General features: G+C 36.5%; 1 protein-coding gene and 3 long non-coding RNA genes across 9 annotated transcripts; 2 read left to right on the top strand and 2 right to left on the bottom strand.

Moving 5' to 3' along the window:
• Window positions 1-41855: 41855 nt before the first annotated feature.
• LOC130462908 (uncharacterized) lies at window positions 41856-43119 on the top strand. The gene is made up of 3 exons (XM_056831889.1): window positions 41856-41981; window positions 42283-42579; window positions 42730-43119. Exons 1-3 carry the CDS (start codon window positions 41856-41858, stop codon window positions 43117-43119), a joined length of 813 nt encoding a protein of 270 aa, XP_056687867.1.
• Window positions 43120-43880: 761 nt separating this feature from the next.
• On the bottom strand, window positions 43881-46867 carry LOC130463972 (uncharacterized). The gene is made up of 4 exons (XR_008924245.1): window positions 46480-46867; window positions 46147-46316; window positions 44848-44897; window positions 43881-44331 (listed from the first exon to the last, which is right to left on the bottom strand). It is a non-coding gene; the product is annotated as an uncharacterized lncRNA (long non-coding RNA).
• Window positions 46868-48521: 1654 nt separating this feature from the next.
• Window positions 48522-51863, bottom strand: LOC130462840 (uncharacterized). Of its 2 annotated transcripts, XR_008923665.1 has the most exons (9): window positions 51807-51863; window positions 51628-51687; window positions 51320-51530; window positions 50475-51235; window positions 49873-49923; window positions 49541-49677; window positions 49096-49173; window positions 48918-49013; window positions 48522-48836 (listed from the first exon to the last, which is right to left on the bottom strand). It is a non-coding gene; the product is annotated as an uncharacterized lncRNA (long non-coding RNA). The 2 variants fall into 2 exon arrangements; XR_008923664.1 differs by lacking the exon at window positions 51807-51863 and having other exon boundaries at window positions 51628-51800.
• Window positions 51864-58458: 6595 nt separating this feature from the next.
• On the top strand, window positions 58459-62039 carry LOC130462777 (uncharacterized). 5 transcript variants are annotated; one of them, XR_008923544.1, is made up of 9 exons: window positions 58459-58568; window positions 58703-59290; window positions 59634-59759; window positions 59846-59935; window positions 60026-60200; window positions 60293-60367; window positions 60590-60678; window positions 60777-60915; window positions 61538-62039. It is a non-coding gene; the product is annotated as an uncharacterized lncRNA (long non-coding RNA). The 5 variants fall into 5 exon arrangements; XR_008923546.1 differs by having other exon boundaries at window positions 58467-58568; window positions 58703-58787; XR_008923543.1 differs by having other exon boundaries at window positions 58472-58787.
• The last annotated feature ends 10050 nt before the right edge of the window (window positions 62040-72089 follow it).

Raw genomic sequence — 72089 nt, 5'->3', positions numbered from 1 at the left:
CATTTCTTGTTTCTCCTTCTTTTTATATTTTTACATGTCTAACACTTTTTGCACAATTTATGTATGTTTTTTTTATTGGACCGAATCCTTGGTAAGGATTGCCTACGTATCTTGTCAGAATCAGATCGCGCGTAGTTCTGGCTAGAATAAGTTCTAGGATGCCAGATTTTAATAGATATGCCCTGAGGTGGTAGCATATAACTTAATCGGTCAAATGAGTGAAGTATTATCATTATTTTCGTCTGCAATTTTTTGTTTGCCATAAGTCGTGTAAAAAATTGAAATTCGACTACTTTTTGTATGGCTATATTTTTTGGTGAGCCTATTTGGATACGTGCTGTACCCCCCAAGTGTTCGTTATTTTTCCGTTATGTGCGGATAAAATGACGAGCACTTAAAAAAAAAAATTAGGCAGGCAGAGAGTTTCAACGCCCAGGCTGAGGCGTCAAAGATTTCGGCGCCCAGCCCTGGGCGCTGAAAATGACTTGGGCGGCCGTTTTTGACGCTTTGCGTCACGTGCTCTTGCATTTATTTCTTTTTTCTCTTTTTTTAGTGCTTTGATTTTTCTCGTATTTAAAATCAATTTTGAGGCTAATTCGGAGGCCTTTTGACTGTTAGCGTGAGATGCATTTTTGTCTGGATTAATTTTTTCTATCCTGTGACTCGAAACGGCTTTGAAAATGGGGTTAAGGTGTGGAAGATATGAAGATCTTTGTGTAGGCTTTTTGGGTGGTTTGAGGTGCGCGTTGTTAGTGAAGGGTATGATGGAATTATGTTTTATGAATCTGTTTTTTTTTGTAACATTTGCATTGTTTTGGATTTTGATTTCCTTTGATTTCTTTGGGTTGCATGGATTGACTCTTTGTGATAACACTGGTTGACTTTTTAGGTTTTTGGGGATATGAATGGGATGGTGCGGTTTATTTTGTGGGTTTCGGGAACTGGTTCCGATGGCACTATTTCAAGACCGAGTGGGCCTCGTTTGTTGGACCTAGAGTGGGCCGCCTCTTTATTTTTGTATTTTGCAAGTACATTTGGTGTTCACTTAGTGTTAGAATAAAATTTTAGGAGAAATATTACGCCTTTATTAATTTGCAAAGTAAGGAAAACACACTGAAACAAACTTGACCTATATTCTAAGGGGTCTTAGGACCATCTAAAGTCTTTATTACTTTTCTACCAATCTAAAGAACTACTAGGCGCTTTTTACTACGGTGCTCTATGTGGCTCAAGCCTTGGGTTTAGTCTCGTAAAACTTTGGTCCTTCACCGGTACTCATCTTGAATTCTATTCCTTTTGCATTGACCCACTGATATGTCTTCACCCATCGGCTCTCGATCTCTTCTAGTGTTGATGCAGGAGCGATTAACCGGGTTGGATCGAAACCTTCATCTTGTAAAGCTAGGGTAGTCGTCACAGTCTCGTCCTCCATGGGCCTCGATTCGTTAAACAATGTCCATAGAGCCTGGTCGTCCAATATTTCAGTTGTTTTAGTCTTGGTGAGGTGGGGTGCCTCATCCAAGATGTGGCAGTCATGGAAGATTTCAAATCCTGGTTTTAGCAAGCCATCCTGAACGAAGGGTTCAGGGAAATCACAGCATGGGTGTCCTTCTCCTTCCCGAACGAACATCCCGTTAAGGGTTCTTTGATATGGGGGAAGGAGGGTGGTTTGTTTGGCCTTGTTAAGGCGTAGCCTAGACAGGCGGTCAGCAATATCTTCCTCCGTTGGTTCATAGCCTAAGCCAAAGGGAGTAGATTTGTTGGGTAAAGGATGGAATGTGCATCCCTTCTTCCTTATGCCCAATGGGGTTCCAGGGAAATAACCTTGAGCTAACAGCATTCTAGGGATGACTCGGGATGCATGCGGGTCTAGGAATGCTGGATCATAATCTTCGATGAACTGGATTGTTTCTTCCATTTGAAACCCGTAAAGGTCGTCTGCAGTTTCGGCCGTTCCAACCATAGTACAACTGACGTCGAGAGGAGGGGCGCGGATTTCTAGTATTACCCCGTTATGGTTAAGTTTAACCATTTGGTGCAAGGTAGAAGCCACACCTCCTAAGTCATGGAGCCAATGTCGCCCCAAGAGGAGGTTGAAAGTGGGTTTGATGTCAATTATTTGAAACTCCGTGGTGCGTGCCACAGGCCCGGTTTGTATGGTGAGGTTGATTTTTCCCAACACGGGCCTCCGGGAGTTATCATAAGCTCGTACCCCTTGCGTGGAGGTTTGGAAGTCATCATTTCCTAGCCCCAAGCAATGGGCGGTTCGTAATGGGCAAACATTGACCGCCTAACCGTTATCTACGAGCGCTAGGGGGATGTTTTGTCCTTTGCATCCAACCACTAGATAAAGGGCTTTGTTGTGAGCACCCCCCTCTTTGGGCAAGTCTTTGTCAGTGAAAACTATGGCCTTTTCTCCGGCATCTCTCGTGACATGGCTAACCAGTGAGTCAGGTGTGATATCTGTAGGAACTGAGATGAGGTCGAGTGAGCGAATAAGCTTTTCGCGATGTTCCTTTGAAGTACACATGAGATCCCAGATGGTAATTTCGGCTTTGGTTCTTTTTAGTTGTTTCAAGAGAGGATTTTGAATAACTTCCGCGACGGTGGTGTGCCGTCTATTCTCAGGAGTTTGCCTAACTGGGATATCGCCCATAGGAGGTGGGTGAATATCCGGTTGGTATATCCTTCCGGATCGGGTGAGGTTTTCGACCTCGGGCTCCTGAGGGGTGGTGTCAATGAGAGCATACCCGGGCCAAGTTTCAGTACATAGGTCCTGGCCCGACGCTTGAGATAGGTAAATATCTTCAGCATCATCATCCCACACACCGCACACTTCTCTCTCGATTCGATCCATAGGGACCACAGCGGGTGGTGCACCTTGGGGCGTAATGTACACCGTAGGGTCGAAGTTCTCATTTTCTGGTTGGTCGAGAGAGATGTGACAAGAGCCGAGTGGGATCTTGTTGTTGTTGGGTTTGCCAACGTTAGGGAGAGGTATCACTTCATCCTCTATCATGTCCTGGATCGTATGTTTTAGATTTCCAGCAGTTTTCGGTGTAATGCCCATTTCCTTGATGGAATTTGCAGTAAGTACCTTCGACCCAATATTTGTTCTTGACAGGAGGGTCACGGGTGGGGCCTATAGGTCTCAACTTTCCTTGATTGGTTAGTGTTTCAAAGGCTTGTACCAAAGTCGACCCGAGTGGGGCAAACTTTCAGTCTCGGACCCATCTTCCAGGGCTTCTTCGGGCGGGAGTCTCCTCTACGGCATGGACTTCTTGGGCTTGGGATATGTTGCACCTGTTGTAGGTATTGCTTTTGTATGCGGGTTTACTTTGTATTGTTTTTGCGAGATCATCCTCGATCTTTATTCCCACATCATAAACTCTTTTGAAAGTGTCATGTCCCAGGTACCTAAGGTGCTGTCTGTAGGCCGGGTCCAGATTGTCAATGAATTTTTGGACCAATTCTGTTTCGGGAGGCCTAATGATTAGCTGGGCCGCCTGATCCCTCCATCTAGCAAAGTAGGCTGTGAAACCCTCATTTTTCTTTTGGAAGAGAACTTCCAGCTCGCGCATGGTGACTTGAAAATCCATGTTCGACGAGTATTGCTTGATGAAGACATTGACAAAGTCTTCCCAAGTGGGGAAGAGCTTAGGGTCCTGGTGATAGTACCATTTGAGCGGCACAGGTTCCAAGGACAAAGGAAAGGCAGGTAAATACATGGACTTGTCCACGCCTTTCAAGTTCATGGCATTCACAAAGCTCAATAGATGATCACGGGGATTATCCGTGGCTTTAAACTTTGGTAAGTCCGATGAACTAAACTTTTCTGGTAGTTTGCCAGGAAAAGGTTCAGGATCGAGGGAAAAGTACTTGCTCCCCATGGTTTGTTGTAGGACCATTTTTTCAATCCTCTTCTCGTTATCGAGGTCGTTTTTGGCTTGCGCAGCCGCTAAGGCTTTGTTTTCCATTTTCAGTTGGCCCATGAGTTGGGTCATTTGAGCCATCTGCTCTTGCAATTCTTCAATGGACATGTTTGAGGGTGCGAATCGAGGTTGGGGAAGCGGAGATCCTTGAAATGAGGGATGACGGACGGAGCTTGGAGTCACTAAACCTGGTGCTGGCGATGTATCTTCGAGGCGCACTAACCGTTGATTTCCTGATCGGCACCAAGTGGCAGGACCAGTCCTATGCATAAGATAAGCTAAAGTTTAGGTCCCAAAGTTTCAAGTATTACCTAGTCTAGACTTCGACTCTCTCTATTGGTTTTTCACTCTTTCTTTTGTTGGTACACTTTTTAGTTTTTTCTTTTGGTCATTCTTTGGATTTTCAAAACACTTGCCCGTGTGACATTCATAATTATTAGCATGTTCGGTTTTTAGTGCCGAGCATTGTCGTCGTAGGAGGCCTAACAACGACGCAAAGAGTTATTAATTTTTTACGAGTCGCTTTTGAAATCGAGTGCTTTTCTTACGACCTCGTAGAAATTCTTTTTACTAACGTTTTTTTTGTGCTACGTATTTTCCTTTTGCGCGGGCACCGAGGCTGCTGCGCCTGACCAGAAAGCCAAGCAGCAACTTCAGCGCCCAGATTAGGGCGTGAGAAATTCAGGCGCCCAGCCAGGGGCGTTGAAAATGCGTCCCTGGCTGGTTCTCGTTTTCTGTTTGCATCTACTTTTGTTTACGCGACTTCGATTTTGCGTGCTTGCCTAATAACGTCCTTTACGCGTTGTCCAGCGTTTGTGGGATTCGTTACAGGCCATCCCTAGCGTCGCTTATTTTTGTGGCGATCGTTCGGGTTTGCGGAACACGTGTTTCGGTATAACTCTTTGGCAAATTGGTTTATGAATGTTTGGGCAATTTTTAAGGTCGTTGGTATTTCTAGGACAGTTTGTCACACACAATCATATATTTCGCTACACTTAACTAACATTCCATCATGAGGCAATTATAATATGTCATGTAGTTTACTCTACTAGAAAATGCATGTTTAACGACAAATCGATTACGTCATTATCAAAAATTTGTCGTTAAACGCTTTATTGCGCTGCCTTATAACGACTAGGGATATTGACTCTCGTAATTGTTCAATTAAAAAAAATAATAAAAAGTAAATTAAAATATGTTCGTCGTTGTTTCCACCTTCTGAGCGCTAGTTTTTATTTTTTTTAAAGTCTGCTTAAATTTCATCTTTCTCTTCTCTCACTAAATGAAATTCAAAAACTAGGTTGCGGCTAATTAGGTTAGCACAATTCACAATTTTTTCACAAACTTCATCACATCTGTGTTAGAGTATGGGAGTATCTCCACCTCTCTCCGTTTCTTCTTCAGTTTTTGCAAGCACATGGAGCCTTGATTTCTCATATCTCCTTCTTAGGCCCAAGCAACTTTCAGATCGCAATTCCATTGGTATTTCCCCTCTTTGTTTCTGAATTTCGATTTCTATTCCTCAACAAGGGATTTAGGGTTTGGTTTTGCTTTCTGGTTTAACTAATTAAATTTGTGTTCTTTTTCACCCAAAATACTCTTAAATCTAGGGTTTTTATATGGCTATAAATTATTTCGCATTATTATAAATTGCTACCTATTATATGGGTTGTTTACGGGTTTTCTAATGTAAATTTCAATTTTGATATAACCAATTCTTTATTTGGGTAAAACAATTTTTGCTACAAATTATGAACCTATGCCCATTTGTGCCAGTTAGAACGAGATTATGTCTATTTATCTGAAATATAAGGCTGATTAACGAATTTCATGGTTCCTGTAATTGTAACTTTTAAGGTTCCTATAATCTATAATTTTTTTCCTGAGATACTTTATCCTATTATAGTGAGGTATTGATTCACCTAAAGCCGCAGGCGTAGGAGCTTGAAAGCTCATCAACTTTTCGAGATCGGCATGGGAAGAATTATTTTACGTTTTGGTGTGTTTATGACCTTAATTTGGAGTATTCGGTCTAAGGTTTTGGTTTACTCTATTTTTTTTATCATGTCTATTTGGAACTTCTACATTAAATTGAAGCTTATGTAAAGTTCTTATTATTTCATCATAGGATTTATTTATCGATTGTTGAAATCATTGATAGTGAGTATCCTCTTACATAATGTCTTTGTTCACATTATTGGTAGTCTTTTATTGTTCTATTGGATATACAAGTTCGGTTCTCTTTGACCAACCAAAGATTTGTCTGATGGAAATTATCAACATGTAACTCAGTTCTCATTACAACTATTGCTCCAAATGCTAATTGTTAGAGTTTTGTCTTTCACGTTCGGTTTTGCTCTCACCTAGCTCCATTGGAGTTTTTTGTGTCTATAAAGATGTTTTTCAGGGTGTCTCTCCAGCTTCTGTTTAGCTACCATCTCTGGAGTTTTTCCTCTTGAATGTAGAATTGTAGATGTATAGTCATGCTCTTTAATTCTGACCACTAATTAGTGTTGTTCTTTAGTTCTAGTATAAGATATGATAACATGTCTTAGGCTTGTGGTGCTATGGTTTCTGTTGATACACATGTACATAATTTTGTTTGTTGTTACTGCCCCCTGTCTCTAAGAAACTTTGTTTTGGCTCTCTCTCTGTGACGCATAAAGGTTCTGGGACAGTAGATCTTTAGAAAGATGTTGTGAAAGCCATTCAAGATTTCTATGATGTCATACATTATGACGTCGTTGTAGTGAATATGAGGTAAGTCTTCGGCTTCTAAATCGTGGGATTTAATGTATGCTTCTCTTTTTGTTGTCACACCTTCACAATTAGGTGATGTAAGCAAATATTTTTCTTTTAACTATCTGACAATATTTTCATGCACAAAGACCAAATGCAGGCATTGAATTATGTTGTTTCACAGGTAGAAGCTAGTCTATTTTCTAAGTTGAAGTTCCCTAAAGACCCATAATTGGTATGGTCAAATTTTCTTTGACTGCCTATCCATCCGCATCATAATTTGGATATATTGTCGCTTTTAATTAAGAACAATAATGTTAAATCTGCATTTTTTTGACCTTGGACTTTTTATGAATTGCTTATATCCTTTTCCAAATATGATATGTTATATCATAGTTAAGGAAAACCTGTGATATTTAGGCCGCTGAAGCAAGCGTCAAGTAATGTGATTTATCAGTATCAACAAGCCCAATGCTTTACATTCTTGGAAGGGCCACAAAGTCTCTTGTAAACTTCACAGCTAGACTTCTCTGCACAATTTCTTGCTTTACTCTACAAATTTACTTTTATTGTTATTAATGTGATTATTTTGTGCCATATATAGGTAGCACGGAAGATTTTCAAATCCAATCTCCAGATCGAGTTATAGATTTTAGAGGAGGAATAAAGTATAAAGATACAAAGACACAACAACCTAGCAGAGAAGAACTCTACCAGAACAAAGTTCTTGATATCACGTGGAGGAAGTGAAGAGAACATCAAAATGAAGGACATATTACTTTGGTTGAGTCTAAAATGAATATGTTTGAAGATATGTTGGTGTCACAATTTAATGTTGCAATTCTTACTTCACAAGATAGTTCAGAAATGTCCAAGTACTTAAAGATGGGAAGTTATTACGCATCACATCGATTTAGAGTCTTTGATGTAGGTGTTTTTTGAAGTTTAAGAACATGGAATTGTTTAGATATTCCTCTAGTTTAGAACATGAAATTTGATATTTAGTGTGGATGTTTGGTTGTTTTGTTGAACCTGATCATAATTGATATTCATTTTTTTTAACGAAAATTTGGTTTATTATATATTTTTTAAATATTGAATAAAATAGCAGGTTTAGCCGATTGAAACGACGAACAATATTTTTTATATACATCAATCACGACAAAACATGTTTGTTGTTGTTGGACTACAATTCAAATTTGGTGCTAAATTGAATTTCTTTTTACGTCGATTTAGTTGGTCGTTGTTCTTTATGTGTTCGATGTTATTGAATGCACAATAACGACAATAGATTGAACCATTGTGATAAGGAACGACAAACACATCATTTCGTCGTTTAAAATTCACGACGAACATTGTCGTTAAAACCAAGAACGTCGGAACCTGTTACGACAAAACCAACGACGAACTTTGTTCGTCGTTAAAGGTTTTAACGACAACTTTTTGGCCTTATAACGACAAAAAAGTTCGTCGTTATAAACCATTTTTCTAGTAGTGTTATGATAGGCTTCTATGGGTAGTTATTTGCGCCTGGCTTGGTACCGCTTCTATCGTAGATCCAACACATGCCCCGGTCGAGGTAGTGTCTTCAGCAGACAAATTTCGCTCAAGAGGCCAACCCGCAAGTGCAAGCCAAGGGGGCATGCAGGCGAGAGGGACCTAATGGGCGAGCGATTGGGTTTGGGACGGGTGTACTACTAGGGAAAGTGCAGAGTAGACAACATTCGAAGTGTATGCACCCCCGGTTGGCGATGGGTATCCTTAGTCCCAACTCCCAAGATGAAACACCAAGGGAGCCAAGATTCGTTATGCGGTTCTGTCCGTTCACATTAATATGCTGATTTTTAGGTCGTCCCAACTTGATTGGGAAATAAACGCGGGGTAGGATCGTTTCACCCTTCGGCTATTTTGATTACCTACAAGCACGAGTATTTCCTTCACTATCCCCAGTGGAGTCGCCTGTGAGGGGGTCGAAAAAGCACGAGGCTAATGTGTGACCTCGTCCCTCGTAGGTGTGACGCTTCTTTTTGTCAAATCAAGTGTAATTGGATTTCCTGTGAGTTTACAACCCAATTGACTAGTAACATAGGAGTCGCCATTCAGTTTTTAACGACAATGAGAAAAATTGAGAAAACCCGGTTATCGTGACATAAAGGGAGTGCAATTATGTTTTACCACGACGGCCGTAGGTTCCCTTGTGATCCCTGGTGGTGGGGATCGCTCAACGTACACCCGCAGGGTAGAGATTGAGGGTTCGGGGGACTGTAACTACTGAGAGGAGTACTCGCTCTTCGATAACTCCAGAGGCAGGATATCCTTACTAGCTCAGCATAAATAATTGAAGGGACATGCGTTAACTATTAAACTAATCTGAGTTGATTTTATCAATATGCAACATATAGTACTAGATCGAACGCGATTATCTGATTTAGATTGTTTTAAGGGACCTAGCATGATAATCCAATTTCCCAAAAATATCATATTTATTAAGCGTGATCGAACAATCAGATTTTAGTTAGTTTAACAGTTTATAAAAGGGCGAGGAAAGCAATTAAACCATGGAAAAGGGACACATTACGACGCACCCTTGAGAGGTGCGTCACGGTTCTCAGAAAACTAACCACTTTGACTTTGCTATTTCTCCTTTTATTTAACGAATCTCAAATTATGGGACGAGATACATTCTGTTCGATTTATGGATCGATTGCGACAGAACGCGTGATCAGTTTTGCAGCATGAGGCTTAGGCTTAGGGGTTTAGAGTCAATACTCAGAGTATAATTGTGTGTTGTGTGTCCTTTTCACGTCGAACTTAAGGCCCTATTTATAGAAAAGAGTTCGTGGAAAGATAGAATTGCAGAACTCTATTCCACGAGAAATTAGGAAAAAACACGTACTAGGTATTTTCAGCGCCCAAGCCTGGGCGCCGAAGATTTCGGCGCCCAGAACCAGGCGTTGAAAATAGGATCTGGGCCGTTTTTCTTAATCATATTCGGATTCCTAGAATCCGGAGTATTTGAGATTTAATTGAGTCCTTTAGTGCATATTAACCTTGTGACGGGATGCGTCTAGCCCGTTACGAACTCTAGGCTCGTTAGGATTTTAATTAATACGTGACTCTTACTTTCGAATCATATTAGGAATAGGATTCTCTCGCAATTTCTATCTCATTTAGGATTTATGTTGGAGTGCAACACCTAATTCTGACAGGTTTCTATCTTTTATGACTTGCCACTTTTAACAACTACCCATTACGGCAGTTATTATTTTTAGCAGGTTTCCATAAATAGCAGGTTTCTATAAATAGCAGGTTTCGGGTGATATGAAAAGGGGAATTGAGATTCGTTATTTTATAGGAGATGCGTTGTCAAGTGGAGATTTACGTTTTCATCATCGAACCTTCCCTTTCGGTAATGGGGACAAAAGTAGGTGTCTACAATAATTAATTACTTTTACTCTTCTATGTTAGAATTGGAAAGGTCGCCATTTACCATTCGCCAATCCCCATTGTTGCTCGCCCCCTTTACTCCTCACCAACTTGACTTTCCAACCATCAACTATTGAAGTTAATTTTTACCATAAACTTTAAAGAATCGATTTCAAGATCCTTCAAAAATTTGAGAGGAAAGATATAGGAAGTAGTAGAAGTGAAAAATATACAAACCTCAAAGAAATCATCAATGAAATCATCCTTCTCCTGCTCAAGAACATCGTAATTCATTAATACCAAGAAAAAAATTGACAGGAATAAAAAACAAAAATTGAAACGAAATAAAATTAAAAAAATGACGGAAATAAATCGACATACGCCATTGACGAATCGAGTGACACGATCGAAGCAACGAGAGATCTAGAGAGTACAAAGGTTGGTGATGAAGATCAATGGAGGGAGATGAGAGGGAGAAGGGGAGGTAGATGAGAGAAAGAGGGTGGATGAGAGTTTGAGAGAGAGGGGGAGGCGGATGACAGAGAGAGGGGGAGGTCGAGTTATAGGCTTCTAGGGTTGCCATTTATGTTGGGTTGAATTTTTTGTTTTAGAAAAAATACCGACCGCAATTTTTTATTTTTTTGTTTTTAAAAAATACTGACCACAATAGGTCGTAAAAACTTATTTTCAAATTATTTGAGATACTATAATTTTACGCCGTCCATTTTAGTCGGTAATTTGACAACATTCACTCGGAATTTTTTTGGAAATTCTTTTTTTTTTTTGTCGTAATTTTACCGACTACTTATTTGGTCGGTATAGTGTAAAAGTAGTCGTTAAATTACCGACTACTTATTTTTGGTCGGTAATATTTTTATTTAACGACTAATATAAATAGTCGGTAAAATAAATTTTAACGACTATTATTTTAGCAGTTAGTAAATTTAGTCGGAAATACTTCGTTTTCTTGTAGTGACTTTAAATCATTATAGTCTAGATTAATTAAATAAATAGAGTTCAAAAACAATACAAGAGAAAACAACTCGCTCAACCAATCCCCATGCTAGAAAACTTCTCTTGCAAGTCATCTCTACAAACCTCTTAATTATAATTCTACCCCCTAACAATGCAAATGGAAATGATGGATCATCATAGGGTCATTAAAGAAAAGGTTATGACCAAAACACAAAGCACTTAATCAGCGAAAGTTGAGTACAAACAAGCTAGAATGAAATCCTATATATATCATGCTTCATTCCAACGATAAATTAAATCACATGTGAAAGCCAACTCAGTAAGTAATTAATCATGAAGACAAGACTCGACTCCCGACACGACTCTTGACTCATAGATTAATTAGAATAAGTTTCTCACGGGACTATAAAAGAAATGTTCATTGGACGGGTGTTAGGAGCCCACCAAACTATTAGGTTATGATACATATGATATTACATAAATCATGCGGAAACAACCATTAACCCAGGAATACATATTATTTACACATAATCATATAGCATAATTTAGATGCATACTCTTTGTTGCGTGCCCTCCCTAGCTGCGCCCGAACCGAACAAGAACAAGTCTTTAGGACTCCAAGTGTCGTCCCTCCGTAGATAGTCCACAGCACGTCCGGATCCGCCTTAAGATTGACCAACTAGAATCGCCCTTAAGGTACTAGAATTTTCGGCACTTTTGAGCAAGATGTGTGACTGAATTTTTCTCTCAAAAACTCACTTTGAATACTTTAAAACTCGTTATAAATTGTGAACCCAGGCCACATATTTATAGGGGTATGGAAAGAGAATTGGAATCCTATTAGGATACGAATTAATTAAACTTAGAATCCTACAAGAACTCTAATTAATTAATTTATCAAATAGAATTAGGAATTTAATCATTAACCGAACTCTGCACGTTTTAGGAATCATGCATGAACACAAACACTTACGCACACACACACGGCAGCCACGATGGGCCGCCCATGCGCGTGCTTGCGAGCAGCAGCCCACGCAGCGAGGCCTACGCGAGCTACAAGCCCACGCAAGCACCTGCGCGCGCTGCGCGCGCTGTGCGCGCTGCCACGGCCTGCTGGGCCTGGCCTTGCGCTGGGCCTGGCGTGGCCTTGGCTGTTCGTGTGGCGCGCTTGGCTTGCTGGGCGATGGCCTGGCTTCGTGCTGGGCCCTCGTCCGGCAGGCCTCGTCCGATGCTTATTCGTACGATACGCTTCCGATTAAATTTCCGATTCCGGAATTCATTTCCGATACGAACAATATTTAACATTTCCGATTCCGGAATTAATTTCCGTTTCGAACAAATATTTAATATTTCCGTTTCCGGAATTATTTTCCGATTCCGATAATATTTCCGATTCTGACAATATTTCCGTTTCCGGCAATATTTCCGATTCTGGCAATATTTCCATTTCCGATAATATTTTCCGATACGTACCATGTTTCCGTTTCCGGCAACATCTACGACTTGGATAATATTTATATTTCCGATACGATCCATATTTCCGTTTCCGGCAATATCATCGTTTCCGGAGTATTCATTTCTTGCTTGTGACGATCTCAGCTCCCACTGAAACCAAGATCCGTCGATTCCGAATATTCATAGATGGAGTATTTAATGCCATTAAATACTTGATCCGTTTACGTACTATTTGTGTGACCCTACGGGTTCAGTCAAGAGTAAGCTGTGGATTAATATCATTAATTCCACTTGAACTGAAGCGGCCTCTAGCTAGGCATTCAGCTCACTTGATCTCACTGAATTTATTAACTTGTTAATTAATACTGAACCGCATTTATTAGACTTAACATAGAATGCATACTTGGACCAAGGGCATTATTTCCTTCAGTCTCCCACTTGTCCTTAGGGACAAGTGTGCATTTCCTAATTCCTTTGTCGCTCGATGCTTGCTCTTGAACATAAGGTAAGAGTTGTCATCCTTATTATGTCCAGAGGTGTTCCTCGGTTTCAGAGTTCAACTGATCAAATAAACAGATAATCATAGCCTATGATTCATCCGAGCACGGCCATGCATTTCACAGTTTCTAGCTCTCCGAGTGGCCTTGTACAACTTTTAAGCATCTCATCCCGATTTATGGGAGGACAATCCCAATCATGCGATCTTGAGATTAGACTTCGTTTGATAGGTGATTACCTGAGCGTTGCCTTTATAGCCTCCTTTTACGGTGCGACGGTTGGTCAACGTCAAAGCAACCAGTTCTCAAACAAGTAATCTCAAATCACTCAGGTATTGAGGATTTAGTGTCTAATAATTTAATGAAATTTACTTATGACAGATTTTCATCTCTTACAGTAAAGTTTCATAGGTCTTGTCCGATACTAATCTTCCCAAAGTAAGTATCTATGCAAATGATTATGACATTGCCATGTCCACATAGTTCAAGAAACAGAACTACTAGTCATCTTGCATTCTAATCGTCTAACGTTTTCTATGCGTCCAATTTTATAGAAAACTCCGACTAGGGACCATTTTCAACCTTTGACATTCAAGTTCACTTGATAGACATTTCTTAGTCACAGGACTGGTCCTGACAGTCTATCTTGAATATATCGTCAAATGGAAAAATGAATTCTTTTCATTTATTGTGAATGATTAACCAATAATGTTTTACAAAGATTTAAAATCTAAAACTTTAAAACATGTTTTTGGGCACTGAGTCTTGCTTAGAGTCATTCCATGAGACATGGGTAGGTAGCCTCGCTTGGAGTCCGCCATCTTGAACCTATCAAGCACCTTATTGATATAAGTGCTTTGACTAAGTCCAATCATCCTTTTAGATCTATCTCTGTAAATCTTGATGCCCAATATGTATTGTGCTTCTCCTAGATCCTTCATCGAAAAACATTTCCCAAGCCAAATCTTGACAGAGTTCAACATAGGAATGTCATTTCCGATAAGTAATATGTCGTCGACATATAATACTAGGAAAGCAATTTTGCTCCCACTGACCTTCTTGTATACACAAGATTCGTCTGCGTTCTTGATGAAACCAAAGTCACTGACTGCTTCATCAAAACGTATATTCCAGCTCCTGGATGCCTGCTTCAATCCGTAGATTGATTTCTTTAGCTTGCATACCTTTTTAGCATTCTTTGGATCCTCAAAACCTTCAGCTGTGTCCTGAACACAGTTTCTGTTAAAACGCCGTTTAAGAAAGCAGTTTTGACATCCATCTGCCATATTTCGTAATCGTAATATGCAGCGATTGCTAACATTATCCGAATAGACTTTAGCATTGCAACTGGTGAAAAGGTTTCATCGTAATCCACACCGTGGACTTGCCTGTAACCTTTTGCAACCAATCTAGCTTTGAAAACTTCAAGTTTCCCATCCTTGTCCTTTTTCAGTTTGAAAACCCATTTGCTTCCAATGGCTTGATAGCCATCTGGCAAATCGACCAAATCCCATACTTGGTTTTCAGACATGGAGTCCAATTCAGATTGCATGGCTTCTTGCCATTGCTTGGAGCTAGGGCTCGTCATAGCTTGTTTGTAAGTCGCAGGTTCATCACTTTCAAGTAATAGAACGTCATAGCTCTCGTTCGTCAAAATACCTAAGTACCTTTCCGGTTGAGATCTATATCTTTGCGATCTACGCGGGGTAACATTTCTAGATTGACCATGATTCTCACCAGATTCTTCTAAAGATCTCTGAGTTTCATCCTGAATGTCATCTTGAGCATTCTCTAGAGTTTGTTGTTCGACTCGAATTTCTTCGAGGTCTACTTTTCTCCCACTTGTCATTTTGGAAATGTGATCTTTCTCCAAAAAGACACCATCTCGAGCAACAAACACCTTGTTCTCAGATGTATTGTAGAAGTAATACCCCTTTGTTTCCTTTGGATAGCCCACAAGGATACCTTTGTCAGATTTTGGATGAAGTTTGTCTGAAATTAATCGTTTGACGTATACTTCACATCCCCAAATCTTAAGAAAAGACACATTTGGAGGTTTTCCAAACCATAATTCGTATGGAGTCTTTTCGACAGCTTTAGACGGAGCTCTATTTATAGTGAGTGCAGCTGTATTTAGTGCATGTCCCCAAAATTCTAATGGAAGTTCGGCCTGACCCATCATTGACCTGACCATGTCTAGCAAGGTTCTGTTCCTCCGTTCCGACACACCATTCCATTGTGGTGTTCCAGGAGGAGTCAATTCTGATAGAATTCCACATTCTTTCAGATGGTCATCAAATTCATAGCTCAGATATTCACCGCCTCTATCACACCGCAGTGCCTTAATCTTCTTGCCTAATTGATTCTCTACTTCACTCTGAAATTGCTTGAATTTGTCAAAGGATTCAGACTTATGCTTCATTAGGTAGACATAACCATACCTACTAAAGTCATCAGTGAAAGTGATAAAGTAGCTGAAACCACCTCTAGCATTTGTACTCATTGGTCCACATACATCTGTATGGATTAAACCCAATAGTTCATTTGCTCTTTCTCCAACTTTAGAGAAAGGTTGCTTTGTCATTTTGCCAAGTAAACATGATTCGCATTTACCATAATCCTCTAAGTCAAATGGTTCTAGAATTCCTTCCTTTTGAAGTCTTTCTAAGCGTTTCAAGTTTATATGGCCTAATCGACAATGCCACAGATAGGTGAGATCTGAATCATCCTTTTTGGCCTTTTTGGTATTTATGTTATATACTTGTTTGTCGTGATCTAATAAATAAAGTCCATTGACTAATCTAGCAGATCCATAAAACATCTCTTTAAAATAAAACGAACAACTATTGTCTTTTATTAAAAAGGAAAATCCCTTAGCATCTAAGCAAGAAACTGAAATGATGTTTTTAGTAAGACTTGGAACATGGAAGCATTCTTCCAGTTCCAAAACTAGCCCGGAGGGCAACGACAAATAGTAAGTTCCTACAGCTAATGCAGCAATCTGTGCTCCATTTCCCACTCGTAGGTCGACTTCACCCTTGCTTAACTTTCTACTTCTTCTTAGTCCCTGTGGATAGGAACATAAGTGTGAGCCACAACCTGTATCTAATACCCAAGAAGTTGAATTAGCAAGTATACAGTCTATAACGAAAATACCTGAAGATGGAACGACTGTTCCGTTCTTCTGATCTTCCTTTAGCTTCAAGCAATCTCTCTTCCAATGCCCCTTCTTCTTGCAGTAGAAGCATTCGGATTCAGAAGTGGGTTGACTGACCTTCCTCTTTACAGATTTGGTGCCAGTTTGCTTAGTTGGGCTGGCCTTGTTGCCACCTTTCTTAGCATTCCTCTTCTTTCCAGATTTCTTGAACTTGCCCCCACGCACCATAAGCACATCCTGCTTATCACTTTTGAGCGTCTTTTCAGCGGTCTTCAGCATACCGTGAAGCTCAGTGAGCGTTTTGTCCAGACTATTCATACTGTAGTTCAGTTTGAACTGATCATACCCGCTATGAAGAGAATGGAGGATGGTGTCTATAGCCATTTCCTGAGAAAATTGCTGATCCAGCCGACTCATATTCTCAATGAGTCCAATCATTTTGAGAACATGTGGACTTACGGGCTCGCCTTTCTTAAGCTTGGTCTCAAGAATTTGCCTATGAGTCTCGAATCTTTCGACTCGAGCCAGATCTTGGAACATGTTCTTCAACTCACTGATGATTGTGAAAGCATCTGAGTTGATGAACGTTTTCTGCAGATCCGCACTCATGGTGGCGAGCATTAGATATTTCACATCCTTGTTGGCATCAATCCAACGATTGAGGGCTGCCTGAGTGACCCCGTCGCCTGCAGCTTCGGGCATCGCCTCATCTAGGACATACTCCTTTTCTTCCTGCATAAGAACTATTTGCAAGTTCCTTTGCCAGTCAAGGAAGTTTTTCCCGTTCAACTTCTCCTTTTCGAGAATTGATCGAATGTTGAATGAATTGTTGTTTGCCATATTAAAAACTACAATTGAAAAGAATAAACAAATAAATAACCATTCACAGTTTCTCTTAATAAACTTAAATTCTAGCATACATGCATGATTCAATGTTTATTAAGCATTTTATTCAAGTTATGTGTTCCGGCAGGTGTGAATAAAATGATTCCAAGATCCTAAAATCATTGAAGAACTAAGCACAGTTTGTCGACTTAATCCTAGAACATCTTAGGTAAGCAAAAGCCTTTTGCTAATAGTCTAGAAACTATTCTTGGTTGATAGGTACGTCTAAGAACTTATTAGGTAAACCTATCGATTTTGCCACGACATAAAAGGACTCCTTACTTATATCATTGAGTTTCACCAAAACTAACATGTAATCACAATTGTTTGTGTACCTTGCCCCTTTAGGACCAATAAGTAACACCTCGCTGAGCGAAAACTATTACTAGATTGATGTAAAGGATATCCAAGCAAGTGTATATTTTGGCATGGCACCTTTTAACTCAATTTTTTTAAGTTTGGAACTTAAGGCTCTTACTATGTTGGTTAGATTTTAAGTGAACTAAAATCCTTAATCATGCAACATAATCAAGCTTTTGATCTCATGCATTTTAAGACATATTTAAAAGCAATAAATAACTTAAAACATGCATAAGATTAAATGTGATCTAGTATGGCCCGACTTCATCTTGAAGCTTTGACTTCAAAGTCCGTCTTGAAAATCTCCGTGGGAGGCACCATTTTCTTCAAATAGGATAAGCTATAACTAATTACAACTATTTGATGGTTCGCAGACCATATTTGAATTGAAAAATAACTTTGGTACTTTAGACCAATTACATTCAAATTAATGGTACGCAGACCATATTTTCTATCCTATTTGGGCCATACTAGTCACTTCATAACCTGCAAAACAGTACATATACAATATATACCATTCACCCATTCATTATCATGAATGACCCACATAGCTGGTTAGTAAAACACATTATGCATCACGTAAACATTTGCAGCAATTAATCAAGGGCACCAATAATCTACCAATTATTCAGTCCTTATTAATTCTAATAAAGCTGTTTTAACCTTAAGGATTTGTAGACCTAATCAAGAGTTTATGACTAAAAAGCGCTCCCACTTAAACCAATAAATTCATATGCTTTACTAATTTTAAACATAAAAATGTATTTCTAGTCTAACCGGAAACATACAAATTTAATTAAAATTTAAAGCTCATATAAATTTATAATTGAATCCAAAAAGTGTAATTTAATTTCAGTCGTTATTTAAATTAATTCATGATTTTAATTTTAGTAAAATAATTAGAATAAATAAAATTTATTATAATTACAATATTCAAAATTAAAATCCAAGAAAATAATTTAAATTATTAATTTTAAAATTAATTAAAATTACGTGAACTGAAATTTTCAAATTAAACATTCAAAACGATCTAATCGTAACGCAAACACCCTACGCATTGCACGCCCATGGGCCGCACGCACACAGCCATTGCTGGCCATGTGCGCGCAGCCCATGCGCTCGTCGCATAGCTGCTGCATCTCCATCGCAAGCCATCGCACGCTGTGGTGCTTGCTGCGCGCGCGCCAGCGCTGGACGCACGCGAGCCATCGCTCGCTGTGCGCGCTCGCCATCGCTCGCTGTGCGCGCTCGCCATCGCTCGCTGTGCGCGCTCGCCATCGCTCGCTGTGCGCGCTCGCCAGCGCACGCTGCGCGCGCTCCATCGCTCGCTGTTCGCGCGAGCCATTGCTAGCTGTGCGCGCGAGCCATCGCTCGCTGTGGCGCGAGCCATCGCTCGATGTGCGCGCGAGCCATCGCTCGCTGTGCGCGCGAGCCATCGCTCGATGTGCGCGCGAGCCATCGCTCGCTGTGCGCGCTCGCAACGCTGGGCGCAGCGCTCGTGGCACGCGAGCTTGCGCTCGCTGCGCGCGAGGCTGCGCGCTATTGCGCGAGGCAGTGCGCGTTGTGGCGCAGCTCGCTTGCTGCCCACACGCGACTGCCTTGGCTTGCGTTTCGCCCATGCCCATTTGTTCATAGCTCGTGGACCACGACACAAGGCAGGGCTGCTGCCTTGTGCTCGTGTACCACGCCCTTGCTCATTGCATTCGTGCCGCACGGGCGACGAGCTCCCTTGCTCGTCGTCGCATGCCCGCACTATATAACACCCCTTAAGGGTAACACGAAGCGTCCATTGCTTTGTGCGTGCAAGTTATATGAACGAATCGCATAAAAATTTAAAATTTATATTTAAAATTAATGACAAATTAATAAATAATATTAATTTCATAATTTTAGGGCGAAAAAATCGAAAATTTATTATTCAATTGATTTCCGATTTACATGGATTCAAGTCTAGGTCATAAAAATTTAAAATTTATCATAAATTTACAATTTTTATGGTGGTTTTTAATCATAGGTTTCTAATTAAATTATAATTAATTATGAAAATCAAATTAATTCTAAATTATTCTAATTTTCAACAAATTAATCATAATTACAAATTAGATTGCATAATTAACAAGGCTAGGCATTCAAACTTGTTAAACATATACAGTAGGTCAATCAAAAATTCAAGATTTATCAACAAGAATCGCAAATATTTAATTTAACATCTTAAATTTACGAAATTTTGCATTCGAAAAACTAAAACCTTCGAAAAGTCATAGTTAGGCTTCGAATTTGAGAATTCTGGGTTCGGGAGAAAAATATTTTTTTTGTCAAAATTTTAGAATGCCTTTTACATACGGAGTTGACACAAAAATCACTCGATTTGGATGAGTAACGAAGAAACTGCCGAAAAACTGCGTACGTATAATTAAATAAACGCAATTTGCAATTAATTAACAATTACGAAAATTAATCACCCCTTTTAATTATTGCAAATTTGTAATATTTAACCATGTTCATGCAAATTAGATTATGAAAATAATAAGGGGCTCGTGATACCACTGTTAGGTTATGATACATATGATATTACATAAATCATGCGGAAACAACCATTAACCCAGGAATACATATTATTTACACATAATCATATAGCATAATTTAGATGCATACTCTTTGTTGCGTGCCCTCCCTAGCTGCGCCCGAACCGAACAAGAACAAGTCTTTAGGACTCCAAGTGTCGTCCCTCCGTAGATAGTCCACAGCACGTCCGGATCCGCCTTAAGATTGACCAACTAGAATCGCCCTTAAGGTACTAGAATTTTCGGCACTTTTGAGCAAGATGTGTGACTGAATATTTCTCTCAAAAACTCACTTTGAATACTTTAAAACTCGTTATAAATTGTGAACCCAGGCCACATATTTATAGGGGTATGGAAAGAGAATTTGAATCCTATTAGGATACGAATTAATTAAACTTAGAATCCTACAAGAACTCTAATTAATTAATTTATCAAATAGAATTAGGAATTTAATCATTAACCGAACTCTGCACGTTTTAGGAATCGTGCATGAACACAAACACTTACGCACACACACACGGCAGCCACGATGGGCCGCCCATGCGCGTGCGTGCGAGCAGCAGCCCACGCAGCGAGGCCTACGCGAGCTACAAGCCCACGCAAGCACCTGCGCGCGCTGCGCGCGCTGCCACGGCCTGCTGGGCCTGGCCTTGCGCTGGGCCTGGCGTGGCCTTGGCTGTTCGTGTGGCGCGCTTGGCTTGCTGGGCGATGGCCTGGCTTCGTGCTGGGCCCTCGTCCGGCAGGCCTCGTCCGATGCTTATTCGTACGATACGCTTCCGATTAAATTTCCGATTCCGGAATTCATTTCCGATACGAACAATATTTAACATTTCCGATTCCGGAATTAATTTCCGTTTCGAACAAATATTTAATATTTCCGTTTCCGGAATTATTTTCCGATTCCGATAATATTTCCGATTCTGACAATATTTCCGTTTCCGGCAATATTTCCGATTCTGGCAATATTTCCATTTCCGATAATATTTTCCGATACGTACCATGTTTCCGTTTCCGGCAACATCTACGACTTGGATAATATTTATATTTCCGATACGATCCATATTTCCGTTTCCGGCAATATCATCGTTTCCGGAGTATTCATTTCTTGCTTGTGACGATCTCAGCTCCCACTGAAACCAAGATCCGTCGATTCCGAATATTCATAGATGGAGTATTTAATGCCATTAAATACTTGATCCGTTTACGTACTATTTGTGTGACCCTACGGGTTCAGTCAAGAGTAAGCTGTGGATTAATATCATTAATTCCACTTGAACTGAAGCGGCCTCTAGCTAGGCATTCAGCTCACTTGATCTCACTGAATTTATTAACTTGTTAATTAATACTGAACCGCATTTATTAGACTTAACATAGAATGCATACTTGGACCAAGGGCATTATTTCCTTCACAAACAGCAAAACAATAATAATAATAATAATAACCTAGTTGTCAGACCATACGGACGGAATTCCAGCGCATAAAAGAAATAAAACAACGTCTTGTATCATTCATAGGAGTATAAAACCCTTAATAAGATACTCCCCCCATTGTTTATACGCAAGTTATATACGTTCCAAGAGTTTTGAAGCTTGTTCTGGTTGCACTTTACATTTATTAATATTTATTCACAAAGCCGACTCAAGACACAATCAAGCAAGGCATTTTATAAACGAACAACCAAACAATACTTGTTATTGGATCATTAGGACTTTTGATAAAACATTCAAGACTCAAGTGAAAATACTCTATTGTTCCTTATTAACATACGGTTGACTACACATCCATGCCCTGCACTAGGCACGAATAATTCCTAATTCAATTCACTTTTACTCATTCTACATATGCGGTGGCTTACGAGAGCATACCCTTCATATGTAACTTAGTAAACATGACTCAAAATTCTACCCTGAAGGAAATAATGCCCTTGGTCCAAGTATGCATTCAATGCTAAGTTTAATAAATGCGGTTGAGTATTAATTAATTATGCAAGTTAATAATTCGGTGAGATCAAGTGAGTTGTATGCCTACCCAGAGGCCGCTTCAGTTCGAGTGGAATTAACAATAATTAATCCACAGCTTACTCTTGACTGAACCCGTAGGGTCACACAAATAGTACGTGAACGGATCAAGTATTTAAGTGAATTGAATACTCTATTTATGAATATTCAGAAACGACGGATCTCGGTTCCATTGGGAGCTGAAATCGTCAAAAGGCAAAATATGAATACTCCTGAAATGATGATATTGCCGGACACGGAAATATGGATCATAACGGAAATATAAATATTATCCATGCCGTAGATGTTGCCGGAAGCAAAAACATGGTACGTATCGGGAAATACTATCGGAAATAGAAATATTGCCGGAATCGGAAATATTGCAGGAAACGGTAATATTACCGGAATCGGAAATATTGTCGGAATCGGAAATAAATTCCGGAATCGGAAATAACAAATATTTGTTCGAATCGGAAATAAATTCCGGAATCGGAAATATTAAATATTGTTCGAATCGGAAAACGAATCGGAAGCGCGATGTACGAAACGATCGACGGACGAGCTTGCTAGACGCAAGGCCCAACACACGAAGCCAGGCCCAGCGCCCAGCGAAGCCCACGCGCACAAGCGAGCAGCCAGCGTAGCGAGCAAGGCAGGCCTAGCGAGCAGCGCCCAACGATGGGCCGCGTACTGCCAGCGCCCATGCCTTGGGCCGAGCCGAGCACCAGCGCCCCTTGTGGGCTGCGTGGCAACGAGGCTTCGTACGAACAAGTCCTTGGTCGTTTAGGATTGCTTGCTTAATATCATTTTCCTAATTCTGCTCGAATTGAATGTTTTTGTTAAATCTGAAACACTTAGGTGTTTGATTAAACATTAAATTCTAATGATTAAATTCAACTAGAATCCTAATGAATTAGTTATTGGAATCCTAGTAGAATTCTAATTCCGTTATTACCACCCTATAAATACGTGATTCATAATCACAATTTACACAACAATTCAATAAGTATTCACACAGATTAAGTTCAAGTAAGAATTTAATAATTTGCCTAAATTAATAATTAAGCTTTCCGAATAAACATAATACCTTAGAGAATATCCTAATTGGTTGAATCTAAGGCGTATCCGAACGTGTTGTGGACTATCTACGGAGGGGCGACATTTGGAGTCCTAACCTTGTTCTTGTTCGGTTCGGGAGAAGCTAGGGAAGGCACGCATCACATTGTATGTATCCTAATTATGCTAATTGACTATCTTCCACTGCAATAAATCCTTTTAGAAAGGTAATACTAAATTTCCTCGATTGGTAATGAATCAAAGAACAATTCACGGAAATGAGAGAAAGTGAGCAATTTAAAATGTACGTTTCTTGTAGCGACTTTTATGGTTGTTTTCGAGTATCAAAGTCGAATGGAAAACCGATTGATGCTTGTGAATTCAAAATACAATGTTGTTTTGAGATCATAAAGCATTGAGTTTGAACGCTCAACTTTACCAATGGTTAAAAATCTAATATCTTTTATCCATTTAATCCTCGAATGAGTCTAATCCCTAGACATTCGAATACATCTATTCTTAGAGAACTTTAGAAGCTTCTGGTAATATCATCTAGTTGAAACAGAATATTCAACATAATTAAAATGGTAAGAAATTTGTTGGAGTGACATTGGACATGTCTAACCAAGTATAAAAGTCAACACTAGAGAAGTCAATTCTTAAGACTATAAGAAAGGGTACAGGAAATAGGAAAAAAAGGAACAAATGAAAGGAATTTACGATTCCGTTTCTACCTATAAGTTTATGTTTAAAGAGAAGTAACCTAGCAAACAAACTTCCTTGGTATCATATACCGCTTGAGGTTCATACTTCGGTAATAACTCAAACAATGGAAGCTAGGCTACACTGATGGCCTACAACAGGGAAATGAAGCATGTCAATGCTACATTAGTTGTAGGGTCATCTAGTTTGTTTTAAGTCCCTTCAAGGCTGGAACTTAATGGCTATTTTGTTCCATAATCAGCATACTTGAATTTCTGCTTCAAACACAGAAAGACTCACATTCAAGAAAAACAAAAACTATGTTTATTTGTTTATTTGAATGAAATGGTCATTTACGGGTTGAGTCATGTGTGCTTGATTAAAACAAACAACTCTTTAACAATAAGAACTTTACTAGGTTCAAATCAACCCCTTCATTTGAGTTCCACTAATCTTTGGCATTGTTGCTTAGACCATATCAACAAGTTAACGTTCTAAAGCTCTATTTTGATGGACATTTAAAAGTTGATTGATTTCTAGATCATTCAAGACAAGCTAATCTTACTTGTTGAAAGTAACAAAAGATATGAACTATTGTTAGAATACCTAGACAATAGAGTTTCACCTGAATTAGAGTGAATATAGGTTTATTTACTCAATGTGATATAAATTTGAATCTGTTTAGCTAGTTCAAAGATTCATAAGTATAGAATCCACTTGACAAGAAATCATAAAGATCTAGGTTAGATCATGACAATGATTACTTTAAGACCAAAAATGATCATCAATGACTGTGTGTTGTAATTTCACGATCTAGCTCCATAAGATATGGCATATCTACGTTGGAATGATCGAAGTCAATTAGTACTTGATTCGATCAATGATGAATCATAAGGATTTTTCCTATAATTTCTAAACAAAATGCTCAACTACCAGCAAACTTAACCAAATTCGTAAAAGCTATTGAAAAGTAATTTCAGAATATCTTTTCAATAATATATATATCTAAAGAGTTGCTAAACTCAGTGGGAGCTTAGTGTTTGTTATTCAACAAACTAAGGACCAAGTGTAGATATATGTTTCATTGTGATTTATTCAAATGAGACACAAGGGTATTGTTTCTACCACGAATTTTCAGAACATAATGTTTGTTTGCTCGAAATAATGTCCTTTTGGGGATTCGTGTCCAAAATGACAAGCGGGAAATAGACCTCGAAAGTCTTCGAGGCAAACAACAAAAATAAATGAGCATTCCGGAGGCTTTTAAAAGTTCTTCAGAAAATCCGAACACTTATTCTTTAAGGACTTTAGAAGTGGCTTTAAAGAATATACATCTCTTAGAAGACTTTACAAGTGCTTCAAGGAGAACAGAATATTCAAAGGACTTTCAAGTGGCTATTGATATTCTATTGTTTGATGTTCTATACCCATGTAGGCATAGAGTTCAGGTCACTGAAACTATGAGATTCTTCTATTAGATAGTGAAGAAACCTACAACTTGCAGTCAAACTATTATCATGTAGATTAATGAGTTTACGACTTGTAAGAAAGAAATGACGAAACCTTGATTCCCTGAAATGGTTAGAGACCATATATAGAATCAAATGTTTTAGATGGTTGAAGGCCATAAAACATAATCAATGTTTTGATGACAAAATTGAATTTTTTTTTTGATTTGCAAGAATAGATTAACACTTATTGGTTGCCAATTGGTTTTAAGGATAAATACCATCAAACATGAAATTGTGTTCACACAAAAAGCTAGATTAGTTGCTAAAGGTTACAAGCAAATTCATGGCGTGTCATAGGATTTGTGGTACATATGGCAATTGGATGACAAAACATCTTCCTTGATCAAATGGTGGAATTGAAGAAACTATGTACATGGCATGTCATAGGATTTGTGGATCCAAATATAATACTTGAAAAAGGAAAGCTAGCTTATGAAATCTAAGTACAGATTTAGGCAAACAATTGGGAATTGGAACTGCATTTTAGTGAAGCTAATAAGTATTTTAGTTTCATAAAATGTACATAATTCTTATAGATGTATAAGAAGTTTAGTGGGAGTACATAAAACTTAATTGGTCCTATGTGTATCATACACATATCTCTCTATTGTGAAATAATATTCAAATGCTAATGACTTAGATTTGAAAGTATTCATCAATGATGGACCAAGGCAAAACTTAGTGAATATTGGGTACTAAGATCTATTTACAAAGATCTTAGAATATTGTTTTGGATTAAGTAATGACATTTACTAAATCAAACACGAAAGACTCCATTGGAGAAAACTATATGAATAAATCTAAGTAATAGATGTTTGAACTATGTATAAGCATTTACTAAGTTAAACATCAAAGAGTCAAAATGAGATTCTTAAACCTATATTATATGTCAAAGAATCTAGCTGGATTTAGTATCTACTGAAACTAGATGAGCTAAAGTAACATGAATAGAATTCATTTGAGAATTATTCTGCAAAAGAATTTATCATGTATGATATAATATGAGGATCGCCAAATATGTATCGTATGGCTTTAGGCATAACGAACATATACCAGTCTCTTTTGTTCTAAGTAAAGATCAACTAGATTGAGATCAAGAAAAACTTATGGTACTTGAAAAGGTACATAAGAATAGTTCTTGATTCAAGGAAATAAAGATATGCTAAGTATTTATGCTACACGCATAAACAGTGGCAAAGGATCAAGCAAGATCCCTTTGGAGTTAACCATTGGCAAGAACGAGCTATATGCATCGTGGTTTGAAATGGCAACAAGGATTGAAGACCATGAGTTGTTGCGTGGGAAATTAAATATTAATTTCTATGTTCTAAGATACGGCTGGAAAGTCTTCCACATATCTGTGAACTGCTTGGATAAGTAAAATCCAAACAAAGCATCACTAGAAACCTGAACAGTTGAAGTAAAAGTACTTATTGCCTAAGAAGCAATGAAACAGAGTTGTTTACGTAAAGAGTTCTTCAATGAACTTGGGTAGATCACATGTTTGTTGACTTAATGTTTCTTCATTGCAAAATGCGTTGAACCACTATTGAAGTAAGAAAGACTAGATCACATAATAAACAAACTCAAAAGATCTTATCATCCTATCTCGAAAGACATTCGATGAAAGGGATATTAAGATTGGCAAAGAATGATAACTAAACCTATGCAACAAGTGAAATACAACACTCACATTGTGGCACTGGAAGTCAAACATAGTTTTGAATTTCATTAATTGTTTTAAAGATGGGTTTGAGGCCCATGGTTGTAAAACACTGGGGTTAAACATTTATCATATATGAAATGTATTTTCGTATTCCATCTAATCTTGGTTTAGTATTAAATGACGAGTCCTTTCAATTTCACGATATATTCAAGATAGACTGTCAGGACCAGTCTTGTGACTAAGAAATTTCTATCAGGTGAACTTAAATGTCAAAAGTTGAAAAAGGTCCCTGGTCGGAAGTTTTTTTATAAAGGTGGACGCATAGAAAACGCTAGACGACTAGAATGCAAGATGACTAGTAGTTCTGTTTCTTGAACTATGTGGAAATGGCAATGTCGCAATCATTTACGTAGATACTTACTTTGAGAAGACTATTATCAGACAGACCTATGAAACTTTACTGTAAGAGATGAAAATCTTGAAGGAAATAATTCCCTTGGTCCAAGTATGCATTTAATGCTAAGTCTAATAAATGCAGTTCAGTATTAATTATACAAGTTAATAATTCAGTGAGATCAAGTGAACTGTATGCCTAGCCAGAGGCCGCTTCAGTTCAAGTGGAATTAATAATATTAAATCCACAGCTTACTCTTGACTGAACCCGTAGGGTCACACAAATAGTACGTAAACGGATCAAGTATTTAAGTGAATTAAATACTCCATTTATGGATATTCGGAATCGACGGATCTCGGTTCCAGTGGGAGCTGAAATTGTCAAAAGGCAAATTATGAATACTCCGGAAACGATGATATTGCCGGAAACGGAAATATGGATCGTATCCGAAATATAAATATTATCCAGGTCGTAGATGTTGCCGGAAACGAAAACATGGTACGTATCGGAAAATGTTATCGGAAATGGAAATATTGCCGGAATCGGAAATATTGCCGGAAATGGAAATATTGTCAGAATCAGAAATATTATCGGAATGGGAAAATAATTCCGGAATCGGAAATAAATATTTGTTCGAAACGAAAATTAATTCCGAAATCGGAAATATTAAATATTTTTCGAATCAAAAATGAATTCCGGAATCAGAAAATTAATCGGAAGCGCGTCGTACGAAATAAACATCGGAAGAGCTTGCTAGACGCAAGGCCCAGCACGAAGCCAGGCCCACGCCGAGCAAGCCCAGCGCGCAAGGCATAGCAGCAACAGCCAAAGGCACGCAAGGCCTAGCGCAAGGCCAGGCCCAACGCGCCCATGGGTTGCGAGCACTCGTGGGCTGCGAGCCAAGTCGTGGCCTTCTCAGCGCGCGCGCATGGCCTGCGCCCTTGTGGGTCGTGCGCGTGTGTGTGTTGAAGTTCGTGCATGCATCGAATCCTAAAGCAATTATAATTAGATTAAAAAGGTTAATTTCCTAAAGTTACTAGTTTTATTAAAATCTAATTCTAATAGAATTAGATTACTTGACACCTAGTAGACTTCTAATTCCATTATTCCTACCCTATAAATATGTGATGGATTCACAATTTATGGACACATAATTTTCAAGTATTCACATTGTTTTAAGGATTAAAACTAACGTTAATATTGCCTCAAAATATTCGAATAAAACATAATACCTTAGGTGCAATTCTAGTTAATTAAATCTAAGGCGGATCCGAACGGGTTGTGGACTATCTACGGAGGGACGCAATTTGGAGTCCTAAACTTGTTCTTGTTCGGTTCGGGAGCATCTAGGGAGGCCACGCTACAAAGAGTATGCATCCTAAATTATGCTAATTGTCGGCAATTAATTTGGATTTCTGGCTTTATGGTTTTTCCGCATGAAATATATATGTTTTATTTGTATCATAACCTAACAGTGGTATCAGAGCCTCTAATTAATTACGTAATAATTAGTTAGCGTGGTTAAATTTTATAAATTTATATTGAAATAAAAGGGGTGATTAATTTCGATTTTTTGTAATTAATTGCAAATTCGTGCGCTTATTTAATTATATGTTCGCAGAATTTTCGGCAGTTTAGTCAATTATCGTATAATTTTATAGTCAATTTCTCATGTAAACGGTGTCTTAAAATTTTGACTAAAATCAGAGACTTGATGCAGAACCCAGAATTCCCAAATTCGAAACCTAAATATGACTTTTCGGAGGTTTTAGTTTTTCGAACGCAAAATTTGTAATTTTAAGATGTTAAATTGAATATTTGCGATTCTTGTTTGTAAATCTTGATTTTTTGATTGACCTACTGTATATGTTTAACAAATTTAAATGCCTAAGCTTGTTAATTATACAACCTAATTTGTAATTGTAATTAATTTGTTGAAATTCGAATAATTTAGAATTTGATTTGTTTTTCATAATTAATTGACAATTTAATTAGGTATATATGATTAAAAACCATCATAAAAATTGTTAAATTTTGTAAATTTTAAATTTTTATGACCTAGATTTGAATCCATAATAATCGAAAATTAATTTGAATAATAAATTTTCGATTTTTCGCCCTAAATTTATGAAAATAATATGATTTATTAATTTGTCTATAAATTTGAATTAAAAAGTTTTGATTTTTATATAATCCGCTCATAAATCTTGCATGCACAAAGTAATGGACGCTACGTGTTACCCGTAAGGGTTGTTGTATAGTGCGGGCATGCGACGACGAGCAAGGGAGCTCGTCGCCCATGCGGCAAGAATGCAACGAGCAAAGGAGTGTGGCATGCGCGCAAGGCAGTGGGCATGCCTAGGCGCTGTGTGCTGCGAGCATGGGCGGATGGGGCGAAGGGGCAAGGCACAAGCGAGACCAGGCGCCCGAGCAGGGAGCAAGCGCTGCTCGCCCAGCGAGCAAGCCAAAACACAGCGAGCAAGCAGGCTGCGCGCATGCGTGGCTTGCTGGGCTGGCTGCGTGTGCTTGTGGCCTCCTCGTGCCTTGTTGTGCGATCAGTCGAGGGGCGCTGTTGCCTCGTGGACTCGACAGGGCATGGGCGCAAGCCCGTGGCCATGTCTTGACCTGATTAATACGCTTTGAATTTAATTTTGATTTTCAGTTTGAAAATGATTTTAATTAAATTTAAAATTCGTAATTTAATTTTTTCTCGTAATTTAATTTTGAATAATTTAATTATTATAAATTTTATTTATATTAATTATTTTACTAAAATTAAAACCTTGATTAAATTTAAAATAATTATTTAATTCAACTGAAAATAGCTTAAAGGATTCAAATAATAATTTATATGAGCTTTAAATTTTAATTAAATTTGTATGTTTCCGGTTAGATTAGGAAATACAATTTTATGTTTAAAATTAGTAAAGCATGTAAATTCATTGGTTTAAGTGGGAGCGTTTTAGTCATAAACTCTTGATTAGGTCTACATTCCTTTAAGGTTAAAACAACTTGATTAGAATTAATAAGGATTGAATAATTGGTAGATTACTGGAAGCCTTGATTAATTGCTGCAAATATTTATGTGATGCATAATATGTTCTACTAACCATCTATCTGGGCCATTCATTGATAAATGAATGGGTGAATGGTATATTGTAAATGTACTGTTTTCCAGGTTATGGAAAGTGACTAGTATGGCCCAAATAGGATAGAAAATATGGTGTGCGTACCATTAATTTGAATGTAATATTGGTCTAAAGTACCAAATTTTATTGCTTTAAAATGATCTGCGTACCATCAAATAGTTGTAATTAGTTTAAATTATAACTTATCCTATTTGAAGAAAATGGCGCCTCCCATGGTGAAATTCAAGACGGAGTTTCCAATCCATTTTCAAGACGGAGTTTGAAGTTGAAGCTTCAAGATGAAGTCGGGCCATACTAGATCACATTTATATATTATGCATGCTTTAAGTTATTTATTGCTTTAAATATGTCTTAATTATGCATGAGATTGTGGCTTGATTATGTTGCATGATTAAGGATTTTAGTTCACTTAAAATCTAACCAACATAGTAAGAGCCTTAAGTTCCAAACTTTAAAAATTGAGTTAAAAGGTGCCATGCCAAAATAACACTTACTTGGATAACCTTTACATCAATCTTAGTAATAGTTTTCCGCCTAAGCGAGGTGTTACTTATTGATCCTAAAGGGGTAAGGTACACAAATAATTGTGAGTACATGTTAGTTTTGGTGAAACTCAACGATATAAGTAAGGAGTCCTTTTATGTCGTGGAAAATGAGATAGGTTTACCTAATAAGTTCTTAGACGTACCTATCAACCAAGAGTAGTTTCTAGACTATTAGGAAAGGCATTTCTTACCTAAAATATTTCAGAATTGAGTCTAAATACATAATGTGCTTAATTCTTCAATGATTTAAGGATCTTGGAATCATTTTATTCACACCTGCCGGAACACATAATTTGAATAAAATGCTTAATAAATGATAATTTATGCATGTATGCTAGAATTTAAGTTTATTAAGAGAAACAGTGAATGGTTATTTATTTGTTTATTCTTTTTCAATTGTTGTTTTTATTATGGTAAACAACAATCAAAACATCATCATGGGTTCTGAGCTTATGGCCAAGCTGAACCTAACAAATTTTCTTGAATGTGAAGCTAAGCTAATTGAAATAGTGAGACTCAATGGATTTGAGTATGTACTGTTCCATCCCATGCCAAGCTACTATGCCAGAGACATGACCCCTGAAAGACATGCCGCCTGGGATGCAGATCTCAAAAAGGTTATGAGTCTCATGCTGAACAACATCCCTGATGAATGGGCTAGAAGGTTTGTAGCTTACGAACCTTTTACGCTCATCAAGAATCTGAGGGATATCTGTCGTGAAAACACGGAGGACAGGGACCTAAATGTCCATGAGTTGATTGAATCAATGTCTGGCCTAAAGGTTAGTTCTCATAACAGATGTTTTAGGATGGAAGTCCAAGAAACACTTGTTCAGGTCCTTCGCACTAAACAAAGGGTGGGCGTTACACTAAGGTTCCATGTAGACCATATGATTTCATTGTTTGATCGATTAAGTCTGCTAGGAACACCAATAAGCGAAAGGATGGCAGTCTCTATCTTGCTCAATTCACTGCACAGTGGGTTTGGTCGCTTTAAGCAACAGTACGTAAGTGAACCAAGAGAAGAACAGTTGCAGAGTTTGTTCACCTGGTCAAAAAGGCTGAGATAATACTTGACTGTGAAGCCAAGGATTTACTCAAGGCTAAAGGGAGACCCTTCAAGAAAGGTGGAAAGTCCAAGGGCAATGCTGAGTCAAGAAAGAAGACAAAGCAAGACAAGTCCACATCAAGCTGGCTTTATTGTGATGGAATTGGACATTACAAGAGAGAATGTCCAAAGCTTAACGAAGATCAGAAGAACGGAACAGTCGTTCCATCTTCAGGTATTTTCGTTATAGACTGTATACTTGCTAATTCAACTTCTTGGGTATTAGATACAGGTTGTGGCTCACACTTATGTTCCAATTCGCAGGGACTAAGAAGAAGTAGAAGGTTAAGCAAGGGTGAAGTCGACCTACGAGTGGGAAATGGAGCACGGATTGCTGCATTAGCTGTAGGAACTTATTATTTGTCGTTGCCCTCTGGGCTAGTTTTGGAATTGGAAGATTGTTTCCATGTTCCAAGTCTTACTAAAAACATCATTTCTATTTCTTGCTTAGATGCTAAGGGATTTTCCTTTTTAATAAAAGACAATAGTTTCTCGTTTTATTTTAAAGAGATGTTTTATGGATCTGCTAGATTAGTCAATGGGCTTTATTTATTAGATCACGACAAACAAGTTTATAACATAAATACCAAAAAGGCCAAAAAGAATGATTCAGATCTCACCTATCTGTGGCATTGTCGATTAGGCCATATAAACATAAAACGCATAGAAAGACTTCAAAAGGAAGGAATTCTAGAACCATTTGACTTAGAGGATTATGGTAAGTGCGAATCATGGTTACTTGGCAAAATGACAAAGAAACCTTTCTCTACAGTTGGAGAAAGAGCAACTGAACTATTGGGTTTAATCCATACAGATGTATGTGGACCAATGAGTACAAATGCTACAGGTGGTTTCCGCTACTTTATCACTTTCACTGATGACTTCAGTAGATATGGTTATGTCTACCTGATGAAGCATAAATCTGAATCCTTTGACAAATTCAAGGAATTTTAGAGTGAAGTAGAGAATCAATTAGGCAAGAAGATTAAGGCACTGCGGTCTGATAGAGGCGGTAAATATCTGACCATCTGAAAGAATGTGGAATTCTATCAGAATTGACTCCTCCTGGAACACCTCAATGGAACGATGTGTCGGAACGGAGGAATAGAACCTTGCTAGACATGGTTAGATCAATGATGGGTCAAGCCAAACTTCCAATAGAATTTTGGGGACATGCATTAAATACAGCTGCACTCACTATAAATAGAGCTCCGTCTAAAGCTATTGAAAAGACTCCATATGAGTTATGGTTTGGAAAGCCTCCAACAATGTCTTTTCTTAAGATTTGGGGTTGTGAAGTATACGTCAAACGATTAATTTCAGACAAACTTCAACCAAAATCTGACAAATGTATCCTTGTGGGCTATCCAAAGGAAACAAAGGGGTATTACTTCTACAATACATCTGAGAACAAGGTGTTTGTTGCTCGAGATTGGTATCTTTTTGGAAAGAGATCACATTTTCAAAATGACAAGTGGGAGAAAAGTATACCTCAAAGAAATTCGAGTCGAACAACAAACTCTATAGAATACTCAAGATGACATTCAGGTTGAAACTCAGAGATCTTTAGAAGAATTTGGTGAGAATCAAGGACCATCTAGAAATATAACCCCGCGTAAATCGCAGAGATATAGATCTCAACCTGAAAGTTACTTAGGTATTTTGACGAACGAGAGCTATGAAGTTCTATTACTTGAAAGTGATGAACCTACGACTTACAAACAAGCTATGACGAGCCCTAGCTCCAAGCAATGGCAAGAAGCCATGCAATCTGAATTAGACTCCATGTCTGAAAACCAAGTTTGGGATTTGGTCGATTTGCCAGATGGCTACCAAGCCATAGGAAGCAAATGGGTTTTCAAACTGAAAAAGGACAAGGATGGGAAACTGGAAGTTTTCAAAGCTATATTGGTTGCAAAAGGTTACAGGCAAGTCCACGGTGTGGATTACGATGAAACCTTTTCACCAGTTGCAATGCTAAAGTCTATTCGAATAATGTTAGCAATCGCTGCATATTACAATTACAAAATATGGCAGATGGATGTCAAAACCGCTTTCTTAAATGGCGTTTTAATGGAAACTGTGTTTATGACACAGCCTGAGGGTTTTTAGGATCCAAAGAATGCTAAAAAGGTATGCAAGCTTAAGAAATCAATCTAAGGATTGAAGCAAGCATCAAGGAGCTGGAATATACGTTTTGATGAAGCAGTCAGTGACTTTGGTTTCATCAAGAACGCAGACGAATCTTGTGTATACAAGAAGGTCAGTGGGAGCAAAATTGCTTTTCTAGTATTATATTTCGACGACATATTACTTATCGGAAATGACATTCTTATGTTGAATTCTGTCAAGATTTGGCTTGGGAAATGTTTTTCGATGAGGGATCTAGGAGAAGCACAGTACCTACTGGGCATCAAGATTTACAGAAATAGATCTAAGAAGATGATTGGACTCAGTCAAAGCACTTATATCAATAACGTGCTTAAAAGGTTCAATATGGCAGACTCCAAGCGAGGCTACCTACCCATGTCTCATGGAATGACTCTAAGCAAGACTCAATGCCCAAAAACACTGGATAAGCGTAGACGAATGAGTGGGATTCCATATGCATCATTGATTGGTTCAATAATGTATGCTATGATATGTACACGCCCAGATGTTGTGTACGCACTCAGTAGAGGCACATTGGACTGCTGCCAAAAGTATTTTGAAGTACCTGAAAAGGCACCAAGATGATTTCCTGGTCTATGGTGGAGATGATGAATTAATTGTTAAAGGCTATACAGACGCAAGTTTCCAAACCGACAAAGATGATTACATATCACAGTCTGGGTTTGTCTGCTGCCTCAACGGGGGTGTAGTAAGCTGGAAAAGTGCTAAGAAAAGCACCATTGCGGATTCTACAAGTGAAGCGGAGTGCATTGCTGCGCATGAAGCAGCAAAGGAAGCGATTTCGCTAAGAAAGTTTATAAATGAGCTTGGTGTAGTCCCCTCCATTAAAGGACCAATAGCTCTGTATTGGGATAATAATGGAGCTATTGCACAGGCAAAGGAGCCTAGACACCATCAGAGAGTCAAGCATGTACTTCGTAGATTTCACCTTCTACGAGAGTTCGTTGAAAGAAAAGAAGTAGAGATAAGAAAGATTGGAACTGAGGACAACATCTCAGATCCATTAACTAAACCTCTGCCGCAAGCGAAGCACAACTCTCACACTGCAGCTATGGGAATCAAGCATATTGGAGAATGGCTTTGATGTCCTTATTTAATGTTTTAAAGTTTTAGAGTTTAATACTTTGTAAAACGTTATTGGTTAACCATTTACATTAATGAATAGAATTCATTTTTCCGTTTAATTTGTGGTTTATTAAATGATGAGTCCCTTCAATTTGACGATATATTCAAGATAGACTGTTAGGACCAGTCCTGTGACTATGAAATGTCTATCAAGTGAACTTGAAAGTCAAAAGTTGAAAATGGTCCCTGGTCGGAGTTTTCTATAAAGATGGACGCATAGAAAACGTTAGACGACTGGAATGCAAGATGACTAGTAGTTCTGTTTCTTGAACTATGTGGACATAGCAATGTCGCAATCATTTGCATAGATACTTACTTTAGGAAGACTAGTATCGGATAGACCTATGAAACTTTACTGTAACAGATGAAAATCTGTCATCATAAGTAAATTTCATTAAAATTATTAGACATTATTCCTCAATACCTGAGTGATTTGAGATTACTTGTTTGAGAACTGGTTACTTTACGTTGTCAACGGTCACACCATAAAAGAAGGCTATAAAGGCAACGCTCAGGTAATCACCTATCAAACGAAGTCTAATCACAAGATCACAAGATTGGGATTGTCCTCCCATAAATCGGGATGAGATGCTGAAAGTTGTACAAGGCAACTCGGAGAGCTAGAAACTGTAAAATGCATGGTCGTGCTAAGATGAATCATAGGCTATGATTATCTATTTATTTGATCTGTTGAACTCTGAAACCGAGAAACACATCTGGACACAATAAGGATGACAACTCTTACCTTATGTTCAAGAGCAAGCATCAAGCGACGAAGGAATTAGGAAATGCACACTTGTTCCTAAGGACAAGTGGGAGACTGAAGGAAATAATGCCCTTGGTCCAAGTATGCATTTAATACTAAGTCTAATAAATGCGGTTCAGTATTAATTATACAAGTTAATAATTCAGTGAGATCAAGTGAACTATATGCCTAGCTAGAGGCCGCTTCCGTTCAAGTGGAATTAATAATATTAAATCCACAACTTACTCTTGACTGAACCCATAGGATCACACAAATAGCACATGAACAGATCAAGTATTTAAGTGAATTAAATACTCCATTTATGGACTTTCGGAATCAACGGATTTCGGTTCCAATGGGAGCTGAAATCGTCAAAAGGCAAATTATGAATACTCCGGAAACGATGGTATTGCGGGAAACGGAAATATGGATCGTATCAGAAATATAAATATTATCCAAGTCGTAGATGTTTTCGGAAACGGAAACATGGTACGTATCGGAAAATATTATCGGAAATGGAAATATTGCCGGAATCGGAAATATTGCCGGAATCGGAAATATTGCCGAAAACGGAAATATTGTCAGAATCGGAAATATTATCGGAATCGGAAAATAATTCCGCAATCGGAAATAAATATTTGTTCGAAACGGAAATTAATTCTGGAATCGGAAATATTAAATATTGTTCGAATCGGAAATATTGTCGCAAACGGAAATACTCGCTCGAATCGGAAATATTATCGGAATTGGAAAATAATTTCACAATCGGAAATATTGGGCCGAGCCGAGCACCAGCTCCCCTTGTGGGCTGCGTGGTGCGAGGCTTCGTACGACCAAGTCCTTGGTCGTTTAGGATTGCTTGCTTAATATCGTTTTCCTAATTCTACTCGAATTGAATTTTTTTGTTAAATCTGAAACACTTAGGTGTTTGATTAAACATTAAATTCTAATGATTTAATTCAACTAGAATCCTAATGGAATTAGTTATTGGAATCCTAGTAGAATTCTAATTCCGTTATTTCCACCCTATAAATACATGGTTCATAATCACAATTTTCACAATAATTCAATAAGTATTCACATAGATTAAGTTTAAGTAAGAATTTAATAATTTGCCTAAATTAATAATTAAGCTTTCCGAATAAACATAATACCTTAGAGAATATCCTAGTTGGTTGAATCTAAGGCGAATCCGAACGTGTTGTGGACTATCTACGGAGGGGCGACATTTGGAGTCCTAAACTTGTTCTTGTTCGGTTCGGGAGCAGCTAGGGAAGGCACGCATTACATTGTATGTATCCTAATTATGCTAATTGACTATGTGGCCATTAATTTGGATTCCTGGATTTTTGGTTTTTCCGCATGAAATATATTGTTTATATTTGTCATAACCTAACATACCTACACATACGGTGACTAACATGAGTATACCCTTCATATGTGGTTACTAAAATAGTGAAACAAGGCACAAATAAACTTGGCTCATAACATGCTAGACTTTACGTATAATTGCATAAATAATTCCTTGCATGGGAATGAAACCATACATGCATAACATACGTGGACAACATGCTTGTTATTTAAATTCAACAAACATAACCAATTATAACATGCTTGTTCACTTCAATTCAACAAGCATAATTAATATCCAAAACATGCTTGCTCACACAATCAAACATGAATCCCTAATATTCCAAGTAACATGAATCACAATATAAAATCACCACATAAATTCACATGAAAATAAGGTTTAGACTCGTACGTACCTTGAATACCTAAGTATGGGGGCCACTTTGTGATTCTACCCATTAAATTCGAAATCTCCTCCTATCATTAAAACAATAAAACTTAATTATTATCCATGTTCATTAAGTTTTCATCGACTTTATTTAATTTTAAAACGCTTGAATTAATTAAAAACTAATCGTTAATCATTAAAATAATAATTCTAATTAATCTTTTAAAACCCTAGCATGAAATTTAATAATTTCATGATTTAATTAATTTCATGCTTAAAACCATTAAAAATTGACACTTAAATACTTTTAATGAATCTGAAAATTATAATTGTTACCATAATTATAATTGTCATTTAATTATGTTAATAAATTAATTTATCATAAGGTTTAAACCAAAACCCTAACCCTGAATCATCATAAATCATTAATTCCCATAAAAATTAAAACTTTTCATAATAAATCAAATCTGAAAATTAATATCCTTCAAATAAAAATGGTCATTAACATTCTAATCATCAAAATCCTCAACTTTGGTCTTCATAACCAATCCCAGCATAATAATCAATCAAAATCCATTATTAATCATAATTTAAAATATAATTTAAAATAGAGAAGATTAGGAAGAAGAGGAATTATACCAAGCCAACCTAAAGCACGGCACGACCACGAAGAGTGTAACCGGGCACAAAAGAGAGACAAAAGGGGAAGGGGGTGCGCACGCACAGCAGCACGATGCGGCTGTTGTTGTGTTATTCAGTGCATTGGGTGCGCGAGCAGGGGAAGCAACAACACGGTGCGCGCGAGCAGGGGAAGCAACAACACGGTGCGCACGAGCAGGGGAAGCAACAACGGGCGCCGGGCGCTGGCTCGCGTGAGTGTGTGGCGACGAGGGAGCAACACGCAGAGAAGGCGCTGACTATGCTTGCTAAGGCTGGCGCACGAAGGGAAGATTGAAGAGGGAAGGGGGTGTCGTGGATAGGAAGAAAAAGAGAGGAGAGAGATTATGAGGGTTTGTAAAATAATCAAGTGGGGGTTTGTGAGGTATTAAGGGGTATTTATAAGTTTTGTATCCCCTTGATGGGTTAGGTTTTAGAAGACTCCTTTCGGGCTTCATCAGGTCAAGATCGGGCTTGCTTTAGTTTGTTTGGGATAGAATTGAATATGTTATTGAATTATTCACTTTGGCACCTTATAGAAATTAGATCAGGCTTTAGAATAATTCAAATCGTTTTACTTTCAAAACCCAAATAAATTCTCAACTTGAAATTTAAATTCAATTCGAAAATAATTAAAATAATATATATTTCTAATTAATAAAATACATTTAAATAACTATTTAATTGTGATTTAAATTCACAAAATTATAAAAATGCTTTATAAATATAATAAAATATATTTATAATTACTTAAAAATACGAGGTATTACAGTTACTCTAATGTTTCACTAGGGTTACTTTTGTATGTCAATAGTGTTACCTTTAATTAATAGACACAATATTACTTAGTTCTACTTCTATTTGTAATTATTACTTCTACTTATATTTTTAATTCCTTTATAGTTTTAGAAGAGTTACTTTTAATCTAATTACTTAGCCACCTGTTAATGGGGTTAATTTTAAACAATAGACATGGTTACTACTAGTATTACTAAGGGTTACTTCTATTTGGAATTTCAATTAATTTTATAGTTTTAGAGGAATTACTTTTAATCAAGCTACTTATTCACTTAAAACATTACTCAGTAGATAGGATGGTACTTAAATATTTTACTAGGGTTACTTCTTGTATGTTAATGGTGTTACTTTTAAATATTACTAGATTAGGTCCCGTGCACGCACATATTTTGATCATTTTTTCACAAAATATTTAACTCGATATTTTCCAATCTACTGCGTAGTTATAACATTTTTAACATACTCGTTTAAATTTATTCATATAATACGCATATTTGAAATGCTAATATGGTAATCTGACTAAAATATCGAGTGATGTATTTTGCATTATTAATATAGCGATTTGACTAAAATATTATTACTTTAGAATAATTATTATTACGTCGTATCTATTATTGCCATAATTTATAAAATAAATTTTTTTTCCATGCATAAATACAGAGTAGTTTATAAAAAAGGTAGAGAATAAAATAAAATAAAACATATACACTTTTTTTGGGAAAGTGATTTTTGGCGGGAGCACCAGGAATTGACATGTGTCATTCCTGGTGTCTCTTTTAGTATATAGTAATCGATGCACAATTACTACTAATAGTAATAAGAGTTATATTTTGTTTGTTAATGGTGTTACTTTAAATATTACCCACAATTATTACTAAGGGATATTTTTTTTGTATGTTAATGGTGTTACTTTAAATACTAGGAACAATTGTTATTAATATACTAAAGGTTATTTTTTTATTTTCATGGTTTGTTTTTTAAATATTAGGCATAAATAAAAATAAAAAGTATTTCTGGCCCAAATAAAAAAAATTAAAAAGAAGAAAAAGAAGCAACATCAGGAATCAAATACACAGCCTACGATGGATTGAGAACTACATTTAAGCATTTGTACCATAAATCCTCCTTCTGTTTATGTGATCTAACACTTCACGTTTTTTATATAGCTTTTGTTAGTCTCGGGACGCGTGGTGGGTTGACTAATATGAACACGTTTATATAAGACGAAAGAATTATTTTTATTGTAATTGCTTACTTCTATTTACAATTTCAGTTACAACTACTTATTCACTTTAAATGTTAGGATGTTGCTTTAATATTTTACAGGATTACATTTATATTTTATATGTTAGTAGTGTTATTTTTAAACAACAAGCACAAACATTACTAATATTACTAAGGGTTATTAATTCATTTCTGTTACTATTATTGTTTTAGAGGAGTTACTCTTAATCAAGCTATTTATTTTACTAAAAAAAATATATTTATTCACGTGGGAAAACAATAACAAAGGGAAAAAAATGTTCATGTCCATCATCAAACCCGCAAAATTCCATCCCATGCCCAATAGAACTCAGCAATCGATGGAACCACTGCTCCAACAAAAACTTGGTGTTGTTAATATTCCCAACTCGTGAAGATATCTTTGGTCCTGTTCCAGAAAACCCTAATCAGCATCTGAATCATAATTTGAAGTTCGGTTACTAGGGATATATTTCGGAAGACTCAATTCCATTTTCAGAAATAGAGTCATGGTCTCAAGTGTGGGAAAATCTAAACATTTCTGATTCTCCAAAGTCGCCTCTCTTGTATCCTGAATCTCATTCCTTACTTCAATCAGGTTCTTCCAGTACTTACTATTCACCTCAAAGGGATATCCCAAGGGAGGAATTTGAAAATCTTAGGATATTCAATGCTATTATGGAAGATCAAATCCATGGGATTAAAGAAGTAAATAAAGAAGCTGATAGGGAGAGAGTTTCCAAGCTGAAGTTTGTTCAGGATTCAGTTCTGGGTGAAGAAATGCAAGGAAACAAAACAGGCAGGAGTAATCATGAAGGCAAGAAGAAAGTGCGTGAATACAGGAAGTTGAAGAAGTATTTTCCAGAAGGGAGATTGAACCCAGCTGATTGGAAGGTAAGCCGTTCAATTCAAATTCGCGAGCCAGTTCAAGAGGACATTGTGGAAAAAGGGAAGATTGGCTGGCCAATAAAGAAGAGGCCAGCTGAAGAGTCTTCTAAATTTGCAAAGGGAAGTGTGGATTTAAAAAGGTGTAAGAGTAGTGTATCAACTGGAGTGGAGATTCCTTCATACGAACAAGTGATGAATGATTTTGTCAAGGCAGTATATGAAGGGAATTTTGTGATAGACAGAGGTGATCGAGGTTCATCTATGAACAAAGGTTTAGGTTCCACTGAGAATGAGGTATCAGTTTCTGCTTCTTTGTCAATTAATGGCTTTAAGGTTGAGCCTGATCAACCTCAAAGGGCCCAATGAAGATAATGGCATGGAATTGTATGGGGTTGAACTCATCGAATGAACCTACAATTCCATTTTTGCTCTGGACCATCCGAAAATTTTCAGTTAATGTGGTTTTTCTGATGGAATCGAAGGCTAATAGTGAAGTTGTAAGTAAAGTTGCTTGAATGCTTAATTTCGGAAAATATGATTATGTAGAAGCACCTGATTATGTGGGTGGCTTAGCAATTTTTTGGTGCCCTTTTGTGAAGATGTCAGTAGTCAAAAGGACCACTAATTATATATTTTGTAAAGTGGCATATGTAATGGGGAATATATTATATGAATGGGAATTGCTTTTGGTTTATGGTTCGCCTTATATTAAAAATAGGGAGGAAGTTTGGAAGTCAGTAGATGAGCTATTGAATACATATTGGGGTAAAATGTTGCTAATAGGGGATTTTTAATCAGGTGGAATATCATAATAAAAAACTGGGTGGGTCAAGGAGTATACCTGGAAAGGAAATGTTTATGTATTGGAGAAAAAGATGGCAACTAGTTGATGTTCCATTCCATGGAGTAAATTATACCTGGTGTAATAACAGAAGAGGGGAGGGGTGTATATATGAAAGGCTAGATAGAGGTTATGCTACGGATGAATGGTGTCAAATTTTCCCAGAAGCTAGTATTCTAAATTTGCCAATTTTAGTCTCAGATCACTCCCCTATTATCCTTGATATCATTAATGCAAGAAAGAAAAAGAGTAGAGTAAGAAAAATTGATAGTTGGTGCCTGGATATGGATCGCCTAAAAGAGATTGTGGCTTCTAGTTGGAAAAAAGAGATAGAAGGATCCCCTATGTACAAATGTTATAGAAAATTATAGAAAATTAAATATGATCTTTTTACATGGTGTAAGGAGTTTCAAATGGCTAATAACATAATATGGGATCATATAATGGACATTTGTGATAATATTCAAAAACAAATCAATGATCAAGACCAGCTTAACATCAATGAAGGCATAAAGCAAGAAAAAATGGTGAAAGAAGAATGTTTTGAGAAAGCTCTAGTTAAGCTGGCATATTGGAAACAAAGAGCTAAAGGAAAATGGGTTGCTCTAGGGATAGTAATACTGCCTTTTGTCTTTCGATGTGCAAAACAAAGAAAGATAATAAATGAAATCAGAATGATTCAAGATGATGATGGTAACTGGGTTTCGGAGTCAGAAGAGATCAAAAATGTTATTTGCAAGCATTTCAAATCTTTGTTTAAGCGGATGATATTTTGGAGAGCATTAGGGTTCTAGATGAGATAAGAAATTTGATTCCAAAACTAAATGAACAACAAATTATCAAGTTAAATGAAAATATTACAGAGTAGATGTTAGAACAGCAATATTTCAGATGGGGGGTATACCAACTATTTTTTATCAAAAATCATGGGAAATTGTTGGAAAGGAAATAACAGAAGCATTGTTACATTTTTTTCAGAACAGGTTACATACTCAGAGAATGGAATCAAACCTTAATAGATCTCATTCCAAAAATAGAGAGTCCGGAGAAAGCTTCTCAATTCCGTCCTATCAGCCTTTGCAATGTTATTTATAAGATAATTTCAAAGTGCATTACAAATAGGTTGAAGGTTATTATGCAGGAAATTGTTGGACCCTTTCAAAATGCTTTTGTGCCTAAGAGGTATATGGGAGATAATTGTCTTCTTGCACATGAGATCATGACTTACATAAAAAGGAGAAGGAAAGGATTAGAGAGATTTGCGGTACTTAAGATTGATATGAGTCTCTATTATATAAGCCAGCTCCTGAGGGCTTTTAAGTAAATTAACTTTTCGTGTCCACTTGCAAAAAGACAATAATACCCTCCCCCCGTTAAACAGTAACAATTACAAAGCTGACTTATTTGGTAACATTCATAACATTCTGATTATCTATTATTTTTAAAAATCGATTAATTACGGATTTTAAAACTGAAAATCTATTTTGGGAAGGGAATATGTTTAAACGTCAATCAATCAGGAAATCTGGCAAGGAAGATAAAAAAAGAAAAGGAAAGAATCCTGTAATTCTGAAATCTTTCCCAATACAGAAAGTCTGTGAATAAAGTCAAAATAAAAAGCAAATAAGGAAGTATCACCCATAAATCCAGCCACGAAAAATTGCTAAAACCCATAGCCAAGAAAATCACGCATAAACCCACAGCCAAGAAAACGCATATGCCCACAGCTAAAAAAATAACGCATAAACCCAGCCACGAACATAACACAAAACCCAGCCAAGAACATCACACAAAGACCCAGCTGTGAAAATCTTATTACAAATTATTACAATTGCCAAATTAAATCAAATTGACATTCGACTGAATTAAATCAAAATCAGTCTAAACCAAGAAAATTAAAACAAAAAATCTGCAGAAAATCAGTAATTCAGTATACGAGTTCCAAAAACTCCATCATTGCTCTTCAAGTCGCGCCGATACACGTAAGTAATATCTTCTCCCGATTCCTTGAAAGAAAATAAAAACAGAAACTTATTTTATAATAATTGTGATTTTTTATGCATAAACTGTTCTTTTTTAAAATTGTTGCTATGTAGATTGAATTTGTCTAACTTAAACAATGGCGTTTATTTGTTTTGCAGATTTCAAAATATTAAGGTATGCTCGACATCGTCTATAAAATATTCGTGAGTTTTTATTACGAGATCTTCTAATTCACATGTATGCAGGTTTAGAATTCATTTTAGGTTTTCCCTCAACCAACTATAAACTTTTAGCATAAGGTATGTTTTTGTTGAGTTTTATTCTTGGTTATATATTGAATTTTATATGACATCTAAGATATAGTCTATTGTTTTTATTACATGTTGAGTTTTTATTACGAAAACAGCCTATTGTATCAACCTATTAAAGATGATTTAATCGTAATATTGCATGTTTTATTCTTGGTTATGTATTGTTTTTTAAATGTCGTTAAAATAACAGTCCAAAATTGACTAAATTGGTTACTGATAAAGGCTTACCCAGGCTCTGGAACATAAACAAGGCGACAGGTAAACCATAAATTTTGAGCCTGCAAAAGAACTTCAATGATTAAGAATCAAGCTTCAGACTTAAAAAATATAATAGAAGAAACATACAAGTACAATGGGGATTAGGAAATTTAACACATTCATCAATAACCATTAGAAGATAAAATCACAAAAGAAATCAAGAGCAAAAAATCACATTCATAACAGGAAAATTAAAAAAGGCATCGTTTAACATAGAAATGAAGAACAACTTTCAAAGATCGAAGGTTAGGTATTTATTAAGAACAAATCTCAACATTAGGTTATCACTATACAGAAATATGAAATCAGAACATTAAGATTCTCTGAATGCGATGCGTACGAAATTACATAAACCTTAAAACAATTTTGTTACAACTAACATAAAGAGTGCGATGACCTAACAGAAATTTCACAGTTCGTGTCTGGGTTGATAAAGAGTACGATGATAATATCATCCCAGAAACTTCACAGTTTAAACTTTGTAGTTTAAAACTACTAATTGCATCATTAACTCACAATCCCAAATACTTCTACGCCAAATGCATGTATGGCTTACTGTCTCATTCAAGTAAAAGTTGTTAAAAAGATATTGGTTAAATTGCAACTTAAAAGGTAAACGGTAACAAACTGATCTCGGTTCATGAGCAAATAACAAAGTTTGGCCAAATATGTGACCATTGAAAAGTTTGGACAAAACAAAATTTTTTCCACAAAAATCAAACCAAACATTAACCACATTGGGATTCACATCAGACTAACTACAAGCAGAACACCAACTTTCTTGCTCAAATTTGAACCACACACAAACCCCAGCAAAAAAAACAAAATTTCCACTAATAAACTCTTCAATTAGTGAAGCAACAATAAATCCTTGAACTAAACCCTAAATATCCAAAAATTTCCACAAATTAAAACCAAAAAAGGTCTGGAAAAAAACCCAACATGCCAACATGCTTAACCTCACAAAATTAAAAATAAAGGTAATTAGATCATTCTGAAGCTAAATCGAGATATGCATATACAAATCGACAAAGGTAAGGCAAACTTATTGGAGCAAAATCACTTGCTGAGCTGAGAAAAATCATATAAATCATGGAACAAAATGAATCATTGTACTATCAAAACCCGTACCAAAAATAGAATTAAAGCAACAATCCAGAAGCAAAACCTACTGGAGCATCCATTAAACACTGACTGAGCAAAACCATATGAATCATGGAAAATAGAATCATTTTAGAACCAAAAAATAGACATGAGCAAAATGAATACCATTTTAACGATTTCAGCAAAACCCGCAGCCTGCCCCCATAGCACTGCTTGCAGCAGCTGTCCCTCACTCCCCGCGCCTCACCATTGCCTCGACTAGCGCCTCGCCCGTCGCCTCTGACCGTCTGACGCCCCGCCCAGCAAAACGTTTCAATGAGTTATCACATGCTAAACTTCACCAAACTCAAATCACACCAACAAGACAATAAATGAAAACCAAACAAAAAGATCGATTTGGAAATTTATAAGGAAATAAAACCATAAAATACAATATAATGAGCCAGAAATAAATTAAAAGTTGCAACTTAAACAAACTGAAACGAAAATGTTGCTCACCATTTCTAGGTAATCGGCGATTCAGCAAAGAGAATTTGGTTTTGACAAATTGTTGATTGTTGTTTAGTAATCTCCTAAACGCATCGCAAGCAAGACGGGAAAGAGGTGAGAGAGAGGAGGGAATAATCGACCATTTTAATTGCTCAGATATGAGGAAAGAGAAAGGAAATAAGAGGAGAGAGAAATGAGAGAGATGAACCAGAGAAACGAGAGGGGTTAATCGCCATTTTGAGTTCTAAGATCCGAGGAGAGAGAAAGGAAATACGAGGAGAGAGAAGTGAGAATGATGAACCAGAGAATGATTGAATGACAATACCCGTGAATCTTCTCTAAAAAACAATATTTTATCTTCCTTCAAAAAAAAAATTAATATTTTATCTATTTTAAATTAATTACTTTCTTTTTAATCTATTAATCCATTTTAAATTAATACGAATTAATTTCTTTTTAATCTATTTAATCTATTAATACCAATTACTTTCTTTTTAGAGGAAAAGAAAAAAAAACATTAAATTAAAATAGTAAATCTATTTTAAATAAACACTTTTGTTTTAGCGGATAAGAAAAACAAAACCATCAAAATAAAATATTTAATCTATTTTAAATTAAAACTTTCGTTTTAGAGGCAAAAAAAGAACCATCAAAAAAAAATTTAATCTAATTTAAACTAAAACTTTCGTTTTAACGGAAAAGACAAAAAAAAGCATCAAAATAAAATATTTATTTTATTTTAAATTAAAACTTTCAATTTAGCGGAAAGAAAAACTCGATTTTAATCTAAGTAAAACCTTAAAATAATCTAATACTCTGACCACATAAATTTCTGAATTAATTAGCTCATGTTGTATTTAACATTAAAACATATTTTTCAACGTTCATGAAGCCTAATGGACGCACTCGGGTGATGGAAAAATTATTAACTGTCCAATGCTTCGGAAAAAGTATTCATGGGTCATGGAAAAAATATTCTCATTCTTCGGAAACAAAGCTTTTCCTGGATGATACCTTCACCAACTGGAGATTTTAATCTAGAACTTTCTTATATTGTTACTCTGTTAGTTATGTGTTGCATATCGATTAGGTGGAGGAGTGCATATGGTTAAGCAAGTATATTGCGAGATACATATCTTTTTTTTTATGTTTATTTACTTTATTTCAGTACGGAGATTTTATTTTTCATTGGGATATGTTAATTTGTAACAAAAATAATGTTAAATTTTTCAATAGCTTTAATTGGTCATACGATTCGATTTTTCGTCATGTAAGGCTACGAGTATTGTATGACCTCAATATCGCAAAATATGGACTTTGCGAATGATTTTTAGTGCCTAATATTTGTTAAATCCCGCATGCATCGCGTGCATAAAATACTAGTAAAGCATATGATAGGGTAAGTTGGGAATTTGTGGAATGGCTCTTGGATAGTATGCTTGTTCCTGCTAGATGTAGACACTGGATTATGCAGTGTATCACAAGTGTTTCATACTCAATCATTATCAATGGTGAGCCAAGTGTGTCATTTAAGCCAAAGTGTGGTCTAAGACAAAGTGATCAAATTTCACCGTACTTATTCATTATAGTGATGGAGGTGCTGTAAAAGATGATGATAAAACTGGAAGAATCACAATGTGTTAAAGGGATCAAAATTTCAAGGTCAGCCCCTTCCATTTGTCATCTGTTTTTTGTTGATGCACTACAACAAAATAATCTTTTAATAGCGCTTTTTTCAATGAAAGACAGCACTTTTAAAACGCTGTTAATTAGCAGCGCTGTTAAAAGAATGACAGCACTTTTAAAAAGCGTTATTACTATTACATCATTTAGCAGCATTCAATATATAAGCGCTAATAAAGCTTCGGTATGGCGGAAAATTGTATGATTAATTTAATTTAAATTAATCAATAGCGTGTAACTATAAAGCGATGTTATTTAAGTGCAGTTTTTAATTTTTGTCGGGCTCTTTTTTAATCTTAATTATTAAATATGTGTAATAACATATAAAAACATTGTAGAGCCTACACAGGGTAATCAAATTGAATATATATAAGATCCTACTTCATTTCTATCATATCAAATAAACGTCTCGATGTCTCATGCATAACTTAAAATCATATGTCCCTAAATACACAGTAGAATAAAAACACACTAGAAAAAAGAAAGAAGTATCCTTGTCATATAGTATTTCTTTTCATTTCAAACCAATAAAATAAAATTAAAACGTTCTAGAGAAATTCCAGTCGAAAAACATAATTAATCCACTACAATATTCACACGAGAAGAACATGACGCGTCCATTGAGCTCTGACTTCATCAATTTGTCCTTGATCATAATTTGAAACATTGCAATCATGAAAGTACTACAAAATGAGAAAATAACATAATTAGTGACAATGCACATAATAACTTCTAGGCTTAATTGAACAAAGAAAAATACATACATCTTCAAGTATTCGACTTTGCTTATGGTCGATGATCTCTTTCATGTATCTCATGACATAATATCCAGAATCCATGTCATTCTTTTGCCAAGCACACTACACAAGCAAAGTAAAATCAATTATTTATGAATACTTAGAAACAAATAAAAATTATAATAAACATAATCATAAGACATACTTGTATATGTATCCACTTAGTGCTCCCTTTTTGATATTCTTCAACAATCCTTTTTCACTTTGGAAACCAAAAAGTGCTCTGCAAAAAAAAAAAATTTCAAAATAAAAATAAAAATTGAACACAGATAAGAAGCAGCTAAGCACATACTTGGTCAAGTCTCTCATAACAGAGAAAATGGAAAACTGTGTGCAGATTTGGCATATACTGTAGTAAAATTTGAAATGCATAATGGAAAATGGAGGAATAATTACATAACTAGTGTCACTCATTCCATCTTTGCCAACGTGATATGTTCTGTGTATTATTTTAGAGCACATGTTACTCCTACTTAATTCAATTGTCTCTAAAACAAACATTCATGAATCACTGCTTAGCAAGAAGTTCCGCGGACGAGGAGAGGTGACTCACAAGGTCACAACTTAGTGAATATAGACTTTAACCTTACCTTTGAGAGCTAAGAGATGGAGTCCATAGATATAAAATTATACATAGCACTGCAAATGCCAGAATGTCCCAAAAGGAAGTGATAACCTAAGCACTCTGCTACCGCTCATTAAAAGGATATGTAGCCTTGAAATACACCTGTAGGAGGCAAATAAACCAGACTAAGTATACTCGGAGTAAGGCAATAGCCACCACCTAAAAAAGTGGCCTTTTTCTGCCCCCGACTGTCTCCTAATAGGATCTGAAAGCTACTGGACCTTTTTTTACTTGGACCAACCAACAATCTATAGTTTTTAGCTTAATGAAATAAGGTACAGCGAGAATAGAACTCACCAATAAAAATGAGTTACTAACTCAAACTTCGCCCGATGCTTGTTGGCCAAACTGCATGGCCAAAAGGACAAGCCAAAAAGAAATGTTAGCCAACACACGGGAAACACGGTAGTAAAAAGCATAGATATTTTTATCATAGATCACCCCTTCTATGACCCAAATTAAAATCTGATCAATGTTTCTCTATTTTTTTCATGTGATAATTAAATAAAAAAGACATTCTAAATGACTCCTTTTAAGTGTATCAACTATTTTCTAGGAAAAACTCTAATTACTAAAGCTCCAGGCCATAAAAAATATCATTTCTCCTACAATGGCCATGTTTTACTCTTGACATCCCCCCATGATTTCGTTTGAAGGCCCCTCTTCTTACGTGTATGCTGTACGAAATATGAAAACTAGTTAAGACTACTGCATCTTTCAAAGATTTCTCTACAACTTAAGTCTTTGTTCTCTTTCAAGTATTCTTCTTTTATTATTATCGTTTTGCTACTTGTAATCTTGTACTGCATCCAAGAAAGTATTACAAGGCTTAAAGTATTTTCTAGTACTATTATTAGTACGTATTCCACCTTTGGATTTCAATTTAGAAAAAACCATACCTCGCATACTATCCATGCAACTAAAGCAATCACTGAAACAACCAGTGCATTTGAGAACTTCCTGTAAATATCCAACTTTACAGAACTTCGGTTCACCTAAAAATAATATTTTAATCTAATAAGAAACCATAACATCTCAGCAAGGCTTTTGCTGACTTCTCTAGAAAAAGTAAGGCAAACAACCACAATATTAATAATCCCTCCGCTCCAAATATTTCCCTGTTGTGACTCACAAACTTCAAAGGTAGGCAAAACATTTTGAGGCAGAGGAGAATGTAGGTGGACAGGAACGAGCAGGATATGTTTGAAAATTACTAAACTTTAAGGTTTGGAATTAAATTAGTGTGCAAGTACCTTGACTGGCTATTCGTATTAGTGCTTCCAGTAGCACCAGCAATGGACCCACGCTTCAAGTATGATGCCATCTCCTCTTTTGTAGCATTAGTCATCTATTCAAGAAAACCGAAAGGGAAAGGACATGGTTGCAGAATCAATAAGCAGGTAAAAGAACATACTATGTACCAAATTATAGTGACAGTGCTTGCTTCAGTTTCAGCTCCATAGATTCTGGCATTTCCAAAGTCTGAAATCTTAGGATTCAGGTCTGAAATTTGAATCCAACAGTTTTTGCTAGGCTTTAAGTATCGGTATCTGATTGTCAGTCGGGAATCCTTGTACAGATAAAGGACTCCATGAGCAATCCCATTGATGATGTCAAGTCGTTTTCTCCGGCTATGTCATCTGTGCACTGTTTAGTGGATCTGTAATCGCAACAGAAGAAGCAAATTAATCCCAAGCAACAATAATTAGATGGTTCATTCAAAAGACCATTCTCATTGTAGTACCATAAAGCCATGAATCTAAGCCGCCAGAAGACCTAAGTTCATAGATGATCAGCCTTTCAGCTCCCTCTACACAAAATCCCAATAGCCTGGCCAGATTCTTGTGTTAAAACCTCGTGATTAGAAGAATTTCATTTGTAAATTCATCCGTTCCTTGATTAGATGTATTAGAGAGCCGTTTGGAAGCAACTTTGGTTCCGTCTTGTAGGACACCCTATAAAGATTATACGGGTCAGTAATTCAGTTTCAAAGCTTTGGATTGTCAGATCATGAACATAAAGATTAACCTTAGATTTCTTTTAAATGCTTACCTTGAAGACAGGGTAAAAACCACCTTCTCCTAGCTTATGTTTCTCATAGAAGTTATAATTCTAGAAAAATCAAACAAGGGACTGTCCATTCCTCAAAAATCTGTAGTTTGCACATTATGAAGCTTCTATATAACCCGAATGAAGAAATATGTGGACAATAACCAAATCGATAATGTTACCTTGAAGGTTTCTTCTCAGTAAAAAGTAAAAAAACACATGATCCTACAAGAACTTCTAGGACACAGGCTAACCAAATTGCAACAAATCGAGATATCCACTGCTTCTTCCCTAGATCAGCAACAAAACAATCCCAGGAAAGAACAAATTATAGTTTCTTGATTATAGCCATGTAAAATTGTACTCAACTTTAAAAACACTTACCCTGACCTGCAGGATCTTCTGATGTTTCCTTCAAATGAAGCGTAGAACTTGACAACTCGTACTAGGAAGCCTTCCACCTCGAAAAGTTGCTCAATCAACTTCCCTTGCCCAGTCCCCTTCTTCAGCGCCACCCTGCTTCCCATCCTAAACCTAGGTGTTGCTACTAACACGATAGACTTAATGAATTTTCTAAAGACATAATACTAACAACAATATTTTCTCTTTCAATATATAAAACCCAAATCCAATTCAACCCCTAAATAGAAAATTGTAAAACAAACCCAACAAAATCACAGAAGAAAAAGGGGAGATACCTGATAAAATTTATTGGAATCCTAAACCCATTTGAGCAAATCTTTGGCATATTTCAAGACGATTAAGAGTGATTAAAAGTCTTTGACTTGGTAATTCAACCACACGCAGCCGGGAAATATGTTCGCCAGATAATACGTCGCCGCGCAGAAATGTTCGCCGGAGAAGAATTGAAAATACGAAAAAAAAACTCTAGATTTGGATTCAAGGGAACTCTGTCATTTTGGATTTGGGAAAATGAACTCTTCAATCCTTAACTGTGGAAGTCGTGGTGGGAGAAGGAGGAAGATGGAGAACATGGGAAAGAAATTTGGGCGGTGCTGAACTGTTGATGGTTTTGGTTCTTTAACTTGGTTTTGCCTTTTTTTTTTACTTTTTTTTGTAAGTTACTACAGCTACTATATTAGTCACAACGTTTAAAGAAAAGCGCCATATTATAATATGGTGTAAATTAATATTGCTTCTTTAACAGCAATAAAAAATAAAGTGTTGTTATTTGATATAATTAATAGCGTTTTTTGATAAGCGCTATTAATTAGGCGCTATTAATTGATGTTTTTGTTGTAGTGCTGATTCTCTATTTTGTTTTAAAGCAAACAAGACCTCGTGTGAAAAGATAAGGAGTACCATAGACTCTTTCTGTAGAATCTCGGGTGAAGCAATAAATTTTGATAAATCTAGTATCATTTTCAGCCCAAACACACCAGATTCCGTAATACATGAGCTTAAACAAATCCTTGGTACTCCTTGTTCGTAAAAATTGGGAAAATACCTTGGGTGTGATGTGGAAATTGATGGAAGATCTTCGAAATCTTTTCAAACCCTAGTTGATAAAGTCCACAGGAAAACCCTATCGTGGAAGCATTTGAGTTTGTCTCAAGCAGGTATATTAATTCTTATCAATGGTATTCTGGCATCCCTTTCTTCAAATGTGTTAGCACTGTTTTATGTTCCATAAAAGATTACTGATCAAATTAATTCAGCCCTAATGAGATATTGGTGGAAAGGCTCTGCTCATAATAAGAGTATTTGTTGGACAAAGCGTACTATGTTGGAACTCCCTAAGGGCTTAGGAGGGGTTGGTCTGCGTAATGTTGATACTTATAATAAATCTTTCCTAGCTAAGCAAGCTTTTAGAATTCATAATACCCCCATCATTATTAATCGCAAGGGTCATGAAAGCTGCTTATAAGAAATCTCCTGTTGAAGTTGCATTAGATAAGGATATCCATTATAAAGCATCATGGGGTTTTAAAGGCTTATGAAAAAGTGTTCAAGAGATTAGTAAAGGTGTTGGAAGGGTAATACACAGGGGCAATGTAGATATTAGAAATGAGATGTGGCTCCCTTCAAGGAAAGTTTGCCTTAAGAATTAATGATGAAGTTGACAACAGATGTGGAATTGTCACAGTTAAAGATCTTTTTCATCCAAATGAAAGAAGGTGGAATTCTCATTTAATATGAACAACTTTTGCTCCTAATACAGCTAGAGAGATTCTGAGTATGCTGTTTCACAGGAGGATAAAGATGATCAATTTTGTTGGATGGCTAATAGAACGGGGCAACGTACTGTCAAATCCATGTATAACCAGCTGATCTTGGAGAAGAATTTAAATCAAAACATAGACAAAGACAAAGAGGATAAGTTCTAAAAAAGATTATGGAAATGTGAAATGATTCCAAAGTGGAAAATGTTTGTTTGGAAGATTATGAATAGAGCCATCGCAATCAAAAGTAATTTATGTAAAAGAGGAATGATGATGGAAGCAAATTGTGTTTTATGCAAGGAGTCACAAGAGAATGATAACCACTTGTTCAGAGACTGCCCCATTTCTAGCCATACATGGAAAGCTTCCTCTTTGGGGATTAATGTTTATGCTAATCAGCATGTTGGTGTAAGAGAGTGGATTAAGAACTTTCTGAATCTTTTTTGGAAAGAAGACGGGTATAATAGCCCGCGTGTTATAATCTTTAAGGTTGTTTTGTGGTCAATATGGTAACATAGAAATGAGATTGTCTTAAGAAATGTTGATCCTAATCCCAATGGTATTATGCATCTGATTTATAAGCATATAAAGCAAGCACGGGAGGTCGTTAAGATGAAACAATGGCCAAGAAGTAAATGGCATCGTCAAGAAGGAATGAATGTTATGTATGTAATCAAAGGCTCTCACAATCTGGGTTTTGCCAATCTTATTATTGCAGGATCATGGAAGAAAGTTAAGAAGAAGGATTATGGTGAAGCTGCTATTGGGTGGAGCATTATGGAAAATAATAGATTGATTGTTCAAGATGGTCAGAAGTTGAAAGCTCTGGATGCTTATCAAGCAGAAATGAAGGCTATTCTGATTGGAATTCAAAAGGCGATTCACCTACATATACAAAGTATAAATATTTACACAAGCTGCATAGATATCATCAACACGTTTAAGTGCTATCCTGCCTGCATAATGGATTTGGTCACAATATGTGGTGATATTATAAGAACATCAAATGAGCTTGATGGCTGTGTTATAGAAAAATGTAATAAGGATAAAATTATGACTGTTAAGAAAATAGCTTTAGAATATAGGAAGCTTAGGTAGATGTTTGTTCTAGGGTTTATTTTTCTTGGTTTGCTTGTTTTTTGTTTGTCTGTTTGCAGTTACTGCGAAAAAAAAAACATATATCAAAATGCTATGGGTGCGCAAGACCATGTTACTTGATTATCAATGTGAACACGCCATACCATCGAGTTAATGGTGTGGCTTGCCACATATGAGACTTAAAGCTACCTTATTTACATATGTTCATTGTAAAAATATTGCATTGGTATTAATAATATTCTAATGATGCATACCCTACGTGGCGCTTATATGTACCAATTAAATTCCGACACGTAAGATTGCGACAACTAAATATTGTCGCAACTTGCGTCCTTTATCATCACCCTATCAGAAATATAACCGTTACTTTGGCTCCCCAAATAACATTTCAATTATTTTTCCATTTTCATGTGGTAAATAATAAGTTTTTAATTTCTTTTAGGTGTTAAAATTCAAGTTTTAGTTTTTCAGGTGGTAAAACACAATTTTTTGATTTTTTTAGATGGTAAAAACAATTTGTCCAAATTATTACTCATTTCGTATTTTAAAAAGAGATACACTTTGACCGGCACGTTGTTTTAGGAGAGTGAATTGAATTTAATAAAGTAAGAAGAAAGTGGGGGTAGTGGGTTTTATTATAGTAAAAATATGATGTGAGTAAGTGTAGAGACCACAAGAAATAGAGAAATACTAGTATAGTACCCGTGCGATGCTCGATTTATGATATGAATATTAAATTTGCATATCTAAACTTTTACTAAACTATAGCTATAGACAATTATCATCAAAATAGAGCTTATAGATAATCTTATTATTGAAAGTAATGATGGATAGATTTGTTACTGTCTCATTCCTTGTCTTATTTATTTAACAAATTCAAAATAAAATAAAATAAGGGTATATAGCTAAATTTACGTTCTTCCCCTTTCATAACCCATGTCAAACATAAATTTATTCTCATCCGTTCTTTACTTCGTTATCATACTCACTTAATACCCCCTTACCATCTACATCATTACCCGATCATTTAACACTCACCCCACTATATACCTTATTCATCTAGAGATAACTTCGAAGCGGGGTGGGTTGGTCCCTGAACACCTATACCTGCCTAAAATTCTCATCCCCATGCTCGTCACCACGATAAGTATGATACTCATCTCCGTCCTAAGCCCTGCCTCGCGGAAGGAAAATAAAATTAACCCTGCTTCATCACCCGTATTTTTATCCAAGCCCGCCTCAAGCCAAGCCCTAGACAACTGAAATCAACATTATTTTTTGACAAGAGAGTTTTGACTTTTAAAACTTTAAGAGTATTTGACAATTTATTTGTCTGATTACATTATACTTTGGACACATATAAAGTATAAATATTTTTCTAATTAAAACTAATGATGGATAAATTTATTATTGCCTCATTCAGTGTCTTATTTATTAAAAACAGAAAACAAATAAAGTGACATAGACAAAGTTATTTTCATTCTCACTCATCATATGTGTTAAACCTATCCCTAGAAAGATGAACCCGTCATTATTTTCTGGTAAGAGATATTTTAATTTTAAAACTCTATTCTAGATTATTTGACAATTTGGTTGTCTGAATAGATTATGCTTTGGACACATATAGCTTAAAGATATTCTCCTAATTAAAACTAATGATGGATTAATTTGTTATTGCCCCATTTTGTGTCTTGTTTATTAAAAATAGAAAAAAAAATAAGGGTACATAGACAAAATTATTTTCATAACCATTCATCACATGTGTCAAACCTTTCCCTAGACGGCTGGACCTACGGCTGAGCAAAATTATCTAAAAATCCGAATATCCGAAAATTCGATTCGTATCTGATCCGATTTTTTGTATATCTGATCCGAAAATTGAATTCGGATCAGATATCCGATCCGAAAATTCAAATACCAAATACCTATTTGGATATTGATTTTCATTATTTTGGATATCCGATATCCGAAAAATATCCAAAATAAAAATAAAATCTAATGCAATTTATTTTTAATTTTTACAATGTGAACAATTTATGAAGTACTTCCTCCGTTCCGCAATAGATGCATCGTTTCTCTTTTGGACACTATTTATTAATTAATCTTGACAATTATTCTTTCACATTATGTAAAAACAAACATAGTTAAGTGAGATCTTGTAAAATTCGTATTAATGTGAGGATTCCAAATATCAATTTTTTATAATTTTTACTTACACGCAATTAAAGATATTAATGTTTAAATATACATGTTGGGATACTTGAAAAAAGAAATGATGCATCTATTGCGAAACTAAGGAACTATATGCTCCGTAACACGTTAAAAGTAAGCAACACTAGGAGCTTGTTTAACACTACGGCACAATTAGTTGTTTGTTTGATATCGTCGATTAATATAATTTTTTCGGAGATTTTAGCTCTTGTACTTGTCTTTCATACGAAGTAAGAATTCATGTATTCTTTAATTACATATCTCTATTTCATAATAAGGAACTTTATTTCTTTGTTTTGGATAGTGCACTGTGAGATTACAAGTAAAGTGAGAAATTGATGGAAAGCAAAGTAAAAAAATTTTAAAAAAACATTAAGAAATTGGATATCGGATATCCGGGATACCCGATCCGAAAATTTTCGGGTATCGAATATTGGATATCCTAAACTTTTCGGATCAGATACAAATATCAAATTTCCCAATTTTCGGATTCGGATATCCAATCCGAAATCAGATTTCGGATCGGAAATCCGATCCGTGCTCACCTAGACCCGACGTTATTTTTTGGTAAGTGAGTTTTTAATTTTAAAATTCTTTTCATAATTTGATAATCTCTGATTACACTATACTTTGGACACATGTACCTAATGAATATCTCCACAATTAAAATTAATGGTGGATAAATTTTTTTATTACCCCATACGATGTCATATTTTGTAAAAAAAGGAAAAACAAATAAATGTACATAAACAAAATTATTCTCATCCACCTTTCACTTTGATAGTCACACCTATTTAATCATTTTATATTTACACCATTATTCATCTAGTCATGACTTTGAGGTTGGTCGGTGCCTCCGCACTCGTACTCATCTAAAATTAGCATTCGTATCCCCCTGTCACTCGCAATGGGAAAGATACTCACCCTTACCAATCTCCTAATTAAAGGGTAAAAAATAAAACTCATCCTCGATCTATCACCGACCTGTTATCCACACTCGCCTCACACCCACCCCTGGACTAACATTTGTTTTCACTACTACAAAATAGGGAATAGAAAACGCTGAATAAAGAACGATTAAGTTTGTTAAGCGTTGTCTAGGAGTATAGAGAACGCATTTCTCTTATAACGGTTATATGAGAAAATGAATAGAGGACGGTTACCTTACCTAACCGTCTTATATTCTTTACCATAATAAAAAAAAAATATTAAATTTAAAATATGTAATAAAATATACAGCTGTATTCTAGATACCCGCTTTGTATTCTTTTACAAATTTATTTTACAATAAAAAAATAAACTTTAATTTAAAAATCGGCTGACGTTTATTTTTTTTCCAAAATCAATATCTCACTTAACAAAATCAAACAATCATTTTTAAGAGAAAAAAATTACCAAAACAAGATTTTATTAGGCGGCATATCCCAGAATCCCTCAAGATCGAAAACCCTGGTGAGTTTTTTTACTTCTTCTTCTCAAACTAAATCTGATTGTATTTTTATGTTTTGGGGGTTTCATGCTTTTGATTCTTGCGCCTGGGATTTCTTTGGTTTTTGTTTGAATTGAATTGGTGTGGATTGTCCTAGGGTATTCTTTCTTCAATTGGACTGTGGGAAAAATCCTATTTTTAGGTCTCAATAATGCCGAAAAACTCACCTTGCTTCATATGAGGTTCCAAATTCAACTTTTTGCTCTCAATTTTAATTCGTGATTTTGTAGTGAGATTTTGATTTACTTTGTTGGAGTAATTTTTAATTAGTGTTTCTGGCAAATTTTCGATATAATTCTGATTTATATTACTGTATTACATTGAGCATTTAACAAAGTTTTTATAATGCCTGAATTGCATCGGGTTTGTTGGGAGCTTGGCTTGCTTCTGCTAGGCTAAGTGTAGGTTGTAGCTTTGCATTTGTTTGCTGGTTTCAGGCTGAGTTCAATTCTGGTTGTATCTGGATAGGGTGCTATGTTCTGTTTTTGATGTTTGCAGGGGCTGTTTTCTTTTGTTCTTACAGTCTGGTTGAAGGTCTTATCTGTTGGGGTCTACTCCTTTCTGTATGTTGCAGCTTCTTTTCTTTGTTGGCTGGCAGTTCCAGTGTTTCTGCTGCTCTGTTATATCGTGCTGTGCTGTTGTTGCTGTGGAGAGTACTTGCTAGCTGCAGATCTTCTTTATGCAGGTGCTTGTTCGTGTTGAGCCACTTACTGCAGCTTGGGTGTTGTTGTGTTTGTTCGGGTGCGGGCTGTGCACCCTTTCCTGTTGTCTTGTTTCTTTGTTTGAATTTTGATTGTTTCTACCTTTTGGTAAATGTGTTAATGGATTGAAATGTTCGACCTTTTGTAAGTCTGTAAGTTCTGCTCAACCTGCTAAGAAAATGAGACAAGGAAAATGAATGGATGTTAAAGAAACTCGTATGTGACTGTCTTATAATAGGCTTAAATTTTGCAGAATGGTCACTGAATATGAACATAACCTGGTTCTTGTTTTTGTGGTCTCTAACTTTTGTTATATGCTTATTTCAGCATTATATGCTAGTTTTTTAGTGGGGAACTTTGTGGAACAACTATGGAATTTTGCTTGGCCAGCTGCTATTGCAATGATCCATCCAAGCCTTCTTCCTGTTGCAGTCATGAGCTTTTTTTACTAAGGTGGCTTTGTCCTCTAAAACTAGTTGAGCATGCAACGTTGTGATAAAATGTAGTTCTAACCCCTAATTTATTTAAATTGTGGACAGCTTGCAGTTATTCTTGGAGGGCCATTAGTTCGAAAACTTATGGATCATTACCCCAGAGTACATGCATTTAATTTTCTAAGCTTTATCCAGGTAATCCTCTTATAATCTTATTTCATTCAATAATCAATATGCTATTTTGTATCACTTTCTCATCTTTCTAAGATTCACTTCATATGGTAGGCAATTTCCCAGCTGATGTCTGTGGCAATGATTATTCATGCTCATCAAGTTCGGTCTGCTGCTGTGTCATCTGTTCTACTTCGCCCGTGGTTTATTATTCTTGTTTTTGCGAGTGCAATTGAGCGAATGTGGGTTAGCTTTGGGCGTAGCCATGGAGCGTGACTGGCTTGTACTGGTAATGTTGTTTTATGTTCCATCCTGGATTCTCTTGCTTTCATTTTCCCCCTAGGAATTTAGTGTCTAATGTAGGCATCATGTCATGCGCAGCTAGCTGGGACCAATCGACCTATTGCACTTGCTTATGCTAATGCTGGTATCAATCGAATTGATCTTCTGTGTGAGGTAATAAATTGTGCTTCTTGTGTACTTAGCTTTGCTTTTTTGTGGTGTTCACCCAACCATGTTGTTTAAGCAGCTGATTTTCCAGCCTGAATTTGTATTTGGGTGTGTACCTATCTACATTTTGCTATTAGCTTCTGCTACAATTCACCCACATGTAAATATCACAAACATAAAACATCTTTCCGGATTTTACAGCCTTATTTATATATTTGCAAATTGCAGGAGCATCACTATTCGGTATTCTTTTGTCTAAATATGACCCTGTGACCTGTTTGAAATACGCGGCTGGTTTATGGGGTTTACCGCTTGCAGTAAGTTATCCATTCCTCTGCAATCTGTGTATTTTTTAGTTGTTTAACGACATGCGTTGACCGCTGCTCTCTCTGTATGTGCGCTTATTTTTGTTTAGGTTGCTCTCACTTGGTTAACCAACAGGGTTTCCACTGGTGTTCTTGACCGTGCTAAGTGTCAACAGACCTGTTCTGAAAGTCCTGCTCGATTAACCCAGGAAGATAATAAGAATATAGCTTGTCTGTCATTTCTTACAGGTTTGTCACCGTCTCTTACATGCCCAATAACCAAAACATTTAGTTACACTATACTTATAAAAAAAACCCTTCTAGTAAGTGACATTATATCTACATTAAGCACCCAGGGGAAAGCAGAGTGCTAGTATTTCCTCAGATCTCAAGCTAAAGACCAAGGCTAGGAAACTGCTTCCACTCTTCCCCTAAGGAAAGTGTGCAGAAACTGCTAGTAAATCTACAAATCAATGAATGTGGAAACTAAATAGTCAGCTAGATTACTTAAGGTTCCCCATACAAAGGTCTTCTAGACTCGTGAGAATCCAACTACGGAGTACTGCACCACCTTCGTTTTCAGTTATTGCCTTATTGCCTTATTGGTACTTACCAGAATTCCAAACGCCTAGCCTGTCTGTCTGCACGCACCTCCCTGCAAGTCTGTTGCTGTTGTTGTTTGTCTGGACTTGTGCCTTCTCCTGTAAACCATTTGGACAGGTGGACCATAAGTACGATCCATTACAATCCCACTGCACACTTATGACATTAGGATCTATGTTATTCTTCCTCTAATTTTTATTTTGGTATATATACCCATTATTTAGTGTTAAACTTATTACTCTTAATTACATTTTAACTTGTCTTGTAGTATTTTAACAAAGCTCTTAAGCTAGCTCAAGGGGATGGTCGGTTACCTCAGTTCACTCCTGCAGACGAACTGCCCTGTTACCTCAGTTTACTCCTGCAGACGAACTGCCTTGTTGCGGCAGAAGCTCCAGTTGTTGTTGCTGCAGAAGCTCCGGTTGCTGCCGCTGCAGAGTCACCTGTTGCTGCCGCTACAGAAGATCTTTGATTTTTTTTTATTTTTTTTATTATTGACATCGGAATGGTATTTTTTTTTGCTGTACCTTGTATAGGATTTTGTTATTGTATGAACAATAGTATTTTGTTATTGAAGGAAATTATTTTTGGAAAGATTGTGTGGATATCATTTTTATTTTATCCATTTAGATTTGGTTTACGGAGCTAGGATCGTAATATCCTATTTTAGGGATGTGTGAACTGCTATTTTTGAATAATATATTTTTTAAAAAAGGGGTAGAATATTGTGTAAGGAAATTGCTTTCTATTTTAATATTAAACAGGAAGTATATAGTACGCCTACGTACGAAAGGTGTTCTGTATCTCAATATTTAGCAGGAAGAATAGAGGACGGTTATGTACGGAAGACGCGCTTTATTATAGAGTATAAGAGACGGTTATGTACGTTAACCGTTTTATATTCCTTCTTCATTTTCTGATTTTAGGAAGGGAATAGAGGACGCTTATCTCTTATCACTGTACTTTATGACTAGGTATATAAAACGCTTCTTTTACCCGTTTTATAAGCTTTATAGTGCGCTGAGTTGGAGAACGCCTCTAAGGCGTCCTATAAAGTATATTTCAACAGTACTCTATGCCCTTTTTTGTAGTAGTGTTTTGGTAAGAGAGTTTTGAATTTTAAAATTCTACTATAGAGTATTCTACAATGCAAATGTCTTATTATAATAATTGAATAAATAAATAAAACATTATATTACGTACTCTCTCCGTCTAAATTTAATCGTTGCGCGCATAGTCTTTTCTCGGAGTTTTATGCGATAAGTTATTGTAATCTTATATGTTATTAGTATATCTGAACTCAAAACATAAAGATTAAGGTTGGCGAATCATTAGCGTTGTTGAAGATCATAATTTTGAATAAATCATAATATATAATAAGAGTTTAGGGCAGATGTCCAATATCTACGGCTAGTAATACTTTAACAAATTATTCTCTCTTATTTGGATAATGAATTATACTGGTATGTTATTGTTTTTATTATTAAATTTTTGAATAAGAATTTTGAGTAATACTACGTATAAGATCGCTCTATACTTAGGTGTAAAAAAATAAAAATAAAATATTAGCAATCTTCGCATATGAAATTTATTGGGATGAGATTAAATACTTAGGCAATAGGGATACATATCATTTTTTAGTTAGTGTTCTAACAAAAAGTATGTACTTCAAATAATTTAATATATAAGTTAAAAAATTCTTTATGGATCATATTTTTGCGATGAGATTATATTATTTTCTGTTTAAAATATACTAACTTAGTATATACTAACTTACTAAATTATATAACTTGTAAAACATCACTTTTTCGATGAGAATATTTTTTGCAATGAGATTCTTTTTTTCTTAGTATGTACTAATTAACTTACTAAATTATATAACTTAGTTTAATTTTCTAACTTACGTAGTACATACTAAATTGTATATAGATATACTAATTTCCTAAATTATATAATTCTTTATGTAAAATTTTCTATACAAGATAGTACAAATATTGATGCATGAATCTTTAATTCTTTATGGATTTTTCCATATTAGTAATTGCTACCATAAAATTCATTAAGCTAAATATGACAAAATATTATCTACTCAATTAATTTTATATTAAAAGAGAGGCGAATCAATGAGTGACATTTGCCATCACCACAATGATTTTGATAGTTCAGTAGGAACACTTGACAAGAGGGGGGGGTGAATTGTTTCTTGGGAACTTGGGTAAGTTTCTTGCGGAATTTAAACAATAAAGAGACTGAGAACAATGAGCGAAGAAAGATATGAAACTGAGGAACCTTCTTGATCCTAATCAAGAAGATCCTTACAACTCTTTTGTATTAATGCAATAACTCTATTACAAATACACTATTTAACTCGAGTTCCTCTCGAACACGAGTTCCCCACAGCAATCCCCTTCGATTACTGTGCTCCTCTTTCTCACTCAGACTTAACTCTAAGTCGCTATTTTTCTCTTTGACTTAACTCTAAGTCACTCAAGGATCACACAACCCTTAAACCCAAAATACAATATGATAGATAACTCTAGTATGTAATAAAGCTTATAGCAATAAGGAACTCAAGGGACACTCTATTTTGTAAATTGATTCTTTTAAAACGTTTAAGCTCATTAAGATATATTTTGCAGAGATCAGTTGTGTTTTGAAAAGCAAAAACTCTTTTCCTTTTATAGAGGAGTTATACCTAAGGTTGGATACCCATGTTCCCCTCAACTACCCACTAATTGTTACTGCTAAGTAACATGGGCATAGTTGGAGAGACCTAGGGGAGACCAAATCAAAACACTACTTGCACGTTTAAACAGAAATACGTGGGAGAGTTTTAAGGATCATGGAAAATCTTTTTCTTGAGAAACAAGGAGAATGAAAACAGAATCCTATGTTTATGTTTATTAATTAAATTCATTTTATTTATTAAACAAAGATTTTCTAATTGAAAACTCTTTTATAATTACAGTTAATATATTTCAATTAAAACGTACCAAAATACTTATGTCCCTTTCGTTCCAAATTACGTATAAACATTATTAAATACTTACATAAATCCTAAACAAATCTCATATGTTGTAGTCTTCATGTTGCACCTTTAGAAGCTTCACTCGAAGTCTTCATAGTTTGTTCCTTCTCTGGAACATCGAGGATCCACATAATATATGAGGATCTCGCCTTAGGAACTCGCCTAAGGATCTCGCATTTGTAAACTTGCTTAATGATTATTTCTTCAATGTAGTGTCTGACGTGGATCAAATATTTTCTTATATTCCACGTTGCTTAGTTTATCCAACTCAGGATCTCCTTAACTTAGCATTATCCCTCTAAGGATCTCGGAACCTAATATGCAACATAACTTAACCAATAGTCAGGAGTTTGCTTTGTCATCATCAAAACTTTAGGGTCAACAATATTCTCCCTTTTTGGTGATGACAACAAAAGAAAACTTTCACTAAATGTAACTATAATCAATTAGCATAAATATAAAGCAATAAAATAAATAAAGTAGTTTTATAAAAATTAATCTAAACTTCCGAAATGAATTTAAGGAAAATTAAAATTAATTTTAATAAACAAAATTAAGTTAAAAACGAGAATTTTTTTTTAAAAAAACTTACATCGAGAAGAGAGTAGTGAGACGGACTCAAGTGATCAATTTAAGTTATGTTTGCATTAATTTTCCCCTGTTGGCATTAACAAAAAGTAGATAAACACAATACTAATATATACCGATTAGAGCGCCGTCCGATCAACGGTTGGCAAACTAAATTAGCCTCAAAGTTAAGTTCCAACGTACTAAATTTGAATAGAAAACATAATAAGTAACTAGCCATGATTTTAGAGATACAATTATGTAGGAGTTCCACTAAAAATAAAGAAAAGAAAATTCATAATGTAGCCCAAAGAGGAATATAAACCAAAAAAAATAAAGAAAAAGTTCCAAAATAAATAAAAAGCGTAATGTAGCACACACACACAAAAAAAAAAACTTGGATCTGGGAAGATGGTATGGGATGGAACAGGTTTAGAATTCGGCAATGAGATCCTCAAACATGTGAAGGACCTTAATCCATAGGCTGAAGCCCAGAAAATAATGCTTTCACTTGATCCTGCAGTTTTAGTATCTGAGCATTTGTGGATTCTTGAAGAAGTATCATTTTGTCCATATCCTTTCTCAATTGTAGAACTTGTTCCTTGAGTTCCTCCTTGGGGGGATCATGAGATCCTAAGGAACTCGAAGAACCAAAAGCGGCAAACCCACCAAAGCCAGTAAAGGAGGAAGGAACAGTGGGAGTGGGAGGAACAGGGATGTACCTTGGTTGAGGAACAGGGTTATCCACCTTTGGTGTAGGAACAGGGGTGGATATTTTTTCAAGTATAGCAGGTTCCTTCTCCTCCTTCTCAATTTCAAAAGTTTCCTCCAACTCTTCCACTTTCTTATCATCATCCTCATTGTCACATGATATATCAAAAAATACCAGAGGATCATGGACCTTAGGAACTCTAGTAGCGACCCTTATGCTCCTACGTTTACCACGAGGAACACCCTTAGACACCTTAAGAACCACCTTTGTAGCCTTTTCTACCTTCTTATCCTTAAAAACTTCTTTTTCCCCCTTACTTTAATTCTCCTTCACATTAGCCGTGGACCAACACAATCTCCCATTTACTACTGCTAGGTTCATGCTTCTCAATAGATCACTTTGAACAATTTTTTGACTAGTGACAGGCAACTCTCCATAGTCACGTAAATCCACAGAAAAACTTTGAAATACCAAAGTCAACAACGAAGCATAACCAACTTTATAATCAGATGGAACACAGTGGGACAAGTGTTTAATCATTACAGGTGGAAAGTTGATTGGAATTTTGTGTTCTAGGCAGTACATTAAGGAAGCATCATAAAGATTGGCCAAGGTCCTCTTTTAAGTACGAGGAACAATCCCTCTACGAACAAGGTTGAAAAGTAGTTTTTGAAGAGGGGTGGGGAACAATCTTTGGTTAGTTAAAGAGCATTTGGAAAGATCACCACCTATTGCTTCCACAAGTTGTTCATTAGTAAACACACCAATTTTAATTTGAGCAGTTGCCCTTTTAACATACAAATCAAATCCCTCATTAGGAACACCTAACAACTTTGCAATATAATTAGCATTAAACTCAAACGAAGTTCCATTCACACAACTAAAGCATACACCATCCACACACCTAAAATTTTCATGAAATTCATTCATGGCATCCGAAAATATTGAGGTTTTTGAATGGTCACAAAAAAGGCTTTACCCATTCTTGATGTTTAAGAATCTCCATAAATTCCTCTATATTAGTCTCACACCAAGTCTGATATATCGCGAACCCTTTAACCAAATTTGCCTCATCCGCCGAAAGAACCCGGGTTGGAGTAATTTCCCCCTTAGAACAATCCGCCTTTTTTCGGGTTTTATCAAGAGCCCCACCACCCGACCGCCGCTGCCTCTTAGCGGGTCGGTGGTCGGCTGCCTCATCTTTTTCGGCCAACTGAACAGAAGGAGAGGGGGAGGGGGAATGGGGTGGCGAGTTTGGGATGGGTGGGCGAGGGGCTGACGGGTCGGGTCGTTGATGTGGTGGTGCGAAGGTGGGTGGGGGATTTTCGGAGGGGGTTAGGATTTTTGGGATGTTCGCGGTCACCGGTGGGATGGGAACAAGGGTTGACGGTGACGGATGGTCGGTCACCGATGGGTGTGGGTGGACGGTGTCGAGAACGGAGTTGGACGGCACAAGAGGGACAAGGGCGGAAAGGGGTTTTGGGTTTTGCAAATTTGGTGGTTCGTGGCTGATGTTGGGTGCGGGCTCCGACACGGTGGTGCTCGGTCAGTTGGTCGGGTTGTCGCCGGGCACCGAGCCGAGTCCACCTGTGGTTGTGGCTCGTTGAGTCCGGCTGCCGGTGGTGGTGGTTAGGGTTTCAGATTGGGGGTTTTTAATTTCTAGGGTTCTTGGTGTTGGATTTTGGGGATTTTTGAGTTGTAGAGTTTGTTGTGGAATTGGTGAGATATCCATGGGAGTAGGTGATGGAGATTTTCTTTCCTTTTCAGATTTGTATTCATGCTTGTTCTCACCATTGTTGGAGATGTTGGAGAAGATGAAGGAAGGTGGAGAGGAGGTGTATAGATTATTAGGGCTTGTTCCTTTGGTGTATGACGTATTTGAGGTGGACTTGGGTATGATAGATCCATAGGTATAGGTGTGTGATCCATTAGCTTTAGAATTTGGAAAAGATAAAATTTGATGGAATAAAAAAATTATGGATATATTTATAAAGGGAAAAAAATAAAAAAATTTGTGGAAAAATAAAATAAATAGAAGAAAAAAAATTGTAACATAAAATATATCCATGATCCTCCTATTTTAGTGGAACTTTTGAATCACATATCTCATATTACTGACTAATTAAGTACATATTTTAATTCTAAATTTTTGGTTGTTCCTTAGAAATGGTAAACTTCAGTTATGATTTACGCACTGTCCTTGTGAGGAACTAATAGTAGTTATGCGTAAATCTATTAAAGTAATACCTCGTGAGGAACTGTCCTGCTTACTATCTTATCTTGATCATCCCGAGTTCCAATCTCATTTTCTCGTGCTTCTCTCTGCTTAAAGGTTTAGTCATAATATCTGCAATTTGATTCTCAGTTTGACAAAAGTCCAAATTGATTAAACCTTTTTCAACAATATCCTTAAGAAAGTGATGCCTAATATGGATATGCTTAACCCGGGAATGATGTACCGGATCCTTAGAAATGCAGATTGCACTAGTGTTATCACAATAAATCGGAACACAATCATATATGATGCCAAAATCCCGTAACTGATGCTTTATCCACAGTATTTGAGAGCAACATGCAGCAGCTGCGACATATTCAGCTTCCGTTGTGGATAAGGCAACGGTATTCTGTTTCTTGGAACCCCAGGAAACCATGCAAGATCCTAGGAATTGAACCATACCTGATGTGCTCTTGCAGTTTACTAAATCACCTGCATAATCTGCATCCGCATACCCTTTTAAATCGAAAGTTCCACTTCTTGGATAAAATAGACATAGATCGTTTGTTCCTTTGAGGTATCTGAATATCCTCTTTACAGCAGTCATGTGGGGCTCCTTTGGGTTTGATTGAAATCTTGTACACAACCCTACATTGAATGATATGTCTGGTCTTCTTGTAGTTAGGTATAGCAATGATCCAATCATTCCTCTGTACGTCGTTTGATTCACACTTATTCCCTTGGGATCCTCGTCTAGTCTCGTTGTTGTTCCCATGGGAGTGTGATTTGTCTTTGCTGAATCTAGCTCGTACTTTTTAAGGAGTTCCTTCACATACTTTTGTTGATGGATCATAATTCCTTCCTTAGTTTGTTTGATTTGCAAACCAAGAAAGAAATTGAGTTCCCCCATCATGCTCATTTCAAACTCACTACACATTAGATTAGCAAAATCCTTTTCGTTAGTAGCACCAAATTATATATCATCAACATAAATTTGTACAACTAATAAGTCGGATCCTTTTGATTTTAAAAATTGAGTTTTATTAATTCTTCCTCGTTTAAAATAATTTTGTAAAAGAAACATTGATAATCTCTCGTACCACGATCTAGGAGCCTGCTTTAACCCATAAAGAGCTTTGTCAAGCTTATAGATGTGGTTCGGAAATTTGGGATTCTCAAAACCAGGGGGTTGTTCCACATAGACGTCTTCTTCAAGAAAACCATTTAAGAAATCACATTTGACGTCCATGTGATACAACTTAAATCCCATAAAGGCTGCAAAAGCAATTAGAATACGAATAGCTTCTAATCTAGCAACAGGAGCAAAAGTTTCTTCGAAATCAATACCTTCCTGTTGATTGTAGCCTTTGATTACTAACCTTGCCTTGTTCCTGATGATCGTTGTATGTTCGCCGAGCTTGTTCCTGAACACCCACTTCAATCCTATGACCTTCTGATTCTTTGGTTTGGGTTCCAGATGCCATACCTTGTTCCTTTGGAACTCATTTAACTCATCTTGCATGGCAGTGATCCAATCAACATCTTCCAATGCTTCAGTGTGGTTCCTTGGCTCGATTGTGGAGAGGAACGCATGAAAAGCACAGAAGTTCCTCAGTTGAGACCTTGTTTGAGTTCCTTTCCCAATGATACTGATGATTAGATCCATTGGGTGAGAACTTTGATGTTTCCAGGGCTTAGGTTGAAATTGTGCCACTAGAACATCTAAGGTCTCCTCAGTTCCTTCTGTTTCCTGAGATCCTTGTTCCTGTTGGACTGGAACTTCTAATAGGTCCTCTGCATCAGAAGTTTCTTGATCTTCTTCTGGTTCCTAAGGATCAGCAGTTTCTGGTTCCTCAGGAACTCTTGGATTTCTTGTTACAGGAATTTCTTGGTTAGTAGCAGCTTCTTGTGTTTGTGGATCTGCTATTCCATTTTGCTGTCTTCCATGAGAGATTTCCTCATCATTATCTGTAAAACGAATTAAGCCAATTTCGAAATCTTTGTGTTCCTGAATTTCATCAACATTGTTAGCTTCATCAAAAATTATATGTAAACTTTCTTCAATACACATCGAATTCTTATTGTAAACTCTGTATGCTTTACTGTTTAAGGCGTATCCTAGGAACACAGCCTCATCACTTCTTTCATCGAATTTCCCTAAGTTCTTTTTGCCATTGTTGTGAACAAAACACTTACAACCAAAGGCTCTAAAATAAGAGATATTAGGTTTGATTCCTTTTAATAGCTCATAGGGAGTCTTGTTTAAAATGGCCCTGATCATTACTCTATTAATAATATAACAAGCTGTGTTTACTGCTTTAGCCCAGAAGTTCCTTGGTAAGGAACTGGCAATTAACATGGTTCTAGCCATGTTTTCCAAGGTTCTATTTTTTCTTTCAACGACTCCATTTTGTTGTGGAGTCCTAGGTGCAGAAAAGTTGTGATCCATACCTTGTTCCTTGCAGTATTCATCAAACTTGTGATTCTCAACTTCAGTTCCACTTCTACTTAAAATTCTCATAGGTCCACACAAATCCATATGGATGAGTTCTAATGGTTTGGTTGTTGTAGACACCTAATTTGTGTCTCCCCTTTGGGATGATTACGATACCATTATCCTTATTAGGTGATTGTAATAACTCCATGCGGAAATCCCAATTGCAAAGAATACTTCCAAAATTCAAGATCCAAAATCCAACCCCCGAGACCGTTCCCCTTTCGGATTCTCGGTACAAAATACAACTTTCCAAATCAAATTTCAAAATCCAAGTACAATCTCATCTAGTAGACCATCCCATTGGTTTTACTAGGCCTTTTCCACTCAAAATCATATAAGGCAAGTCAAATTCGGGCGCCGACCCACAAAACCGAGCGTGCCGGGCCCCGTCCCGTAAAACCGAAATTCAAAACCCGAGAAAGGCTTGTTTTTAGACGCTAAATGATGCCTTAACCTCCAAGCAAATACAAAACGCCAAACCTAATACTATTCGTACAACAGGTACAACACTACAAGACGAAACAAGGACGGAGCCCGCGTCCTTGCTTTGGCAGCATTCAAGCCACGTCAGCAGCGCACTGCGCTGGTCCAGCACCCTGCGCTGGCGTGTGCTGCCTCCTTGCAGCCATTCCCCCTATAAATACCCCTCATTTTCAGCATAATGGGGAGGAGAACAACAATACAACGTCGTAATTTTGACATTACGCCTCAAAATACAACTCAAAATCTCCTCAAAAACACATACAAAATTCCTAAATTCAAAAGCAATTGGGAGCTTTTGCCTAAACCTAACTAGGTAAATCCGACTCCCATTCTAATCAACCATGTTGCTTTGATGTCTAAATGATTAGCAAGTTGGTGTTTTTTTTAATCATTAAAAACACCACTTGCAACAATCTTACATGTTTTCCGAAAATACAAACGTTTTCAAAATACAAAATGCAAACTTTCAAGATTCAAGGATGTCCAAGTTGTTTACAATCACCTCTTGGACTAGAATCACCTTCAAACATGGAGCAATCAAAGATGACACCTTTTAACACTTAAAGGTTTAGTCTTTTGAGATTCAAATCTCCATTTTTTCAATATACAAGTTCAATTAAGTTTTTAATTTTCAAGATCCCACCATGTTTAAGGTTGTTCAGGTTACTTCCCTAAACTAGGATCCTTTCAAGTTCAAATTTCAAATTATTTCAAGTTCAAAACTTAAATATTCAAGCTTTCAAGTTCAAGTTTAACATGCAAAATCTAGGATATTTGGGTTGAGCAACCTCTCCCAAGTTGAGATTTTTGGCTTTGAATTCGTGTCGGGCACACTTATTTTTAAGGAGCCGCTTGGCGTTCGAATCTCATGTGCCCAAGTACAAATTTCAATTATGCACCTTTCAATATTGCAATTTCAATATCGCACCTTTCAATCCCGCAATTTCAATATCGCACTTTCAATACCGCAATTTCAATACCGCAATTGCAATACCGCAATTTCAATTCCGCACTTTCAATTTTGCATCTTTACTTGCCTAGTCCATTTCTAGGCAATGTGGACCTACTCCCTAGTCCTTTTCTAGGGGGTCTTGTATTTACTAATTCCGCACTTTATTTAGTATTGTATGTTGCTTTATTTTCTTTATTGCTTTCATCACCGCACATGCTAAATACAACAAAGTACAAAGGTTACATCACGCTTAACAAAGATAACTTTTTGGACAAACCGGCCTTAGGTTCCTTAAATCAATATTTAAAGCAAAGTGACCACCATACAATTAGAGATTCTATTTGCTCTAAATTCAAACCCACATAA

This window comes from Spinacia oleracea, chromosome 6, assembly GCF_020520425.1.
Source record: "Spinacia oleracea cultivar Varoflay chromosome 6, BTI_SOV_V1, whole genome shotgun sequence".
Taxonomy (NCBI): Eukaryota; Viridiplantae; Streptophyta; class Magnoliopsida; order Caryophyllales; family Amaranthaceae; genus Spinacia; species Spinacia oleracea.
Note: the sequence above shows the minus strand (reverse complement) of the source record. Positions and strands in the feature narration are given on the sequence as shown.

Coding starts and splice junctions, on each gene's coding strand:
- LOC130462908 (XM_056831889.1), top strand. CDS start 41,856: ATGGCATGGAATTGTATGGGGTTGAACTCATCGAATGAACCTACAATT. Junction 41,982..42,282: donor CGAAGGCTAATAGTGAAGTT/GTAAGTAAAGTT, acceptor ATTTTTAATCAG/GTGGAATATCATAATAAAAA. Junction 42,580..42,729: donor CAAGAAAGAAAAAGAGTAGA/GTAAGAAAAATT, acceptor ACATGGTGTAAG/GAGTTTCAAATGGCTAATAA.